The sequence below is a fragment of the Miscanthus floridulus genome, chromosome 6, assembly GCF_019320115.1.
Source record: "Miscanthus floridulus cultivar M001 chromosome 6, ASM1932011v1, whole genome shotgun sequence".
Lineage (NCBI taxonomy): Eukaryota > Viridiplantae > Streptophyta > Magnoliopsida > Poales > Poaceae > Miscanthus > Miscanthus floridulus.
In genome coordinates this window covers 50,033,791-50,105,879 of record NC_089585.1, presented here as the reverse complement: position 1 = coordinate 50,105,879, position 72,089 = coordinate 50,033,791, and the positions used below count along the sequence as shown (strand labels likewise).

At 43.4% G+C, this 72,089-nt stretch overlaps 2 protein-coding genes, 1 long non-coding RNA gene and 1 pseudogene across 8 annotated transcripts in view; 1 reads left to right on the top strand and 3 right to left on the bottom strand.

Annotated features, from left to right (window-relative positions):
• Positions 1–2,547, bottom strand: part of LOC136456016 (uncharacterized) — a 15,153-nt gene extending 12,606 nt beyond the window's left edge. The window contains exons 1-3 of one of the 3 annotated variants that reach the window (XM_066455773.1): positions 2,129–2,542; positions 1,917–2,050; positions 1,482–1,554 (exon numbers count right to left, since the gene is read on the bottom strand). In XM_066455773.1, coding sequence (XP_066311870.1) covers positions 1,482–1,510 — 29 coding nt within the window. In that variant the 5' untranslated portion in view covers positions 1,511–1,554; positions 1,917–2,050; positions 2,129–2,542. Of the gene's footprint in view, positions 1–1,481; positions 1,555–1,916; positions 2,051–2,128 lie in introns of all 3 variants that reach the window. The other 2 variants (XR_010759318.1, XM_066455774.1) reach the window with 2 other exon arrangements.
• A 31,638-nt stretch (positions 2,548–34,185) lies between these two features.
• Positions 34,186–42,280, top strand: LOC136456015 (uncharacterized). Its single transcript, XR_010759317.1, has 3 exons — positions 34,186–34,337; positions 40,211–40,331; positions 40,663–42,280. It is a non-coding gene; the product is annotated as an uncharacterized lncRNA (long non-coding RNA).
• LOC136456014 (uncharacterized) lies at positions 34,344–40,213 on the bottom strand. Of its 4 annotated transcripts, none has more exons than XM_066455770.1 (4): positions 38,470–40,213; positions 38,102–38,175; positions 37,489–37,599; positions 34,344–36,934 (listed from the first exon to the last, which is right to left on the bottom strand). In XM_066455770.1, exons 1-4 carry the CDS (start codon positions 38,494–38,496, stop codon positions 36,901–36,903), a joined length of 246 nt encoding a protein of 81 aa, XP_066311867.1. In that variant the 5' UTR covers positions 38,497–40,213; the 3' UTR covers positions 34,344–36,900. The 4 variants fall into 4 exon arrangements, 2 of the variants coding, with proteins under 2 accessions (XP_066311867.1, XP_066311866.1); XM_066455769.1 differs by having other exon boundaries at positions 34,344–37,599; positions 38,470–39,206; positions 39,329–40,213; XR_010759316.1 differs by having other exon boundaries at positions 34,344–37,599; positions 38,608–40,213.
• Positions 42,281–47,225: 4,945 nt separating the features above from the next.
• Positions 47,226–49,621, bottom strand: LOC136458249 (probable 2-oxoglutarate-dependent dioxygenase AOP1; annotated as a pseudogene).
• Between the last annotated feature and the right edge of the window lie 22,468 nt (positions 49,622–72,089).

Genomic DNA, 72,089 nt, shown 5'->3' with positions numbered 1-72,089 from the left:
TTCAGTATTTCAGTGGATAGAAGCAGCACCACGGTAGATCGGTAGAGGCCGAATTGGGATCTTGAGATGGTTGTGGAGTAATATTATGGAACGAGCATATGGTGCCGATTTGCCGAAACTACGCAAGAGCATCGTGATTCGTGAAGACCTTCGGGCAAGTCAAGTCCACGGACGACGGTGGGTGGTGAGTCAAGTCGACGGTAGGTGCGGTGGTGGACGTGTTGTTCCGTTCTATAGTGCAACCCGCGTCTAATGTTCTTCTCATCGTGTACGATTGATTCAAGAAGCCTTAAAAAAATAGATAGCACCTTAGCGGCCTAGTACATTTGGACAACGTACATGATTATTCGCAATGACTAGAGATAACATTAGTAAGACCAAGGGCTCGATTGGTAGCGTTCGGAGTGGCTCCACCTTCTGCAATACCGGTGTGTGATTGATTATTGCGTAATGGTCGTAACTGTGAGCTAGATCCTTGGGTGACACACTGAACACATGTAATATACTGTTATCTTTGCTTGCTTGCATCTAGGAAGCCCGGTCAAGTTGAGATGGTGTTTGGTTAACTGCGTAAGAGTATAGGTTGCAATGAAAATTATGTAAATAAATGTAATCATGATATTTATTATATATATGGATGTTTTTTATTTCTTTTAACTTATCCTATTATTCCGTAGTATTGGTTAAATATGTTAATATCAATTACTTTATGCTAATCATGCATTAACAATGTCATTATCTTGGTAGTTCCTTGCACCTGGCGAGCCTAGCCCTAGAGAAATGCTTGAAATCTGCACATCTTGGTAGCCAGGCTGAAGAGGCCCTTTTGCATGAGCCAGAGCGAAGCCCAAAGTGCCATATACATGGAACCTTTTGGGAAAGGCGTGATAATGGCGTAGTTTTCAGAGAAGAAACATCAACTCTAAGACAGGTGTTTTTGCTCGCAGACGCAAAGTTCTGGAAGATGAGACTACCAAAGAAGCATAGAATGGTAGCTGATTCATGGTGTCATTCCTTAATACGCATATGTAACTAGCTAGTCCCTTGCAAACTCAATGGTGTGAACATTGAATTCGATGGGTCTCCCAAGGGGACCTAGATCAGATAAATAAAATCAGGTGGGGGAGTCTTTCCCCCGTTGACAGTCAAAAAAAAAAAAAAAAACTTGCATTCCGTGAGCCTAACTGAAGTATATGCAGCCAACAAATCATGCCCTAGAATACCAAGAGGAGCAGGATACTCTTTTGTTGGGCTCCCACTGCTACACAATTGCTTTTAAAAAACAGTCAGGTTTTATTTGTCCCAACCGTCTCTCCAAATTGATGTTAGAGGTGGTTGGTGTTTTTTACTACCCTAGAAATCGATTACTACAAGTGATCAGTAACAAGTCCTATCTCTAAAAATCAGCTTCGGTTCTTAGAATTCAAACTAGCCAAGGGCTCGTTTGGTCGCGTGGGAGAGGGAGAGGGAGAGGGTCGCACCGTCCACGCGAAGGGTCGCGTATTATCATTTCCCTATATATTATATTTTTGCTGGATCCGCCATTAATTGTACCTGGTTAGAGCAAGTATAATAGCAGTCTGTAAGTCGACTAAATGCTGAGGTGGAGGAGAAAGAGGAGGAGAGAGAGGAGAAGCGGGCTATAAGCTTACAGTGTGAGAGAGACAAGTGGGTCATGTATTAACTGTAAAGAGCTAACTACTATATGAGTGAGCTAAGAGAAGGCTGCAAGTAACCTTACAGCCAGCAAGCCAGCTGGAAATCTGGAATATTAGTCTTGCTAAGCATGGTTGTGAAGGGTGCGGGAGATTTGCCAATGCGCGCTCGCTACTTGCTAGTCAGGTGAGGTCGTTGCAAACCAATTGGACGCGATCGTGGGAGCCAGGGAGGGCATTATGGGCTGCATAAAAGCTCACCAGGTGATTCAGGGTCAGGGAGGCGGCGATGCTGTGCGTGGCAACACACCAGATCGAATTGCTAGCTGTGCAGAAGAGGGTCGGAGTTTCCACTTTCCAGAGCTAGATCCCTGGCGCGGCGGTGGGGCTTGCTGCTGCAAGAAGTGCAAGCTGGTTAGGTGTATGTCCCGGCAGGACTGGATATGATGTGGACGTTGGGCACGGTGGCTCACCGGAGTTCTGAAGAATCGCGCACGGCGGCGATAATGGCCGTGTAGTATAGTTGTGAAGGAAAGGCCCCACCCGACCCGAGATGACTCCGGCACTCAGGAATAGATACAGCCAGAGGCGGTGTTGCTGGCCAACAACACAACACAGTGGCGCGAACTCAGACTTGTGGTTGGAATGGGATTAAACTGAGGAAGAACCAGAGAAGACGGGGCGGACCCAGCTTGAGGCAACAATATAATCACGGGACGGAGATGGAAACAAGAGGAGGTGACCTTAATTATACTTAGTACGCGGTTATAATGGTAGGCTGGTAGCCTCACGCGGGGTGATGAGGATTGAGGAGAGGCGGGGACGCGGTGTAGAGGAGAGGACGATGCCGTGTGTGCGATACTCCGTCCTCGTGAGTTGTTCAGCTGCCAGGATATTGCTATAGCATAGCGCTGCCGCTGGGTCAAGTCGTCGTCGTCTTCTGCCGGGGGCCCGGCCTCCTCTACACCGCGTCCCCGCCTCTCAATCCTCATCACCCCGCGTGAGGCTACCAGCCTACCATTATAACCCGCGTATAGCATAGCGCTGCCGCTGGGTCAAGTCGTCGTCGTCTTCTGCCGGGGGTTGGAGCCGGCGAGCCGTTCAGGAGAGAGGAGACAGGAGAGGGACCCGCCCGCATCAGCTGTTTCGTCCTCTGTCCATTCCGAGATGCGGCCAGGCCTGGAGCACAAAACGCGAAGTTCATCCGTGGCCCAAAATTGACAGATAGGGTGTGCGACCCTAGATAGGGTGTGGGGCCTTATCTGTCGAATTTTAGGCCACCGGATATGCTTTAAGATTCGTGCGGAGTACTTAATCGTAACTCAACTTCTCCTCGTTCCCCTTGCCCCACCATGCCCGATGCACCGCGCCGCCCCACCGCGCCCGATCCACCGCCGCCAATAGCGCCGGCGAGCCCCTCCCCCCCCCCCCCCCCCCCCCCCCCCCCCCCCCCCCCCCCCGACGAGCACCCTCATCCCACCCCTCCTCTCTTTCTCCTCTAGGTGGCGACCACAACGTGCCCCCGTCCCGCCGTCTTCCTCGTCTCCGGTGGCTCCCCATCGCCGGATCAGCCACCACCGGCTCCCGCCCCGCCTCGCCAGTGCCGGAGAAGAAGATGAGGTCATCGGAGTTGGAGAAGGCAGCCGCTGGATCCGCCACCACTGGCCGCTGCCCTCGTCGGTACCGGAGAAGAAGAGGAGGTCGTCGGAGTTGGAGGAGAAGGCCTGGAGCACGAATCGTGAAGCTCACCCAGTGGCTCAAAATTCGACACATAGGGAGTGAGATTTTGGGCCTGTTTGGTAGGGTTCTGGCTCCTCTGAAAATGACTCCAGCTCTGGCTCCTCTGAAGGAGCAGCTCCTCTGGAGGAGCTGAAGCCGTTCTGGAAAACGTTTGGCAAAACAGCTCCTTCGCACTAGACGGCGTGAACCCCCCAGCAAGGAGCCGCACGAAGCTCGTTTTTTAGGCTTCTCCTGCGCAGGCAAAAAAATGGCTCCGGCTCTTGACCGGCTCCCCATGCGAAACCCTTTCTAAAACAGGCGTTTGGCATGCAGAAGCCGAAGTTGAAGCCTCTGCAGGAGCCCTGCCAAAGAGGCTCTTTATGTCAACAGGTACACAGCATAATTCATTTGTTAATTAATATATACACACATAGCTCCTCTTATGTTCCATGTAATCTATCGCTACTTAGGTATGCTGTGACTGTGAGCCTGTGACATGACACCACGCGTACGTAGCGCGTTTTGATTTGTTTTTTTTTTCACTCCCGGTAGCTAGTCCGCGGCTTGGCACCATTGACTCGAGCTTAAGGTCTTTCCGAGTGATGTTCCGTCTGCGGGTGATTCAATTCGAACCAAGCGGTCGGCCGTGCCTTCTTGATTCGTTCGCTCCATCGTTAGATGGTCTGCTCCTAGTCGTAATGGCACAGAATCGAACCTCGTCGAACGAAGCTTCTCTTCTCCCTCGTGCCCTCTCTTCTTATCAAAAGGAGCTGAGGCTCACAAGCTTCTCTCTGTCGCAGATAGACAGAGATAGAGGATCCCATCATCCCAAATTCCCAATGCTGTTGTGTTTCGAGCCTTTTATACTCCTCCCGTCCACGAAAGAATATAATTATGAGAACTGAGCCAATCAATTTAGCTTAAATTTAACTAAGTTTATATTAAATTATATTAATATTTATATCTCAAAATAAATTTATTACGAAAATATATTCTATAACTAATCTAATGATATTCATTTTGTATCATGATTGTGTAAGGGACCGTAACGCCTAAGAGGAGGGGTGAATTAGGTAACTTAAAACTCTAAATCTAAATTATGGCCTCTTTTTCTATTCTTAGTAAAAACTTATGCAAAAGATAAACTATCTAAATGTACAACTACGATTTTACTAGTGTTTTGCTATTTCTACCGAAAAAAGAGTTATGCAACCTAGCTTCCAAACCTATCAACTAGCCTATTACTAAGTTAGGAAAGTAAAGCACAAACCAAAATTGCAATATAAATGCGAAAACTAAAGAGTAAGGTAGAGATATGCAAACTTCCATTAACGACTACGGTATTTTTACCTAGGTATCGAGAAGCGCGCAAGCTTTCCCCTAATCCTCGTTGTAGCCCCTCGCAAGGAATCGCTCGCAAGGACCAAGCTCCCGGTCGGGTAACTCCTTGGATAGCCCCAGGCCTTCCCCACGCGCAAGTGAGTCTTTGTTGTGCCTTCCGACAAGCCTCTCCTGGATCGCTCCCCGCCGTCTTCACTATCAAGCTTCCGGCTGAACCGCCATGGACCTTGTTCCCTTCAGTACACGGTGGCGGCCACACCGCAAACGCGGTTAGTGTGATCTCGCAAGACAACAAGCCCCTCCGATGTATAACAATGGTGCGCGCAAGCACCGAGCGGTAAAAGGTGTGCAAACCTCACTAAACACTAGACCTAATGATGTAGACTAGGCCCGATCTTCCGAAAGGTATGATAACGTCGATTGATGGAGACTTGACGTTCACGATCTAGGCTTCGAACCAAGACTGATTCGGACCCCCGCAACCGTTACACCACTGCTCCGTTGGTTATCAACCATGCGAACGCGATTGACTTCGCCGAGAAAGCTTTCTTGCAAGCGAATCGAGAACACAAGCAAAAACGGGATGAACACAATCTGAAATTAGAAATAAATATGAGGCTTATGAAAATAAGAAGGAGTTCAAGTCTTTAATCGAAAGGACTAATCGCCACAGGCGAACAAGATCAAGAACTAGGGCCCTTGGTTTACAGCAAGCAGTCTTGGCGGCATAGTTGCAGCAAAATGATGTCTGTTTCATGAGGAAATCAAGAACTAAATAAAACCCAAACCCTAAGGAGAGCGACAGCTGCTATTTATAGAGTCTTAGGCGTCACCCCCCTGGACGCGCCCCCTAATGGGCTCAAACACGATACATGGTCCAACGGACCAAAAGACGGTGTCGTAGCACCCTGGCAGATTCTGGACGCTAACTTGTTTCAACGATTCCCGTTGATTCTGAAGGTATTTGAACATGAAACCACTTGGATTGGCTTCCTTATCAAATTATTTTTCCAACCATATGTGGATCATTGAAAATAGAGTCCAGATACGTTCTGAGTGACCAGTTTAAGGCAGACTAATCTTGGAGCCCGAGCCGGACTCGAACTTGAGTTGGACTGGGCTTCCACCATGAAAAAGATGAATTAGACGCCCATGCGGGACCTCCTCCTCTCCTTGGCTTATATGCGATGAAGTAGTGATGTCCTCATCAGTCCTCCCTTTCTTGAATTGAAGTCATCCTCGACTGAAGTAGATCGTCTCCTCCAGTGGATGACAACAATGATAGGTTCCGGAAGAAGACGTTCATCTTGGCGCCCCATCCTTCGCAAAGGCGGTTGCCATGGTGGCTTCCCTGTTGGGAATTCATCTACATCAAGAACTAAACAAAACCCAAACCCTAAGGAGAGCGATAGCTGCTATTTATAGAGTCTTGGGCGTCACCCCCCTAGACGCGCCCCCTAATGGGCCCAAACACGATACACGGCCCAACAGACCAAAAGACGGTGTCATAGCACCCTGGGAGATTCTGGACGCTGACTTGTTTCAACGATCCCTATTTATTCCGAAGGTCTTTTAACATGAAACCACTTGGATTGGCTTTCTTATCAAATTAGCTTTCCAACCATATGTGGATCGTTGAAAATGGAGTCCGGATGCGTCCTGGGTGACCAGTTTAAGACAGACTGATCCTAGAGCCCGAGCCGGACTTGAACTTGAGTTAGACTGGGCTTTCCACCATGAAAAAGATGAATTAGACGCCTATGCTGGACCTCCTCCTCTCCTTGGCTTGTATGCGATGAAGTAGTGATGTCCTCATCACCTAAACCTAGAGCAAGCGCATAAGTGGTGGACTAACTAACCTAATCATCGAATGTATCACTAAGCACTATGCAAGTGGAGATCACTAGAGTGGTGTATCAACACCCTTGGTATGTTTCCTCAGCTCTCCACTCCTCAAATGGCTGGTTGGGGGTCTATTTATAAGTCCCATGGAGAAAGTAGCCGTTGGGGATGAAACTCATCTTTCTGCCATTGATCGGACGCGCAGGTCGTCCTGATCAGATGCGTCCGGTCGTCCCGACCATTGAAGCCGACCGTTGGCTCTCACTGTTGATCGGACTCTCTGGCGAGTCCGGTCGCTTACTATCTGACGTGTCCGGTTGATGTTTCGCCGTTCTAGAACCTCTTTGGACTCAATCGGACGCCACTGCCTGGCGCATCCGATCGTCCACAACAGCTGCGTCTAGTCCTCCCTAAGTTGTTGCCGCAATGATGAACATTGAAGTCCATACGTCTGGTCACTGTCTCGCTCAGAGTCCGATCGCTGCTGCTGACGCCTGCTGTTGCTGAGCAACTGATCGGACGCAGTTCGATCCACATAGAGTCGCGTCTGGTCACCTCTGCCAAGCTCGTTTCTTCGTGATCTTGCGTCCGACTTGGTTTCCATCTTCGTGCTTGGACTTTGCTTGCTATCTTGGGTCTTCTTTGGTGCTTCTAGGGTCTTGCTTATGGTGTTGATCATGGAATCATCATGTCGCCTTCGTCTAAGTCACGTCTTGCATCCTATTGAACTACAAAACAATTACTTACAAATTCATTAGTCCAATTTAGTTGTGTTGGTCATCAAACACCAAAATCTAAAGTAAATGGGCCTAGGGTCCATTTTCCTTACAATCTCCCCCTTTTTGGTGATTGGTGACAACACGACCAAAACAAGCAAATAATAAAAAATTTAGAATTTAAAACTATTTACTTGCTAGGATGCAATGCAAAGGGAAAGGTTATATGATGCTAAAAGATACCACATGTAAACATCTTTGGAAACTTATCTTGCCCTTGCAAATGTCCCCATGTGGTATTATGGATTTAAGCCTCCCCCTAACTCCATAATCCACTATCATCCCTTTCTCAGGACTATTACCACTTATAAATTATTATGATCGGGCTTGTTTTTTGTCCTACAAATTCACCCCCTTTGGATTCAAACACTGAAAAGGGAGACTTTGTGATCTTTTGTATGTGGAGTGGAATATGTCATAAAATTTGACTCTCACATTACATAGACTAAATTCTCTCTAAATATATGCATACATATGATAAAGAATATAGTTTATGCATAATTGGCAAATTAATGCTCAAGCGAGTTTAATCTATATAATGCATAGAGAATGCATATAAATACCAAAGTGAAATCAACATGATGATATCGGTTTAGAAATACCACATATGGAAACCAATTTGATTTATACCACTTGCAATAGGTGGTGGATATTTGAAGTATGATGCTTAACTCCAGGGACTCTATTTTCCTTGCAATGAGACTACTACACACATGATAAGCTTGAAAAGGTGTTAGTCTCAAAGCATCCAACTTGTAGAGTAACCTCTCCCTAAATTTGTGCACATAAGTATGGAATACTTGTAGGAGACATGCACATTGATTTTAGAATAAAAAATACCACTTGAAAGATGACATCACATGAATGTGAGAATCATTTTCGAAAGTGATATTCGGAAGAAATTATCCACAATTTGGACTTTGGCACATATTAGATGAACAATTGTTAAACAAGCTATGTGCCATGCTCCTAAACAATTTAAACCATGTAGGTTTGCGCCAAGGGTTAAGAGTGAAACCGAGCAAGCCTACCATAAGATATAACTAGTATATGTAAGATAAAAGATTAAACATGCAAATGCAAACCTAGGCATGAAAAGAAACTAGATGCTAAATGAGATGGCAAGAAATTAAATCTAGTTACCTAACATAGGAAGGGGAATTTGGATCCATAGTATTCACTAACCCACTTGGCAATTACCATGTCCATAATGATGCACCCCATGAAATGCACTCATACTTTGCCAGACATGCACATTGATTTGAGAATAAAAAATACCACTTGAAAGATGACATCACATGAATATGAGAATCATTTTCAAAAGTGATATTCGAGAGAAATTATCCACAATTTGGACTTTGGCACATATTAGATGAACAATTATAAAACAAGCTATGTGCCGTGCTCCTAAACAATTTAAACCATGTAAGTTTACACCAAAGGTTAAGAGTGAAACCGAGCAAGCCTACCATAAGATATAACTAGTGCATGCAAGATAAAAGATTAAACATGCAAATGCAAACCTAGGCATGAAAATGAACTAGATGCTAATTGAGATTGCAAAAAATAAATCTAGTTACCTAACATGGGAAGGGGAATTTGGGTCCATAGTATTCACTAACCCACTTGGCAATTACCTTGTCCATAATGATGCACCCCATGAAATGCACCCATACTTTGCCAAGTCTCCAAATTTAGACTTCTCATTTCCCTTTCGGGATCCAAACCTTCTTGGTGCTCTTCATGTTGGAAATGATCACCCAAATGCGTTTGGCCCTATTGTTGGCTTGCTTGTTCACCTTGATGGCCACCACCTTGTCATTTTTCTTCTTCTTCAAGAGATAAGGTGTGGAGGCCTTTTTGTCTACCTTGTTGGTGTAGGTGTTGGAGAGCTTGCTTATTTCCATTTTGTTTTTCTCTTTCTTCTTAGCTCCTCCCCCATTCTTCACCTTGCACTCATAGGACTTGTGGCCTTCCTTGTGGCACACGTAGCAAACCATGGTTTGTCCTTCATCAAGCTTCTTCACTCTCTTAACAGGCGTTATCTTGATGAAGTTGGGCTTGCTCCATTTTGCCTTTTACTTGAGTCAAGTCCTTGGTAAGGCGAGCCACTTCTTGCTAGATTTGCTCATTCTCCATTGCGACCTCTTGTGTGCATGTATCTACAACAACTTTCTCAACACAAACTTGGTTGCACAAGGGTGAGTTTAAACATAAATCATTGTAAGAAGTAGAAGCATCCTTTTTGAAGATAGAACTTTTCTTTTTAGGTGCCTTGGTGAGGGTTGTACCAACGGCTTCAAGATTAGCAACTTTATTAGTTAGCTCATCACAATGTTTGCACATGGTTTCCATTTTAGCAAGCAAACTTTTATAAGCATCTTGTGAGTTAGCTAACTTTTCTTTTAATTTTTAATTTTTCTGTACAAGTTGCTCATCATTGATTGTGCATGCATTTGTTGTTGCACTAGCCTCAAGTTACTCAATTTTAGTAGATAGTTCAATATTGAGATTAGCAAATGTCTCATATTGTTCAAGCAAGGTTTTATATGCTTCTTATGAACTATCTAACTTTTTTTGCAATATTTTTAGCTTCTTTTGTTGGCTAGTGCAAGCCTTAGCATATTTAAGATTTTCTTGCACAAGTTCATTAAGAGATGGCATTTCATCATCACTATCACTCTCACTAGAGGATGAGCTTTCGTTACCTCGTGCCATAAGGCACACATGATAAGAGCTTGATGATGAGTGCTTGTGGCCTCGCCTCTTGTGATGGTCTTCTTCTTCACTTGAAGAATCATCCCATGACTTTATTGATATGTGGGCTTTGTCCTTGCACGCCCTCTTCTTTGTCTTGGGTGTGGGCTTGTTGAGACAATCTTTCACAAAGTGCCCCAACTCGCCGTATCCATAGCATCCTTTCTTTCTTTGCTCATTTCCTTAATTGGTGAAGATGAAATCTTGAATTTGGATGGTCACACCCTTGACATTGAGCCTTTGGATCATCTTCTCCATCTTGTTCATAAGTTTGATTAATTCTTCATCAAGGTCAGAGGTGGAGGAGGAAGATTGATCATCATCACTTGAATCATCATAATCATCATCATCATCATCATCATCATCATCATCATCATCATCATCATCTTCTTCTTCTTCTTCTTCTTCTTCTTCTTCTTCTTCTTCTTCTTCTTCATCATCACTTGAGGAGCATGAGCTTGAGCTTGTCTCAACTTGCTTGCCCTTCATCTTCTTTTTCTCACTACATGCGAGAGCTTTGCCTTTTGTGTCAGCACGAAAATGTGTCAATCGTGCCAGGCACACGAGCAAGCCAGAAGGGTCTGCTCGATGGAGCTAGAGATCCGCCTGGCTTCAACGCAGGGATGATCGGTCCTGCGTACTCCTCCCGAGATGTGCCAGCCAATTTGACCCTACAATTGACAAAGAGAGAAAGCTTATTAGTAATTTAAGGTGGAACATGCCAGTCTATGCCTAGACAGTTCCAAGTGTGCCGCTTCGGGAGCAGCCATAAGGGAATAGCGACTGAATAGCCGATCCGCATAGAAATCGGTTGTTACGGACTATAAAGCTCCTTGGTAGTAATTGATTTTATGTTGACAGGTATAGTGCACGTATATGTAAATGAGATCATCAGCTAGGTGGATATTATCAGTATGAATCATTGAGCCGATGAATCTAACGAGAAAAGATATAATATGCGAACAAATCGACTATCTAATACGAACGGATCTATAGATGCTCTGAATCTAATTTGTTACCACTAATAGGGAGGTTCGACCGGATCGATGACAGCTATGATGATAGTAACAAACTAAAACCAAAGAATACACAAAGACATTCGTACTTCGATAGGCTTTCCGAAAGACATGCTATACGTGAAGGCTCAGATGAATAGGCTAAAATAGTCGATTTAGGTGAAGAGAACTACAGTGTGTGAACAATCGACTGCTTCACATGAACAAACCTATGGACTCCTCAGACTCAACCCGCTATCTCTAACAGTGGGGTTCGACCGGATCGATGCAGCCATGAAAAAGACAACGAATCAAACTCTTAAAGTACACAAATCTACTCACGCTTAACGGAATCATGTAAACATGTTGTAGGCGTTAACGCACAGGCGATCGGCTATTTAGCCGATGCGGGCATAGCAAACAGCTAAGGTCACGCCTAACCAGGAACAAATATAATAACTAGCATCCTCCAATCTATAGTGCCATCAGTGGGGATCGATCGGATCGTTACAGCCATAATGGTGAACCATAAACTAGATTCAACTAGCCAACAGACCTCTTCAAGATTAGGTATGCCTTAACCGCATACTATGCATGATCAAGATCGAAGTAAAACAGCCAATGAAACATAAACTGTCATTCAAGGTAGATAATATCGTGTTGTAACAAAACAAACGACGGATCTAAAGGATATGAGGCTGATTTAATTCGATCTCGACCGGGCAAATTGATGTTGTTGTAAACTAATGATAGTGAAAACATCAGCAAGATCGGTAACTTAATGAATCTACCCAAAAGACGTCACCCTTAGATAGAGCTGATAACTTGACCTTAATCTAGTTTGAGTAGTGGAGGTTGACCAGATTGATGTAGCCGTACTTGAACTAGACAAGAGTCGATAACTAGCTTATACCAGAGTCGCAATGGAGGTCGACCGGATGGATGCAGCCGTACGAATAGAAGTATAAGCCATGACGGTACTTATAGACAAGCCAAAGGTCATGAAAGCTCTAGTTTGGTTTTGGTTAATTGATGAAACCTTAAGTGCTAACCTAGTTTATCAAAGTGATTATAAGATAGGTAGCACTACTTCAAGTGATGAAGCAATGGCGAAGATCATGACAATGGTAATGGCATGGTGATGATCAAATGCTTAAACTTGAAAAGAAGAAAGAGAAAAACAAAAGGCTCAAGGCAAAGGTATAAATAGTAGGAGCCATTTTGTTTTGGTGATCAAGACACTTAGCGAGTGTGATCACATTTAGGTTACATAGCTATACTATTAAGAGGGGTGAAACTCGTATTGAAATGCGGTTATCAAAGTGCCACTAGATGCTCTAACTCATTGCATATGCATTTAGGATCTAGTGGAGTGCTAACACCCTTGAAAGTATTTGTGAAAGTATGCTAACACATGTGCACAAGGTGATACACTTGGTGGTTGGTACATTTGAGCAAGGGTTAGAAACTTCACCGGTGCCCTATACAGAAAAGACAGGGGTTCATAGAGTGACCGGACGCTGGTGGCGTAGTGACCGGACGCTGGGGTCCTGAGTCCGGTCAGTAGCTGCAGTGAGTATGTGTCTTGGTCTTGTGACCGGACGCTGGTGCGAAGAGTGACCGGACGCTAGCAGGGTGCGTCCGGTTAGTGCTGACATACGCTGACGTGAGGCGCACAGAGGGAACGTTGTGTGACCAGACGCGTCCTGTCATGAAATTTTGTGTTTGGAACCTTACTGGAAACGACCGGACGCGGGGGTCCTGCGTCTGGTCACTTTTTAACTGACGTGTCCGGTCATCACTTGACCATTGAGATCAGGCGATCGACATTTGAAGCCGATGACACATGGCAAGCATCGGGCAACCGGACGCTGGGGTCCTATGTCCGGTCGAACTAACCAGAGCGTCCGGTCACCCCTGTGTTGTGCTCAGTGAGGGGTACAACGGCTCTATTTTGTGGGGGCTTCTATTTAAGCCTCATGGCCGTCTCAAGCTCACTCTCTTGGGCATTTTGCATTAACATAGCAACCTTGTGAGCTTAGCCAAAGCCCTCCCACTCATCTCTATCATTGTTTCATCATCATTGTGAGATTGAGAGAGAATCCAAGTGCATTGCTTGAGTGATTGCATCTAGTGGCAATTGGCATTCGTGTGTCGCTATGGGATTCACTTGTTGCTCTTGGTGGTTGCCACCACCTAGATAGCTTGGTGTAGTGGAGGAGGATTGGCCCGAGTCAGGTGATTGTTCGTGGCCATCTCCGGTGATTGTGAGGGGATTTGTACCTTCCCCGGTGGAGCGCCGAAAGGTAACTCTAGTGGATTGCTCATGTCATTTAGTTACCTCACTTGTGGGTAGGTTCTTGTGGTGTCCAAATTGTGTGGACGAGGTTTGTGCAACACCTCTTAGCCGCCAAACCACCAAGTGTTGGTTGACACAACGGGGACGTAGCGTGTTGGCAAGCACGTGAACCTCGGGAGAAAATTGGTTGTCTCTTGCCATTTGGTATTCTCTCGGTGATTGATTTAATATTCACCATGTGATTGGTTCACTCCTCTACACGGCGGTATAATCACCCTACTCACTCATTTATATTCTTACAAACTAGTTGTGGCAAGCTCTTTAGTGTAATTATAATTGAGAGCTTGCTTTGTTATTTTAAGTTCATCTAGTGGAGCTCTTTAGAGTAGCAAGATTGAAAGCTTTAGTGAGTAGTAACATTGCAAGTTGTGTGCCTAGTAATCATTGCAACTAGAATTGTTGGATAGGTGGCTTACAACCCTTATAGAACTAGAGCAAGTTTGCATTTCGCTATTAGTTATACTAATCAAAGTGCTCTAGTTGATTTGTATATTTTTAAATAGGCTATTCACCCCACCTCTAGCCATATTAGGACCTTTTAGGTCGGTCGGACCGATGCAGCCCTGCTCGCTGAAGAACTCGCGGAGATCTACTCTACTCCTACTCCTAAGGGGTGGCCGGAACCGAAAAGTAAGTAACTTGTATTTGATTGATTGTGTGTGTTTTACAATAGCCGGGGTCCAATATTTATACCCGGAGGTTAAACACAAATCCTACTCAAGTACGACTTCATTACAATCTTTGGTATAAAAGAGAACATTCCTAACTTAAGATAACTTGGACCCTCATCTTTCCCTTTTTGTAGAGTACGATATGTATTTCTCGACGCCAACCGTAGCCCATCATCGTTATCTGCTAACGTCATTCAAAGAGAGCTAATTCTAGTGCCTCCTCTGAATCAGCTGATATCAATCCTTCATGCAATCGAGTCCTTGATCGACACAATTCTGGAAGCTTCCAGTTCCCACGTTCTTCTCCAAATTTTGGTGTAAACACATGCCTCCCCCCAATTTTGGGATAAAAATGATTTTATTCCAAAATTCTTATCTATTCCGTTTGCTACAACCGTTTCGTTCTGAGATATACGCGTGATTCCTGACTTCCCGACCCGAGACTTATATAACATCCCAATAGTATCTTTTCCAACTCACTCGGCCTTCTCGCTTTCCCCTTCTTTTTTGAGCAAATCTTAACAGCCGATGTCGCCATCGCCAAAGTCTTAACCCTAGCAAGCTTTCGACCCTATCGAATTTTATTCAAGCGGTTCTCCTCAGATTCAAATCTGCTTTGGCTACAATGGCGACCAACGACCATGTTCCTAAGGTATGTTTTCAAGTTCCCATTCTCAAAGCATCGGTCGCTCCCCTGTAGCTCCTCTGTTCTCACATTTATTTCACCCGACTTCTAGGAGATGAGGAACAAAATCTTGATTCCATCAGCTGTTGCTTTCAACGTTTATTTTCTTAGGCCTATGGGTGATTTGGATCCATCTAATTTTATCTATCAAGAAACCAACCAACTAACCAAATCCCCTTCAAATAGTCTGTAGTGGATTTGTCCTCCTGAAACACTAAAACTCCCTTCAGAAACTGGCCCAAAATGCCTAAGGGATGGAGAAATTAGTTTCGTAGGGTATCTGAGAAAAAGGGTGGAGATTGGGAGCTTTATGATCTAAGTCAATGCTTGACACTCTCGTTGTCTAGAATGGAGACGAACAATCCACTGTTGATTTCTGCATCTTATTTCTGGTCCAACACCCTAAATGCCTTTGTTTTTTTGTCATGGTCCAATGACTATCACTTTGGTCATTGTTTATATGCTGACTAGCCTTAGGATAACAGGATCGATGCAACCTTATGACTTCTTAAGTGCTGGATCCAATAAATTAGCCAAGATATCAGACTGTATAGGATGGACCAGTTATATTCTGAACCATATTGGAGATTAATCAAATGCTAGTGAAAGGGGATATGTAGCCTTTCTAAACATGTGGTTAGAGAGATTCATCTTTTGTGGGTCATCTTGTGGTCCGACTTACAATCATAAACTCATGGCTGAGCATCTAGCAATAGACAAGGATATCCCTCTTAGAAAGTATCTGCTAGGAGCTGCTTATCATCTAATATACCAGGTAGTTGCTCAATTACTAAAGAATGAACCGATGCATACTAATAGTGGCCCTTGGTGGTTGATACAATTGTGGCTTAACCTGTATATGCATAAGATTGTAAGACCTAATCTCAGAAATCTGAGTTTCCCTTCCTCCAACTTTGATGAGGAATATAGAGGCGAAGAAGAGAGAACCCGTCAGTGCATGAGTTACGGTGAGGCTGCATCGGCCATAACAATTGATATCGACATTGGTCATCTCTTCAAAAAGTTTTATAGAGGATTTGATGTAGACATCCTGAATTGGCTGCCATATGATGAGGATGAAAATAATGAGCTAATCTTCCCATTCAAATTTTGCTTTGAATAAGGTTGTTCGGATGAGATAGCGGCTGTAATCATCAATTCCTTTATCAAGCCATGCGTCCTCACAGCTGAATTTTGTCATGGTTGTGGCAAAATGCTATAGGCTCCTTCCTCCCAGGCAACCTTCCAACCTATGAGTTTTACAACCTCTCTTTTGTAGCTTGTTAGTTTGGTCTTGGTCAATTGCCTCCTCAGCTTTTCTTCAAGGATATACTGAGGCCAAGAGAAGATATTAGTGAAGTACTGGAAGTCTCTAGAGTTTTTTAACTAGGATCAGATCTTCCTTCCCTTTGCTTGCATAACTGGATTAGAGTCAGCTTTTCTTCCACTCTCTTTGACTCTTAGTGGCAAGAATGGCACTCTTATCTTTTCTAGGGTTGGTCCACCCTTTGTGTATAGCTCTAGATGGGGAATTTGCTTCTAACAGAGAGGTAACTTACCATTTTTTTTTCAAGAAAACTGCCCGATAAATTCCTCTGCCAACTGTTCTAACCAACCTTTTCAGGATACTAAATTTGATCCTCCGAGCTTGGATAGGAAGGGGCGTCCTATAGATTACCAGCCACCATGCCCAGTTTCAAGAATAGGATCGGCTGCGCCTTCACTGAAGAAATTGATGAAAACTCATGTTGCCTCCACCATCGTAACATATCAATCTTCAAAGCGCAAGGCGGCTCAAGGGACAACCCAGAAAACCACTACTGGGAAGAGATTCCGCAGAACGAAACCATCAGCTGCTCAGGTAAACAATTCACTTCCTTCTCAAAATGACATTCAACTGTTGATCCCCTTTCTTTACAGTTATCAACCATTGCATCCTAATCGGTTCTAGGTGTGGAGCTGTTGTCCCAGGCGTTCGATTCGGCATCAACTTGACCTTCATCAACCGATCCCCAAGAAGAGCTAATTTTGGTTGAAACAACAGATGCTTCAAAAAATGGCAGAAGATGTGAGTCCTCCCATCTTATCCTTGATGCTGATGAAGTATTTTCTCAAAAATTCTTGATTCTATTCAACTTTTATTCTTCATCTGACTTCTTATCATGCCAGATACTTCCTGAGGAAACACCGATGCAAGAGCAGGAATCTGACAGTCTCCTCATTAAAAATGATCTTGTTATCGCTGATATTCAAACTGTCGATTCCCCAATCTAGCACACAACTGATGGTAGGAAAGTCACATGCTCAATTTATTTCTCTACAACAAACATGAACTAAAATTTTTCTCTGATGTTTGTAGATATCAATATTGAGAGTTCAGAGCCGATTCAACTAGATATTACTGGTGCATCATCAGTTGTTCCTCCTCTTCAGATAGAGGCTACTACAGAAAAGGTACTATGTCATCTTCACCATCCATTTTGTTATAAACTAATTCAAACCTCCTAACCAAGATTTCCTTACACATAGGTGCTCAATCTACCAGCCCTGAGCTACTCTTTCTATCTTGAGGAGTACCTTGATGAAGATGAAATCAACTCGTCAGCCACCTCCTCTAAGGAAGCTTTGTCAGAAGAAACTAGAAATCAGCTAAGAGACATATTGTTAATGTTTGAGAAGAATATAGCCGATTTAGTCCAAGACACTAATTCAATGTAGAGAGTCTTCTTAGCTATTAAGGGTAATCCATCCCCATTTCTCTCTAGAGTCTTGTCACCTTTATCTATTTTTGAAGATCAGGCCCTGAAGGTGAAAAAGGCTTAGAGGAATCTATCTGACCGTGAAACTTTATTGGCCAAGGGGAACTCCAATAGGCAAGAGGCCAAAGAGCTGACATAGTTGATTGATCATTTGAAGAACTTCTCCCTTAGTATCGACCTTGAGTTGTCTCAACTAGAAGTCAGGCGTGCAGAACTTGAGAAGGAGCTAGAAAATATGAAGGCTGCCATTAAACGTCATAAGTCCATCCTAGCTCAAATACTCGATGCCATTAAACAAAAGAAATAGGAACTGCTAGCCAAAGTTAGAGAAGGTAGAGCCATCCCCTCGAGAACATTCATGGATCAGTTGAAGAAGATAAGTAACAAATCATAGAAGTTGATGCTATCCAGCTAGAAGTGTTGAAAGCAATCTAGGATGTTCTAGACTTGTAATTCGTGTCTCATATGTCTTGTGTAGGATCAATGGTAACCATACTTTCTGTCACCTAATTGTACTTCTTGTTTTTGGCTAAAGAGTCGATTTGAAAATAGTCGATTCTAGACTTCCAATCTTAATCCAATTAAGTCTAAAAATATGGCCTTTATGAAGAGAACCCCTCGATCTTCTGTCCTTAGTCACCCAGCACCGTATTCTCCTCAGTATTAGTGAGGTGGCGCCTCACCTTCTATTAATTGCGGTTGCCTTTTGCACATCCCAAGGTGTCCACCTCTTCGCTCCATGGCTTCAAATACCAGCCGAGGGCTCCGCCCTCGAACACATCTACACTTGCAACCACTCCTATTCCTTTGTACTTCTCCACCCTCATAGACTCTGTAGTAGTTTTCTCCCCTCTCCTTGTAAACCTAAACAAACCCCATGGCCAGCGAGGACAACCGCGGCAAACGTGCGGTGGAGGAGATTCTAGAGGAACCCATGCCTATGAACCAGCGCCTACGACGCATGAGGTGAGATTGATATCTTTTGTTTGTGACAATGAACTATTCTGATTTGTCTATAGATTCATTTTGAATGACAGTCTTCATCCTCTTCCTAGGGCCGACGAGCCCTTTGATGTTGCATCTTCTGCATCAGCCTCGTCGTCGGATTCCTCCGACTCGTACAATAGCGACGATGCCTGGCGTTTCCTCCAAGAGTGGAGGGTGGCTCAGAACCGTTATTCTGAGGTGACTCAGGAAAATGGCCAGCTCAAGATCCACCTTGGGGTCTCTCAGGCTGCCCTTCAAGCCACCGAAGAGGAGGCTAGTGCCATTCGGGCGTGGCTAGCTGAGTTTGACGCCATGGTGGTGGGTAAGATGAATTCCAGGAACACCTTTATTCTGATTTTCATTGCCTTTATATTGATAGCCCTCCTGTTTCTGTGATTGTTAGCCCTGACGGTGTAGTTGGAGTCCCTTCAACTAGCGGCGAACGCGGTCGTGGATGCCGTCAACGCCCGAGGCCCCCTCATCAACGACCGTCTCCATGACACCCCGGCCTGCATCCTAGGAGATCGCTCTCCATGGTGTCCGTCATTGCGCATCGGTGGCGCTAGCCGCGGTGCAAGTCCAAACCAGGTATGAACTCCACACCATGGAGACTAGCTTCCCAATGGGCGACGGCCCCGAGGAGCATGAAGATCTAATCGAAGGACATCACATCTGCTCAGGATGTGGTGAACAAGATCTTTGATTAGTTTGTGCTTAGGGTGAACTAATGAACAAAATCTCTTGCTCTTCCATGACTGTGTCTCAGTGCAATGTCCTTGTATATGTCATGATTATCTTTGTTTTTGCTTTTGCTCTAGAGACGATACATATTGTATCGGCTTTTATATCTTTGAAGATTTTCATTTTTTTGAACTAGAGGTGATACCTTTCTGGTACCGACTATTAGAGCTAATGACTAAATGAATCGGCTGTCAAGTGTTGACCAAATGCTAGGATAATATCCCTTCAAATATTTTTCCACCGATCGCTATTGATAGGTTGCACCAAAACTTTTCAGACCAAAGGTTAAATGATCGATCGATCGATCCAGGCCAAGCATCTCATTAAGTGAAACAAAACTTCCTTTAATAGATCTATCAAATCTGACTTGCACTTAGAACTTGACTTAATGCTCACAAACGTCGGCCTAAGCCTATTTCCAGGACCAATGCTTATTTCCCTTAATCCAATGGCCGACACGAAGCCATGACTATTCACTAAAACAAACTCTCAGAGTCGATTGCTTGGATTGGCTATTGGTCTTCATTACTGATTTTAATGAAGCCTCCTTCCCATATCTTGCCAGAAAAAACACTCGAAGTCTTCTAGCTCCCAATACACTGGATCGGCTATCGCGATACTCACAGACTCATCATCAGCGAACTAGCTCGACGTCATCTCCATGCCATTGAATCAAACACTAATGCATGGTGGATGGCACACAATAGTTTGCATGAATCCAATCATGACCAAGGAGTAAATTGTATGACCCTTTTCCATCGATGATGAAGAACGTGGTGAGCAGAGTCTTACTCCTGTTTGTTAGTTCAATGTTCATTGCCCCTCGGATCTTAGATGCATTACCCTCAAAGTCCTTAAGCATTCACGTCAGTCTCAATCAGATCTCCTGTTCCCTTGCCAAGTTTACAAAAAGTGGTGTAAGGCATAAGATTGACAGAAGCACCTCCATCCACCAACATCTTATTCATCGGCTTCCCATCAACAAACCTTTTACATATAAAGCCTTTAAGTGCCAATGCTTGACCGGTTTATCGAATATAGCTTGTTGTATAACTGTTAACTTGGCAACTATCTTCTCATACTCTATTTCATCAAAATCAGAGTAAACTTCTTGATCCACTAGAGCCCTAAATTCTGATGGCAACAGAAAAGCTATTTGAATATTAGCCAATGGTTGCCTTTTATCGTCTATTTGCTTAGCACGCCACACTTGAGGTCTACCAGATGCTTGAGCCTGTTCCAGTTCTCTGTTCCTTTGGTGTTGCACTCTTCGTTTCTAGCTTCTTGTTAGACCTCTTGGGCACTATTGGCCTTCCTACCAGACATATTCTCCTTCATTACTTTCTTCTTCATAATCAGCCTAGTTTTGATCAACAACTCGTTTCCAAGCTGATCATGAACACTTCTATTTTTTAAGCGCCGATCCATGTTATTATGATGATATACATCTTGAGCATGGATAGACCAGCGGTTGGCTTGAGATTGCCTAAACTCCCAATATTGTTCGCTGCACTCTGGACAATTATTTCTGGTAGGCAACTTCAAACCTTTGTTCCAGCAATGTCTGAAGAAAGGATAATTCCAATGTGATTCGGCTTATTTTCCTTCATACCTCTCCTTTTCCTGTTGGCGCTGGTATTCTTGCTCTTCTAGCCAATGCTGATAATCCTTTTCCTTCTATCGCTGCCATTTATTCAACAAAATTTGAGATGTAACACGCGGCTTTGTCGCCCCACCTTTTAATGTTTCTCCCTACTCATATTGGCTCTTTTGCTCGTCACGATGTCTTCTGATCTCTCTATATTCATCAGCCGATATTTGCATCTCGGGATCAACTATCCTAGTTTCTCTTGTTAGGACTTTAGCCTTCCATTTGAGTATCCTAGCATCGACCATGTTCTGATCTCCTAGGAAAGGATTATCATTAACTTTAATCTTTCAAGGCGTATCAAATTTGAGCCTTTCTTGCTGAATAGCCCTCTGTATATGCTACCAGAAAACTCTGCATTCATTAGTAGAATGGGATGTAGCATTATGAAACTTGTAGAACTTTTATTCTTTGACTGATTAGGGCAACATAACATGATTATTGGGCAACTTGATCTATCCCTTCTCAAGCAAAAAATCAAAGAGCTTGTCCGATTTCGTGATGTCAAAGTCATGGCTCTCTTCGACTCCTCTTCGCCAAGCATTCGACACCATTACTGTCTTTTTACCCCAATTCCATTCAGTCGCGGCAATCTCTTCTTCTTCATTGTTTTCATAGCTGTCATCGACTGAATATGAATTATAAGCTTCGGCCATCGTGGTACTTTTCTGGAATCGGGTATCTCTGTGCATACTCTGGAATTGGCTATTGAGCATTGCCACTCATTGAGCCAATTGACCCAAGTTATCAAACTCATGTCCCAGCAGTTTCTCTCTCCATGTTGGCAACATTCCTTGAACGGCCAAAGTAGCTAGCTGATCATCAGCCAAGTTTAATGAGAAGCATAAATTTCTAGTCTCTCGGAACCTCTGAAGAAACTTGGTGCCCGATTCATTAGTTCCCTGCCTTATAGTTATCAAGTCGGTAATCTTCTTTTCTCCTGTCCCAGTGTAAAAGTATATATGAAACTTCTTCTCTAGGTCAGCCCAATTGGCAATGGAATTAACTGACAATGATGAAAACCAAGTGAAGGCTGACCCTGATAGTGACAAGGAGAAGAAACGGACTCAATGGGCCTCTTCAACGGATGCTTCACCGAATTGTGTAAGATACCGAATGACATGTTCTATTGTGCTTGTGCTATCTTGGCCAGTGAACTTAGCAAACTCTTGGAGCCTGTAATTTGCAGGAAGAGCGACCAAATCATATCATTCTAGATATGGGCGTTTGTACGAGAAGGTCTACCCTTTTGGCTTCAAACCGAACTAATTCTTCATCATCTCGGTCACTCTCAGCAACAACTCATTAGCATTTGAATTAAGATTACTCTGCACCTGCTAACCCATCTATGGATTGAAATCTCGTGTACCTTGATACCATGGATTTGAAATCATGTGAAGAGTGTTATAATCTATACCATAATGATATCCCTATGGAATCTCTATCTACTAGGTCCCCTACTAGTTTGCTTCTTGAAGTCTTTGGTTATAGATGTTAGGATCTATATCTCTATAGATCCTTTGAACTGATGGTGCTATTTTTTGAGCCGACGATGATATGTGGCCTGATGTGCCAAAATTAATCATCTAGTTCTAACCTTGCCCCACCGGCTGCTGCACTGATGATCTAGGATTATACTGTATCTAATTCGTAGTAGCACCTTGAACTTGCTCAGATGAACTCTAAACTACCTAGATATCATCATTATTGGCTGGTGCTGCTTCTTGATGGCTGGTATCGGTTTGATTAGTCCCTTGAGTCGATAGATGTGGAATGTTGTAATAAGCCGATCTAACCTGATCAACTGGAAACCCATGAAACACCTCTTTCATGGTGTTATGGAATGTGTTCAAGAAAACTTCATTATGGTTTGATATGGCATCATGAATAGATTTATTCACAGCTTCCACGAAGAAATGCCTATCTTCAGCTTCATCTGCATCTGTCTGCCCATTCAACAGAACTCTCGATAGTGAATATTTGTGAACATTTGTATTATCACGTGTCTTGGTATAGGATAACAAACACTTGTTCTAAAATTCTTCTATAGTTTTGCTGATGACATCTTTATCTCCATCAGGTAGGTCTTCATAAGGTACAATAAGGGTGTCGTTGTTGTTGTCAGCCACCATGACTGATTGTGGGGTCCCACTGGGCGTGCCAGAATGTGTGTCGGCATGAAAGCGTGTAAATCATGCTAGGAACACGAGCAAGCCGGAAGGGTCTGCTCGATGGAGCTAGAGATCCGCCTAGCTTTAACACAGGGATAATCGATCTTGTCTACTTCTCCTGAGACATGCCAGTTAATTTGACCATACAATTGACAAGGAGAGAAAGCTTATCAGTAATTTAAGGTGGAACATGCTAGTCTGTGCCTAGACAGTTCCAAGTGTGCCGCTTCGGAAGCAGCCATACGGGAATATTGGCTGATAGCCGATCCGCATAGAAATCAGCTGTTACAGACTATAAAGCTCATTGGTAGCGATTGATTTTATGTTGACAGGTATAGTGCACGTATATGTAAATGAGATCATCAGTCAGGTGGATATTATCAGTATGAATCATTGAGCCGATGAATCTAACGAGAAAAGATATAATATGCGAACAAATTGACTATCTAATACAAACGGATCTACAGACGCTCTGAATCTAATCTGTTACCACCAGCAGTGAGGTTCGACTGGATCGATGGCAGCTATGATGACGGTAACAAACTAAAACCGAAGAATCTGCAAAGACATCCGTACTTCGACAGGCTTTCCGAAAGACATGTTATACGTGAAGGCTCGAATGAATCGTCTAAAATAGCCGATTCAGGTGAAGAGAACTACAGCGTGTGAACAATCGACTGTTTCATATGAACAAACCTCTAGACTCCTTAGACTCAACCCGCTATCTCTAATAGTGGGGTTCGATCGGATCAATACAGCCATGAAAAAGATGATGAATCAAACCCTTAAAGTATACAGATCTACTTACGTTTAACAGAATCATGTAAACATGTTGTAGGCATTAACGCATAGGCGATCGGCTATTTACCTGATGCGGGCATAACAAACAGCTAAGTTCACGCCTAACCAGGAACAAATCTACTAACTAGCAACCTCCAATCTACATTGTCATCAGTGGGGATCGACTAGATCGTTACAGCCGTAATGGTGAACCATAAAATATATTCAACTAGTCAGCAGACCTCTTCAAGATTATGCATGCCTTAACCGCATACTATGTATGATCAAGATTGAAGTAAAACAACCAATGAAACATAAACCGTCGTTCAAGGTAGATAATATCGTGTTGTAACAAAATGAACAATGGATCTAAAGGATATGAAGCCAATCTAATTCGATCTCGACTGGGCGAATTGATGTTGCTATAAACTAATGATAGTGAAAACATCAACAAGATCGGTAACTTAATGAATCTACCCGAAGGACACCACCCTTAGATAGAGCTGATAACTTGACTTTAATCTAGTTTGAGCAGTGGAGGTCGACCGGATCGATGCAGCCGTACTTGAACTAGACAAGAGTCGATAACTAGCTTATAGCAGAGTCACAGTGGAGGTCGACTGGATCGATGCAGACGTACGAACAGAAGTATAAGCTATGACGGTACTTACAGACAATCCGGTGGTCGGCCAGACCGATGCAACCCTACTCGCTGAAGAACTCACCGAGATCTACTCTACTCCTACTCCTAAGGGGTGGCCGGAGCCAAAAAAGTAAGTAACTTGTATTTGATTGATTGTGTATGTTTTACAATAGCCGGGGTCTAATATTTATACCCAGAGCATAAACATGAATCCTGCTCAGGTATGACTTCATTACAATCTTTGGTATAAAAGAGAACATTTCTAACTTAAGACAACTTGGACCCTCATCTTTCCCTTTTAGAGTCCGATATGTATTTCCCGACGCCAACCGTAGCCCATCATCGTTATCTCCTGATGTCATTCAAAGAGAGCCGATTCCAGTGCCTCATCTGAATCAGCTGATATCGATCCTTCATGCAATCGAGTCCTTGATCGACACAATTCTGGAAGCTTCAAGATCCCACGTTCTTCTCTAAAATTTGGTGTAAACACCTTTGCTTGATGACGAGGCTTCTTCTTGACCCATCTTCTGTGATATTTCAAATGCCAGAATCTTGCCAATTACTATGGCCGGGGTCACGGTGCTCAAGACCTCCATGTTGTGAAGGATGATGATGATGCTTGCATATTTCTTTTGTGGTAGCACAGAGATGATCTTCCTCATGATGTCTGCATCATCTAACTTCGTTAATCCTATTGGATGGAGCTCATTGATAATTAGATTTAAATGAGAATACATATCATGAACAAGCTCATCATCATTCATTTTAAAGGAATCATAATTTTGTTTAGCTAGACAATGTTTTTGCTCATGGACATTAGTTGTGCCATTATGGAGCTCTTGGAGTTTTAACCAAATTTCATATGTCGTATTTAAAGTGAACACTTGGTTAACACACATCCATGCTAAAAGATTCAAACAAGCAATTTTTAGCTCTAGCATTGAAATAAATTTCTTTTTCTTCACTCTTTGTGGGTTTATCGGGATTCTTAATGGGTTTCATCCCATCACGAGTGACTCTCCAAACACCCAAATCTATCCCCTTAAGGTGACAAGCCATTTTAGCTTTATAGTAGGGGAAGTTAGTGTCGTCAAAGTACGGAGGCCTAGAGGTATCCATCCCAACCACTCTAAATAACGTCGGCTCAACGGCGATGAAGCCAAAGGTCCAAATTGAGCCAACCGGCTCTGATACCACTTGTAAGGGACCATGACACCTAAGAGGGGGATGAATTAGGAAACTTAAAACTCTAAATCTAAACTATGGCCTCTTTTTCTATCTATAGTAAAAACCTATGCAAAAGATAAACTATCTAAATGTACAACTACGGTTTTGCTAGTGTGTGGCTATTTCTACCGCAAAAAGAGTTATGCAACATAGGTTTTAATCCGATCAACTAGCCTATCACTAAGTTAGTAAAGTAAAGTACAAATCAAAATTGCAATGTAAATGTGGAAGCTAAAAATTAAGGTAGAGATATGCAAACTCCCGTTGATGACTCCGGTATTTTTACCGAGGTATCGAGAAACGCGCAAGCTTCCCCCTAGTCCTTGTTGGAGCCCCTCGCAAGAAATCCCTCGCGAGGGCCAAGCTCTCAGTCGGGTAACTCCGTGGATAGCCTAGGGCCTTCCCCACACACAAGTGAGTCTCCGTTGTGGCTTCCGGTAAGCCTCTTCCGGACCGCTCCCCGCCTTCTTCACTATCAAGCTTTCGGCCGAACCGCCTGGGCCTTGTTCCCTTTAGTACACGGTGGCGGCCACACCACAAACGCGGTTGGTGTGATCTCGCAAGATAACAAGCCCCTCTGATATACAACAATGGTGCACGCATGCACCGAGCGGTAAGAGGTGTGCAAACCTCACTAAACACTAGGCCTAAACCTATAGCAAGCGTATAAGCGGTGGTCTAACTAACCTAAGCACTTCGCAAAGCACCTACGCTAATCACCGAATGTATCACTAAGCACTATGCAAGTGAAGATCACTAAAGTGGTGTATCAACACCCTTGGTATGTTTCCTTAGCTCTCCACTCCTCAAATGGCCGATTGGGGGTCTATTTATAAGTCGCATGGAGAAAGTAGCCGCTGGTGACAAAACCTAGCTTTCTGCCATTGACCGGACGCGCAGGTGGTCCTGATCGGACGCGTTCGGTCGTCTTGACCGTTGGCGCTCACTGTTGATTGGACTCTCTGGCGAGTCCGGTCGCTTACCATCTGACGCGTTCGGTCGACGTTTCGCCGTTCTAGAACCTCGTTGGACTCGATCGAATGCCACTGCCTAGCGCATCCGGTCGTCTAAAGCTGCTGCGTCTAGTCCTCACCGAGTTGTTGCCGCGATGATGAACAGTGAAGTTTGTGAGTCTGGTCACTGCCTTGCTTAGAGTCCGGTCGCTGCTGCTGATGCCTATTGTTGCCGAGCAACTGATCGGACGCGTCCGGTCCACATAGGGCCGCGTCCGGTCACCTCTGTCGAGCTCGTTTCTTCGTGATCTTGCGTCTGGCTTGGTTCCCATCTTCATGCTTGGACTTTGATTGATATCTTAGGTCTTCTCTTGTGCTTCTAGGGTCTTGCTTATGGTGTTGATCGTGGGATCATCATGCCGCCTTTGTCCAAGTCACGTCTTGCACCCTATTGAACTAAAAAACAATTACTTGCAAACTCATTAGTCTAATTTGGTTGTGTTTGTCATCAAACACCAAAATCCAAAGTAAATGGGCTTAGGGTCTATTTTTCTTACAGATTGCTAATACTTTTTTCATATAAATTTAATTAAAATTCAAACAGTTTGACTCCTCGAAAAACAAGAATTGCATTCTTGTATGGACAGAGGTTACCTAGCTACACACCGGGCGCCCGGGTGGCTACAGCTTCGACGACCTTCTTGGTGTTGATTCTACCTAGGCACATCGATTGTAGACTGAGGTACTGCTGCTACAATGATTTTCAAGGGCCCATCAAATTTTTCTACAGGTGGACTCTATGGGCATGTACAACCCACGGAAAGTAGTCGTCTGCAAATGCATCGAATATGGCATATAGACAGCTAAAAAGACATGTCATACAATGGAGAGCGTGTTTCACTGTTTACAAGCTGTTTAATGCTTTGTATGTAGCCAAGATCAATCATGAACATTATTTTGTATACCTTTTTGGTAGAAAACAGATCAAACATAAATAAGATAATCATGATAACAATATTTTTAAAACCGTCAATATAAATCATATATAATATATATTAATCAACATAAATCTTATATATTGTATATAAATAGACAGTGATCTCGGTTTGTGTGACAAATGAAAGATGGTTTCGCTAAAAAAAAACATGCAGATATGATTCACATTCATAATATGGTTAAACGGTAGGATATATGCCTGTCAAAGCCCATGACAGTTGATACTATTGTTCATTCTGCAGTATTGCATATGGAAAATACAGTGACTGCCAAAAAACAGGGCAGCACCAAGACAGAACCTAATTGTTGATAGAATTTTTTTAGAGAACAATTGTTGACATAAAGTCAGTAATTATATACCTCAAAAATTTAAGTTACCAAACAGCTGAAGCTCAATTCTCATTTCCTGGCTTAACATCAACACCATTATGGTCAAGCAAGCACAAGCATTTGATTTTTCATCAACAATAGGTCTTCTCTGACTGTAAGATTGACATGGTTGCATTGTGGAAAAATTCCATGGCCTCTTCTCCCTTCAAGCATATCAGTGAGGGGACATTACATATCAGTGTATAGTTTTGCTCTCATCCCAATAAACAAACTGAGAGATGACATAGGCAAACTCTCTAAACCTCTGAATAAACAAACTGAGATCAGAGGCCAGTAGAAATCCTCTTTGTTGTCGCTACCCTCCCTCTCGGGCTTGCACTCCACCGCATGTCTCATTATCAATTGATTAGAAAAGCAATCTCAACCTTTTCTCAGCCCTACTGATGCTACTAACCGAAGAGACCAAAACAACGAGAACCTTGAGGTAGGAGATATCGATGCAGCAAAGGCTGGGGCACTTCTGGCGAGCAGCTCGTCGTGGATGTTGGAGATCTCACGGCACCGCTCGATGCTGACTTGCTGAGCCGCACTCGGCGGACCGGCATGGGCAACAGCAAGCCCGGCGGTGAGGACTCCACGCCCACGCCGGCGCTGACGCCAGACGAGTCATGGAGATCCGATCTCGCGGGTCTGAGCACCCATGGAGGAAGCCGCCACCACCTCCCGAGATTGACCCCCGTCGTCGCCACGCCCTCACGCTGTTTCTAGCCAGTGGTTGCTCTGGACTTGGCGCGCAAAGAAACCACGCGAGCGCCGTGCGGGATCGAGCGCCGGGGCGAGTCGCGGAGACGAAGGCCTACAACGCTGTTGCGCTCGTTGGTTCCGCCTCGGAGCACGGGCCCGTGCCGTCGCCTCAGGCGACGGGACAAGCGTATGCAAGCTGAGCCGACAACTTTTTCACAAAGGCGCCGTTGGCTAGTCCCATGATCATACTTTTCAGTTTATTTTTTTTAAACAAAATAATATTTTTTCTCACACCAAATCAACCGAAATAGTATTTCGATTTGTTTTTTCAACAAAACGAATGGGGCCAAAAAGGACGTCTCGGAGGCGGCCCTATGTTCTCTCCATGCTGCGGGCCAGACGAGCAAGGCCAAGGGCAAAGGTTACTTCTAAAAATACGGATTTCTTCAGGCGGAACGACGTCAGCCTGTCTCTGGAATAACCCCATTCCCACTATTATAAAAATGACTTCGAGGTGCACCAGTTTTTTTAAAAAAACTAGGTTAATGCCTGTGCATTGCATCGGAGCAAGAAATTTATTTTTTTACTGTATTTTGTGGGTGTGATTTTTGCGTTGGCACCCAAAAATTTTTGTTGTTGGCTTCTACTTTGAGATATGTGTTTGTTGACTTCTTATTAGCTGTTGTTGCTTGATATTTTGTATTTATTTGAGCCATTCTTGAGCTATAGTCAACTGACCCGCTATGCATTTCACTGTGGCGCCCTGAAAGTTTAAACTTTAGTTACCATACCCACGGAGTTACCATACCTGTAGAGCTGATGCGTTCACTTGCTTAAGCTCTCCCCTCATTTCGCACCCCCCTCCCCCCTTCAGCATTAGGTGATTTCATCGCCACCCGTGCATTGCGGCAGGAGCAAAATAATGCTAGACCAACTAAGCAATGACCCAGCTCAAAGTTGAGGTCAACAGATACACAGACCGACACTTTGTCCACTGTGGATCTGATTGCGATAAAATTTGAATCGTGCCACTTCAAACAAAATAGCTTTGAGTGTTCCACTTCAAATAAACAAAGACAAAATATGTCAACTTTAATTTTTTTTAAGAAGGTCCTTAGTAGCATGCAGGAATCACCTCTAACAAGATACTAAAGGAGCATAATGGAAAAGTGCAGAAACCATGTACACATACACAAAGAGGCATCTCCCCTTACAATGCTAAGGGTTCACCGCGGCAGGGGAGCCGGGCCTATGTCACCCCAAAATCTCTCGGCGTGTCCACGTCACCCGAAATTGCTTCCCATGGCCAGTGTCCAGCCACATCACCAAAAAAAACTACAGCCACATGTTTGCTTCCGTCTGGCCACAACCAAAAATATATTCGTCCTCACTCCACCCTGTCGTCCCCTCTCCCTCGCTTCGCTGTTCCCTCCGTCTCGCGGCTGCTGCGCTGCTCGTTGCGCCGGTGCCGCCGTGCCCTCTGCGGCTCTGCCTACCGTGATTTTGCAATCAAAGTAGTTCACTTCATCACTTGTTACCCTTATGAACAGTAATCAACAACATAATCAAAACTAACAAAGATGCATTTTATGTGAAAATTGAATACTCAACTCTCTGAAAGGCGAGACGGAGAGAGCTGAGAGAGAGAGAGTGAGTGAAACGGCGCCGTTTGGGCTCTCCTCTCGCGAACCTGAGACAGCGTGGGCTAGCACCGGCGTACAGCTTGCACCCAGCACGCGCGACCTGCACCTGTCGACCACGTCCAAACACGCGCTGACGGCGTTTCAAATGCCTGACAACATACTGAAACTCCCACCTTCCCCCTTTTCTATCTACAGTGTTGTAGAGATACACGAGTACTACAACATTGCTTAAAGCTCTAAGGTCTAACTCAGATTAATTTGGAAGTTTGAGAGCTACAAAGTGGTACACTTGAAACTGAAACTAAAATTCAGAAAAAATAAGTTAAGTGGCCCATTTTCAGAACCACTTGCTGTTTTTGAAACTCAGTTTGAAAGCCAAAACAATCTCAAACAAAGTTGGGTTTGGTTTGCATGTTAGTTTTTCGAAGAGTACTACAACTCTTCTTAGGATTGGAATCTGTTGAAATACAATTTTTGAAAACATAGCAGCCCAAACATTGAACCATGAAACTGCATTCAAGGACTTGGGCAGATTTTAAAGGTTTCAACAGCATAGGATTCCAAATTGGGGCCACTGTTAGACTAGGTTAGAGGCAGATCTAGGTCAAGGTTCTTAAACAAAGTTTGCAACACATAATCTAAACTACCCGCCCTGTTCGCTTGGCTTATAAGCCATACTTTTTCAGCCAACGAATAATATTTTTCTCTCACAACAAATCAGCCAACAGTACTTTCAGTCATGCCTTATCAGCCAAGCAAACAGGGCATACATCTTTCATTTAAGGTCAAACATCAAAACAGATAGAGAACCAAATAGTTTTATTTCAGTCAACACAGGACAACATCATGAAAAAGGGGTGAAAGTAACCACCCAACACTTGTGTTTTTAGGCTAAAACATGAACATAAACCCTACTCCATTTTTTATTCTATATGTTGTTCTGAGTTGCTTAGGTAATCAGACAACAATCACTTGTATTATCAATCATCACATCAAGGATTGCATGGAAAATTAAAGCATCACATATTAACAAACAAGTGCATCATCACATACTTATGCTTATGAAATGAATGAATGATGCTTATGCACATGCAATTAAGCTTAACAACTAGGGTGTTACATTTTATATCCCCCACGGGGATAGGCACCCATCCCCAAAAGGGACTAGACACGGGCTGAGGCGCTGAGCAGATCATAGGGTGGAGCAGGATTACTTCATTTGCTTCTGCCCAAACAAAAATGAGACGCCTCGAATCGTCCACATGCCCTGTCGTCCCCTCTCTGCCGGGTTCCTGCACAAACAAAAGCAGACAAAGAAACAACCAAAAGTCCAAAACCCATCTTATCAGTTGCCAACTCCCGCTAGTTGAGTGTCTCCAACATCTAAAAACAATTGAATAATTAAACTATCAGTTAACTCACCGGCACTTCAAGCGCTCGGTTCGGGCTCCCAGGTACTGGCCAAAGGAAGCTAATATTCGCCCCTGGGGTTAGCTTAGGTGGTATTTGTTGCTCTGTTGTGCTCAATTACGGTGTCAGGACCTGTTTGGAAAGTTAGTTTTTAATCCGAAGCCAGTGTAAAATACAGGTCGGAAACTTTTTACAGGCTTGATAAAAAAGTTCTGCTTGGAAGACCGGTAAGCACAATATAATTACACCTGTTTTAGGCCATTCCAACCGGAAAAATAAAAACGCCATAGGAGGCCACACTTTTTATCCGACAACTATCGGGTCAGAGCCTCTGTTTCACACGTCTTCTTCCTGCTCCTCGTCTTGCTCAAGATCTTACGGCGCGACGGCGCGCCATCATGCGCCTGGCCGCCGCTGTCCGCCTCCCGTGTGTTGGTGCTCCTCTACCTTTGGGGACGAACATCCAATCTCACACGATCTCCTCCGCCTGCTGCGCAGGTGCTTCTCGCCGAGAAATTAAACTGCGCCGCCTGCCTCGCTGCCGAGGCCTCCGATCTGCTCGGGCCGCGATGCGCAAGCCGCAGGTTGGTGCGCTACAAGCCCAACAGCGCTGCCATGTTCGACGCTGCGGATACGTCGATGTGGCTGATCCTAACAACTTCTCCGGCTAGTCAGCCATCGACGCCAACGGGGCTAGATGGCTGGATGCTCGCTGCGGCAGAGAAATCTCGACTCCGGTTCATGATCGAACTGCTGCCTCGGGAGGCACTGTTGTCGTCAGGAGGTGCAGGAAGCTCCTTGATGACAAAGACAACAATTTGAGTACTGAATTTCTGTTCATGAAGCTCCTAGCCTGTTCTGCTCCTTTTAATTATGTTCGAATCTAAGTTGGCAGAAGAGAAGAAATAATCCTGACTGCTTTTTTTGCTCCTGCTAATCTGAGCTTGTGATTGTTGTTTGGGATTTGGATTTCAGTCTCCCTTGTCCTGTCTCACGAAGCAGTACGTGATGGGGGTGTAGCGGTGTAGGCTGTTTCTGCATTTTTTTTGTTTTCTCAGAGTTGAGAAAGAATTTTTGTACCCAAACACAAATTTCCAAGGGAAAAAGTTTACAAGAGGTTCCTTGTGCACATGAAAATACAACTGGAACCTATATACAGGTGAAAAGAGTTACATGACTTCCAAACATGGCCTTAGGAAGTTTTTTTAGATAATTCGATTTTTATTAATCCGGCCTCTATATCCACAAAAGATATACGCAACCAAAATGACACAAGAACCCTTAGACTTACACCCAGCAGGCGAAGCTGTGGAACTTTCATGACAAGGGCCAATATTATGAACAACCAACACTGGATCACATGCTAATGGACAAAAGTAATGCTAGTATATAGATTTAGCTAGAAAAAAACAACAGAGATTACTCTAGTGTTTTTTCTCACGCCTAGGGCCATGGCCATACTAGCCCTAGCCTTATATCCGCCACTGCTTACACCTACGCCTCAACATAAAAGAGAACACACAACCAAAGAAAGAAAAAAAAAACACGACGACCTTGGCACATCCCTGCTTCCTAGCATCGTCTCCATACACGTGTATTCTAAAAGTTTAACAATTGATTTATTATTTTTTAAAGACGCATACAAAAAAGATGAAATTTACATTTTACTAGTTAGCCTCGCAAAAATTTACCAATCTGCATGGAAGGAATAGCGCAAAGAAATGTGTGGCACCAATATGTTTCAATTTAGCCTAAATATTATAAAAAATGCAGCAAAATGTCTCTTCGGTTTTTTCACATTTGCGAATATATGCTCTAAAATTATTTGCTTGCACATTATAGACTGTGGCACATGTCACGTGAGAACGTTAGTTGTTCAAGCCAAGGTGGATGATGTACTTTTATGGGCTGTTTGGATTGAAGGAATTTCAAAGTATTGTATTCCTGTGGAAAGTTTTTGAAGATGGCTGTTTGGATTGAAGGAAAGATACATCCCTTTCCAAAGGAAAGGATTCCTATGCTGTACAAAACGCAGGGAAAAAAAACATCCAGTCGAACTCAAGGGAAAATTTCCTACGGTGCTTGTGTATTATTATTTATTTAAACTCGTAGATGTTGATATATGTTTTTTAAAGAATTTATTGAAATTAAAGACGTTTGACTTAAACAAAATTTCTTGAAACGGAGAAAGAATTCTTATGCCCATCTCCTTCATCAATCAACAGTATACACGGTTTGCGCTCAAACACGCGTCCAGGAGACCACCACACCCTGCCGTGGACTTGACTTGAGTACTTGACCCCAAAGTCTTCGCGATACGGGTTTCACGCGGCATCGCCATCGCCAGATACTCCGTTTCCTGAGCGCGCCTTATATTAGCCGTCTCAAGATCCGAATTCCCAGAGTTTCCGATGCAAGTGCGCGGCCTGGATCGAACTACTGCCGTGGACTCCTGCTTCTATCCATTGCAAAGTGTGCTGAAGCTCTAACCAAGCTACAAGGGTGCGAAACACTATCCCCCCTCTCCCTCCCTTCTGTTATGATATGATGAGTCATATACTGCCTTGGGTTTACAAAGTCTCGATATGCTTAAGCTTTAGCTGTCAATATTACTTTCAATGTCCCGAATAATAGACTTCCGACGACCATATGGCTTGGATTGTTTAGACAACAAAATCATGTTTGAAACATCATACAGCGTCGAGTGTGATCTGGAAATAAATTCCATTCAGTACAACTTGCACGTATATATGGCACTTTTTTATTTTTTACACAGGCTGGCAGGCATCAAAATTTATGATCACATTGCGAAACGTCCATTGTTAATATTCTCCTGGATCATTACTGTTAACAGTAGATTTCAATTTTGTGCACCATTTGTCAAACTCCTTGGACGACTTATTTTTCACTTTTAGGCCTCGTTTGGATATAGTCGGATTCGCACCAATCCACATGTGTTGGATTGGATTGAAGTGAAACTTGAATTAAATTTCACACCAATCCACCCAACACATATGTATTGAGGTTATTCCATTTACGACCTAAATTAAAATAAACTAGTTAACGAGACCACAGTTTCCAAAAAGTTCCACCCAACAAGGTCTTCATGTGCTAGAAGCGCAGTATATATTGGGGCTGTTGGGATCCTTTCATGTGGAGGAATTAAAATCTACTTAATAAATTAGGCTATTTGGCTTGGAATTTGACATTCCACCACTTTCCAAACTACACATATAAGCCTATCTCAAATTCATAAGGTGAGAGAGAGAATTTGATTCTATAGATTATCATCCTATGGTAGAAATGCAACATATAAGTATATCTCTTGTATAACTAGCAATAATATATAAATATAATCGGTATACAACCATATTAGCTTAATTAATATATATCTAAATTATAATTATTAAAATAAATTCAATTCCAAGGATCCATACGGGTCCTAAAATGAATCTGGAGACATGCTTTCGTGTCTTCGCCCATCAATTTTTTTAAACATCTTCAAGAGATTTGCCAAAATGAGTATCTAAATTTAGTAATTTAGCTATTTTCTAAAATGAATCTCGCTTACGAAAACTAGACTACTCTAACAGACTATCGAAATTGAGTTGAGACTCCATATTCCAAAAAAACCTGCCACGTCACCAGAGCTCCGGTCTTTTCGGATCATGTAGACCTCGTCGTTCGTCTATTCGGATGAATCGCGTAGACCGTACGCCGCCTGGAAATCACCTTCGGGCAATTGGGGCCTGCTAGCTAGCCAGTGCACACGGGGCCGCGTAGCCATGTCCAGCCGTCCGCACCGCACGGCAAGGGGCACTGCGTAGTCACAACTCACGCGGCGGCCGGCCAGTGTTATGTTGGGCATCGTTCGGGTGGCCTGTGATTGTAGCCAGCTAGGGCATCGCGCGGTGGTGAGAGGGAACCTGCGAGCCGGCGGCGGAAGGCAACGAGCACGCACGGAAGAAGATAAAAAAGAGGTCGAGCGACGGTCCGCTTCGCTGGAAAATGCGGGCACACAAGGCGCGGGAAGGAAACGCCGAGCGCGCCAACAGGCCGGAATGGCGAGCAATGTAGGCTATCTACGAATAGAGAGAGGAGGTGTTGAGATGGAGAGCTATTAAATTTGGAAAGTCATCTACAGAGTCTGTTGGAGACATTTTTTTTTCCTAATAATAGCCAAATTTATCCTTTGGAAAAATGATTTGGCTAATCTCTTTGAGATACTCTTAAGAATGGAAGGTCCTAAAAAAAGCTCAATATTTTTATGCTCAGATATTTTTTTAATAATAACAAAAGTTCGATGTTGCATCTCTCTTGTAAGTGTCAATGAATTCCATGGATTCTGCACATAATAAAATGTGAATACAAGGGATTTCGTCATGAAATAGCAGCAATTGAAATGGACAGTCTTCCAAAATAGAACGCACTATGCTAGAAAACCAGATTAGTGACGTGTCTAAACAGTAATTAGTGACGCGGAAAACACACGTCACTTACATTGCGTCTGTTATGTGAACACATTAGTGATGCGTAAGTACGCGTCACTAATTTGAGTTATCAGCGACACGTCTAGGCAATATGTGTCACTGATTTGAGTTATCTGCGACGGGTCTAGCCAAAAAGCGTCACTTATCTGAGTTACAGGCGACGCATGTAGCCAAAAATGCGTCTCTGATGTGAGTTACAGGCGACGCGTATAGTCAGGACGCGTTACTGATGTGGGTCACTGATAACAATTGAGAAAAAAAAACCCTACTTGAGTCCTATATACATCAGCCATGTTTCATCTGTTTCAGCAATCAAATTCTTTATTACTAACTTTAGATACAACTTATGAAGCAATCAAATTCTTTACAAACTTTAGATACAACTTATGCTACAAAACATCTAACAGTACATAAGCAGATGTTACATAGTATAAGGATTGTTCTTGAGATTAAATACATTGACTACATTGAGTATAACAGTACATACGAAATGACCCAACTAATTCCATGAGGCAACCTGCTTCAGCCAAACAAAACAGAAGACATGCAAGTCTCCGAAGGCACCTCTATTAAACTTACTTTTTTTTTCCTATGGTACTCGATGACAACCTGCATTAGAAAAAAATGATCACAAACACATAGGCATTCTAATATAAAAATTCTTGTTACTTGTTCTTTATGGCTAAACTGGATTCTAAAATGATCAGAGAGGTGTCCAAGCTGGATTAAGCTACTTGTCACTTGTTCTTTATGGCCTATAGCAATATAGAATTTCTTTCTAGCAACATAAGTTCCCTAACAGTAAGTGTTTTAATCATTAACTAGCACTGAGTTGCAATAGAAATAATAATTAGATTACGATATGGAAACATGATATGCCACTGTTACAAAAAAATTAAATCTGTTACAAAAAATTCAACTATGGGAATTAGTACTCTGCTTTAACACATCATCAGTGTGAATTAGTAATTGTAAGTTCTAACTAACTAAAGAGAAAAGGCAACCTGCACTGTAAATCACTTCAGTTTAACTGAAGGAAAGATGCACACTGCATTATGAATTCGAAGCCTTCACAGAAGAAGTTAACATATATAACTTGATAAAGAAATAAAAATCTGCATTTCAAAAGTACATGTTGTTTGTAGCAAAAGCAACAACAATACCTTGCAAAATGAGTAGAGTTCTGCCTGCCCACCTCAGCCTCCATCACTGTAATGCTGATAACAAAATTCTTATTGTTCTTATCAGCACTAGTAATGCTCCCTACCTGAAGCCTGCAACCATACACAAATGCAAAATGTGTAAAAGGGTCAAGACTTCCAAAATTGTTAGTTCACAGACATGGTTGGTATCTAGATACCACAAACTTATTATAGCAAATAAACTGAGGACGTTGTACAGTATATATCAGAATGTTATCATACAAGTAGAGATCCAAACTTTTTGAGTTTTTGTATTATCCTAACAAGGTCTGCATTTAGAGAAATATATACTAGTCATTATCCAAACTACGATTTGCACTAAAAAGTAGGCTGAATAATCTGTCCTAAAAAGTAGTTGAATAATCTGTACTGAAATTGAAAATGTTGAAGAAAATAAGTCTTACTACTAGGTTCTTTTACTGGAATTCTTTTGGTAGAGCTGAAGTATATATTACTATTGTATAACCCCATAAGATACACTGACTGAAGATGGGCATGGCCACTATGTTCTGAAAACTCGTTTATTTACAACCATGCGTAGCATGTTAATAGCGCTAACAGAGAGAAAATTTACCTGTAACTGCAAGAACTTGACCCAACATCTTCAGATGATAAACTCAGTCCACCATACTTCTTGACACTTCCAGTCTGTAGAGAGAACATCTAGAGTTAGATATAATGAGAACAATAGCAGGATTGCCGGTTAGGTGTAAAATCAACATATTCCTTCTATTAACATATTCACAAAACACAACTGTGTAAAGTTCATAATATGTGTCATCAAGCAAGTCCAAGCCATTAACTCTTCCCGAATTTTAGAATAGACATCAGTTCAAGTTCTGGCAACCTCTTTCAGCTTACAGGAGTTCAGCATATTTACTGTGGCTTGTGAACTGATCCCGAAGACAGAACTACAAATAGTAAGTTAAAAATTCCAGATACCTGCAGAGCATCATCTAACTGGACCATTTCCCTCTCTTCCAGCAGCCCAGTCTTTTGCAGCACTAGGTGTAAAATTGTAGTCTACCTAAAATATAGACCAATCGATGCATCAGATTAACATTTAAAAAATTACATTACCTATGAAGCCAATAGGTGGCCATTCCCTAAGTATTTCCACATACTCTAGTAGCTCAAAGACAAATACTTCTATGTTTTCCAGCTCGGCAAGTTATAAATGCAATACTAACACCCAATAGATCAGCAAGTTATGTAGACCAACCTGCAAGAAGTGAAAACTGAGACTGATCACTAGTAGTCATCAAACAAGAATTGTGTAAACCTAGCAGAAAATGACAGAGGAGAAAACCTAGCAGGAACCAACAGAAAGATGAGCTGAGCAGCTTGGCTGACTGTTGGGTAAAAGAAGATAATAAAAATACCCACAGGCTGAATAAGGAACCATCTTGTAAAATGTGAAGTAAAAACACACGCAAGCTAAATAAGATGCTGCACAAGGAAAAGAAATGCAATGTCAGTAAGAGAAACTACCTGATAAAGATGTGAATTGAACTCAGCACAAGTTTGCAGTAATGTTTCGAGAGGAGCACCACTGAGTTCAAACTGGCCTCCAGGTTCTAGTGAGATGCTTTGCTTTCCCTACATCCCATACAGGCGTCCAGGAGCACCACGAGCACTTGAAAGTAACTTCAATTTTAGAGCTAGACAGGCGTTGTTGGCTATAAATACGCATCACATTGTATCAAACAACCAAAAGAATTACGCATCCACGTCAAACATTCCACGACTGATATTAGGAGAGGAACCAAAATAAGAAAAGGAGCATATCGAAGGTTCTGACCTCCAGTTCTCCTTGTCCTTGGGCTTGCATCCGGAGACGAGGTAGGGTACCAGGTCCTCCTTGGTGAGCGGTTCCGTCATCTGCATGGCCTCCTCCGTGGGGGGGGCTGGCCGTGACGGCCCCGTCGAATCTCGTCCCCCTCCTGGCAGTTAGAAACGCCGCGAGCCCACTCCTCCGATCCTCCTCCCTGCCGCCGCCGGGTGCGCGCCATCCGGCGACACCCGCGCGACCGCCAGCCGCAACGCCACCGCCATCAAATCCAACCGCCAACTAACCTGCCAAAATCCATCACGCCAAAAAGGAAGTCAGCGGGAAGGCGGTGGGGGGAGGGGTGACAGGCTGGATTCCGGACTCGAGTCATCCATCAACTGAAATCGATTGTTTTTTTTGGGCCGTCTGACGCGGCTCCCATTTACACGTTACAGATATCGTAGCTCTCAGAGAAACAAGTCGTGGATAATAAATCAGAGACTCGTATTCTAGAGCCACGTCACTCGTAAAAGACACCAGCGACGTGTTTTAACTAGACGAGTCACTAATTTCGCATCTGTGACGCGTTTTACTTTCAGGTCACTAAATTAAGTGTCTCTTTTGTGTTGTTTTGGCATAGTGACGATCGATGTTGCTAAATACCTTTTTTTATCTTGATGGTGCTAAATACTGATTTCGCATCTGTGACGCGTTTTACTTTCAGGTCACTAAATTAAGTGTCTCTTTTGTGTTGTTTTGGCATAGTGACGATCGATGTTGCTAAATACCTTTTTTTATCTTGATGGTGCTAAATACTGTATGGCTGCTAACTGGTCAGCGTCCTAGTGCTCTAACTGGTCGGTTACAACTTTCCTCAGCTTTGTGAGAAAGAATCTGCTTCATGACTTGCAGATTTCTGAAGTTACACAGAAGAAAATAGCTGCTCGGATTGGTCTCAATAGCACATGATATGGCTACACAACCAGAGACATCGTCCTCTGTCTCGGAGGAGCAGTCAACCAAATCCTCTCAGGTAAGAACAACAGCGGCTACAAGGACTATTTTGACACAGGGAATTTCCTTTCCCATGTTCAACTTGCATTCGATTAAGTAATAATGCAGTGTGTTCTTGGCCTTCTTGCTACAACATCATTACTGTGCCATTCTTTGCCATCAATATAATGCAAAAGGAAATTGAGAAATGAAGTAGCTAGTAGAAATAAGAATGCAATGTGACATCATGTTGAAACACATGGTAGATGTGGTCTTACAACAATCTCAAGCTAAAGACTACATTATGTGTGTGAAGCATGAGTGTTTGATTTATCATCTGTTCACTGACTGTGTATACTACCACTTAGCAGGACGCCATGAGGACTCGTGTGCGGTTGTTCGCTGAAGGCGTGGTGAAGATGGTATCCCCGGTTCTTCTTGCGCTAGCGCTGAGGAAGGTTGATTTGAAGGGCGAGGGGACTCTGTTCGTGTTCGTGCAAAGAAGTATTTCCCTGATCGCAGCGGTTACAATGGCATTCGGCATCCTGCTAATGGTCCTGCTCTGGCTCTGCTTATCAAAGATTTTCGCTTAGAGTAGAGTGGCTCCAAGATGCTGCCTCCAAGCTGCTGGTCCTCATCTGCGCTATCCTGCTCATGTGCCTCGCATATTTCATTCTGCTCCTTATCAGCATGGACTATAAGGTCTACATCGCCATTGTGCTTCCATCGGTTGGTTTCATCACGTACTGCTACATCTGCAGCCTGCGAGGTGAGACCGACGACGGTGTCGGTGACAGAGCTATTAGTAGTGACAGAGCTATTAGTAGTGATGATGGTGGTGCCCAGGCAGACTACGAGCGGGAGCTGGAGAGGTCGGTGGACTTCTTTGCCGCCTTCACGGTCCTTCTTTTCCTGGGGCTCGAACGCCTGGCCTTGGAGTTGCATCTGAACAGCAACCACGAGGGTCACGATCACCTCGAGTCTACCCTCGTCGTGAGTTTTTGCACCTGCGTGTTGGGCGTGGCCATCATGTTCGTTTGGACGGTTCCGCCCTCACCCTCAGTCAGTAATGACGAGCGGAGCGATCAAATGCGTCAGCGCATCGAGGCATCGAACGTGGTGCTGGCCCTGTTTATTGCCGCCATAGTGCTCTGCATTACATGGGCGCCACTCGACGCGTACGCTCTGCTGGTGATCGTTCCGCCACTAGTCTCATTTTTGTTTGGGATATACGAACACTTTGACTTTCCAGGACCAGATGAGGCGCAGGACAAGCTCAACCGGATCAATCCGACGACATCACTGGGGAGCCATGACGTGGTCATCCAGATGCAAGAGCAGCAGCAAAGTAAGCAACCGGAGGGGGAATCGCAATCACAATCACCTAGTAGTAGCCAGACTGAGAACCAGCCGATGAATACGACATCATCGTTACCTCCTGCTCCTGACGACGACAGCGAGCCGAATCAATAGGACACCATCGTTACCTCCTGACGCCGACAGCGAGCCGATGAATACGACATCATCGTCACCTCCTGACGACAGCGAGGTTAAGCCGCCGCCTCCACTTGAGCTGATGAAGTTCGCGTTTGCAGGGTTCTTAACTGTATCAATCCCAAGCATACGCGATTGCTCGCTGACCAGCAGCTGGACACAGGCTTTCATACTCTTCACTGCGATTTCTGTCGTCTCAGCGCTACAATGGAGGCTACTCTCCCACAGAGCTAAAACACCGCGAGGAGTAGTTCTAGCTGCCAACGTTGCTTCCTTTTTTACCCATGTTTCTGCGGTAGCAGCGTTGGTTCCGTTTGCAGTAATGGCAGATATGAACGCACGACTTGTGGTTCCCGACTGTCGTGGCTAATTGTTTCAGCACGTTCAGGAAGATCATCTGAACCATTTGCTTCCTTGAAAAGGATTAAGCAATCTCTGTAATCATAACGAAGGAATTCAATATAACACAGTTATGTTGAGCTGGTCGAGGAAACACATTCATCTCTTCTCCTTTGCTGTTATTGTTTTACTAGTTCATCAACCCTTGCTCTTGCACAATCTAACAATTTAAGAAAGATAAGACTTACGAACTCCCTGGATAAACTTAGATCCACATCTACATAATTGCCTATCTATACACACCTTAAATCGATCATATTTAGATAGTACTCATATACCTTTTTATCTTTATATAGTTGTAGCAGGTTTTTGAAGGACCGGAAACAGCGACCATAGGAGGATGAATGGGAGCCTAATAATTTTTTTTCTCGAGGGAACTTGGACTTTATACTAAAATGACACGCCCACTCTTCTCTTCTAGCTTTCCCTAAGATCAAGTAACAATAGGGTGCCTACTAAATGCGGAAGTAAAATGAGCAAGAAACGGAGAAAGGCTCAAGAACACAGTGCAAAGCTAGACCAATCCTATATACATATCAGACCAGTCCGGTATGACAAACCAACCCAAGTGGATTTTTGAGAAAAAGGAAAAACATGCTTAAACGGTCTCTAAAAATTGTGAACTTGTAACCAGAGGTTCCAAACAACACAAGGAAGAAGCCTCTAGAAAATCTCCTAAAAATCACAAATCAAAAATATACCGGACAACCTATTGGACCGGTCCGGTATGAACAGACTGTAATGAACTTTCTCCTAAATTCAAAATTGATTTAATTCAACACTAAAAAATTATGAAACTTGCTGGAAACCTTGACTAACCCATTTAGAATCTATTCCCAATAGTTCTCCTACAACTAAAAAAAAAGTGTGGACACCATTTTGGTGAGACAATTGCCTTGATTCGTCAGTCTGCCACCCCATGCAATCGATCCCACCTTCCACGTTGTCCAACGGGCGAGCGAGAAAAGGAAAGGCGTGATAGAAAAAGAAACTGTCATCCATGCGATCCCCGCCTGCTTTGAAGAAAACAAATCGATCACCTGAGACCACGTACATGGAAGAAAACAATAATCATGCATGGAAGGAAACAATAATCATGGAAGAAAACATCAGTGGTGTCAAATAAAAGATGTGCAGGTTATACATGGTGAGACTGGTGAACCTTCTGCAATTTTCTAAACGAATATTCCCACCATTAGTATATAAGTCCATTACCTTGCGTTTCTTCGTGCTCCCATTAGCATATAATATGAAAGTATTGTTGTGTTCATCACCACTTTCAGTTGACTACTCCCATTAGCATATACTTCCTCTACCCAAAATATAAGTCGTTATGGGATGCGTGTAGGTCAAACTTTCTCAATTTTGACTAGGTTTATAAAAAATACGTGCAACATTTATATCTCCAAATAAATTTATTATGAAAATATATTCAATGTTCTATGTAATGATACTAATTATGTATTATAAATATTAATATTCTTTTATATATAATTGGTCAAAGTAAAAAAAAAGTTAACTTCTCGGGAAGCCAGAATAAATTCTATTTTGGGACAGAGGGAGTATATGAAAGCAGTGTTGAAAATATTTTAACAATTAAGTTCGTCAATATCTAATTGGTAAGCTTAGATATCATAATGGCATAAAAAATTTCGACTCTCATGGACACCCTCATGGATCAGTGCAAAGCATCCCAATCCTACAGCATACACAAATGGCAACCTTAAAGTTATGATATTTTCAAAGAGTGGACAATAAAGACCATCTTAGACGTTCTGGCATTAGAGTATATATGTGCAGACACATTGGCATAGTGGTGCAAGTGAGTTGCTAGCAGGAGTCGAGAGTCAGGGTGTTTGGATCCTAGGACTAAACTTTAGTCCCTATCATATTGAATTTTTAGATATCAATTAGGAGGACTAAACATGAGCTAATTATAAAACTAATTACATAAGTTGTGGCTAATTCGCTTGCCAGCGCCGTGTACAGGATGGTATGGAGATGTGGTGGGACTTATTCGTGGATTTCTTGGCACACAAAAGAAATGGATACAAAAAATCTCTTCCTGCCGGTATAAAAAATGATCTTAGCCACATCACGAAAAGATCTACGTAGTAGAGTTTGTGAGCCGCGACGCCACGCTCTCTGTGACTGTGTAAATTTCATGAACTTAGCCTTTTGGATTAAATATCACTTTAACGTCGGTCATATACTTTTACAGTATTGTTATCTTATCGTGTGATCCGTGTATTTTTAGTACAAAAGTTTAGTTGTCCCGTAGCAACGCACGGGCACGAACTTATTTGCATATATACTCGAACCTGTGTGTACATGATTATATGGAGATACAGCGGAACTTATTCATGGATTTATTGGCACATGAAAGAAATGGATACCGTATAATTCTTTTTGCCGATATAAAATATTATCTTAGCCGTATCACGAAAAAGTCTATACAGTAGAGTTTGTGAGCCTGCGACGTCGCGCTCTCGTAACTGTGTTAATTTCACAAACTTTGCTTTTTGAATTAAATGTTACTTTGACGTCGGTATTTAATTTAACAATATTGTTATCTTATCGTGCGATCCGTATGTTTTTAGTACAAAAGATTTAGTTGTCCCGTAGCAACGCACGGGCATGCTACCTAGTCGAATAAAAAAAGATCAAAACTTGAATAAAATTTCGAAATCTCCTTCTAAATTTTTGGTTTTAGCAAGAATCCTCCAAATGGTGATTTCTAGGTGCTGGTGGAAAATCAGTTAAAACCAGTGGCTAGATAAGGTGCCAAGGGGTCATAGCACCAGAAGAACAACCACGAACAAACAAAAACCTTCAGATCAAAGTTATCCAAGAGAATCACCAAAATAAGGTAGAAAAAGGTATTGGAGGATGGAACTTGATATATGATAGCTGGGCTTTAAGCAATGATTTGGACAAGTTCCACGGGTTTCAAAATACTTCAAAAACACCATCAACAATCACCCAAAACAGCAGCACACAATTCTCTAAAAAATGACCACAAGAAACAATGAAATGGGGAAATTTTAGATTGGGCAGAAGAACAAGTGAAGCACTAATTTGATCTCTTAATTACTTCATGTAAGATTACAAATCACTCCTAGTAGATCTCAAAGCTGGGATGGTGAAAATCTCAATCAAAGAGCCACTCCACTATCCCTCTCTTTCTCAAACCCTACCATTCTCTCAAAACCACACACAAATGAGAGTGGCCCTCCACTTAGATGGCTGCCCCAACAAACACTCCTCATATATATAGGCACCCGCAAAATGTCCAAAGCACCCTTATATGAAGCACTCAACCCAACACTACTACAGAAAGTTCAATCGCCGCTGAAACGAACCAGGATTTCAAAACTTAAAATCTGATGTAATGAAAATGGACTCTATGGGCCATTAAGTTTGGATTTTGTGTTTGATGAACAACATAACCATTTGGACTAATATTGTTTGCTAGTATACAAGGTATAGTTCAAACAGATGCAAGTTGAACTTGGATTTAGGCAAAGTGATGGTCCCAATGATCAATAGCACAAGCAAGAAATTAGAAGCCATGTTATAGACCTTCAAGACATGCTATATGTCTAAGACACCAAGAAGTAGAAGCCCGAATGTAAAGACAAACAAAATAGAAGTCACTGAAGCCAAGACAAAGTGGTGGATGAATTGGAATTGACTAATGATTTTGGATTTGCTCAAATTTACATGACATCAGTTCAAAGATATAGAGCCTTTCATTAGCTTTCTCAAAAATCCAAGATCATTAAAATCGGAGTTCAAAGCTAAAAGTTATGTCCAAAATACAAAAAGTGTGTTGCGATGAAAATGGAGAGCGGACATGTTCGGGGCTGAAGTCCGGTGCACACAGGACATAGCGGTGACACCTATTGAACCACCGGAGATGTTCGGTGCTGCTGTCTGGTGCAAAGTTTCAGTGCTGGTAGAAAGGCAATACAACGGTCGAATTGTCGGAGGTCCGGTGTGAAGTCCGATGCTAACACTGGACATGTCTAGTGCATACGTAGAAGTTGCTGTGCCGGCACTAATGGCTATATTTAGACTTGGGGGGCTATAAATACCACACAACCGACCATTTAAGATATGTGGGAGCTGAGGAACATACAAAGGAGTTGGTGCTCCATTCTAGTGCTCTCCCCTTGCATATTGCTTAGTGATACATATGGTCATTAGTGTAGGTGCTTTGTAAAGTATTTCGGCTAGTTAAACTACCGTTTATGTGCTTGCTCTAGGTTTAGGCCTAGTGTCTAGTGAGGTATGCATAACTCTTAGCATTTGGTGCTTGCGCGCACCATTGTTGTACATCGGAGGGGCTTTTAGTCTTACGAGACCACACCAACCGCGTTTGTGGTATGACCGTCACTATGTACCGGAGGGAACGAGACCCGCGACGGTTTGGCTGAAAGCTTGATAGTGTAGACGGAGGGGAGCGGTCCAGGAGAGGATATTCTGGAGACCCACTTGCGCGTGGGGAAGGCCCTGAGCTATCCACGAAGTTATCCGACTGGGAGATTTACGAGGACAAGGGATAACTTGCACGCTTCTCGATACCTTGGTAAAAATAACAGCAGCATCGAACGGTAGTTTGCATTTCTACCTCATCTTTAGTTTCCACATTCATATTGCTACCTTGGTCGTGTGCTTTATTACTTTCCTAACTTAGTTGTTAGGTTAGTTTATAGGATTGGAAACAAGGTTGCATAACTCTTTTCTGGTAGAGATAGCAACACACCTAGCAAAACTGTAATTGCACGTTTAGATAGTTTATTTATTGCATAGGTTTGGCTTAGGTTGGAATTAGAGGCCATAATTAGAAGTAGATTTTTAAGTTTTCTAATTCATCCCCTCTTAGACGTCACGGTCCTTACAGTAGTAATGTAAATCCAGAAGCTAAAGATGCAAACTCTAATCAACAACTCCAATATTTTTATCAAGGTATCGAGAAACGCACCAGCTTCCCTCTCGTTGGAGCCTCTTGCAGAGGTCAAGCTCCCGGTGTGGTAACTCATCAGATTAACCTCATGTTTCTTGTTATGAGGGCCTTATCATTCTTTGTGTGGCTGCATAAATGGTGAAAAACAGTCTAGAATCACGCTTATAACAATTTTTGAGTGGCGGTCTGTGGACTCCGGCACGAGCTCCTTCAGCCACGAGATGTGGGAATCCGCGGGTGGCTGAAGCTTGATTCCTTCCATGGATGTACCATTGTGGACTCCGCAGAAAGCCTTCAGTGGGTCATCAAGCTTGTAGCCTTCCTTGTTCAGAACAAACTCGATGTATTCGTCGGGCCTACAAGGATTATACAACAGAGGGTTCTCACCATCGACGAGCTCATCCATCGCGCTGACCACGCCACCGTCCCTAGACCAGCTGCCAAAAACCATTGAGAAGCGCTCGCGGTTGCTCGGCGTCCTAGCTAACGCGGTGAACCGACGCCGGCACCCTGCCGTTGGCAACGACCTGCGATACGTACATAGACACCACCTATATAGATTAATAAGCTGCACTGCTGTCTGTCTGCTGCAGCAACAGTAATCAGAATTGAATATCATTCGGAGAATGCGTGTTTCCCTTCCCCGTACCGCCAGTAGGTCGCCAGCTTGAATGGTGAAGGTGTCTGGCTCGGGACGAATGAGAATCCAACTCCCGTCCTTGGCCTGAACCTCGAGGCGATCCACCTCGTGCTGCACGACCAGGGTGCTCATGTTGAAGTCGCGGTGCGCCCTCATGGACAATCCGCTGCCCGTGTCTGACTGTACGCCGTAGCGGCACAGCCAGGTGTGGGTGAGCGAGCCAAGGTGGGAGCGGATCTTCTCTTCCTGGACGCCCAGCCCTTCTAGGGTCATCTTCGATACCATCTGCTGTAGTTTCAGCAAGTTGTCTCCAAATCGCAGCATCATGTCACTGGACAGGTCGATCGGGAGCGACAATCCGATCGAATCCGACACAGGCAATCCAGTCATGAGAAAATTAGTTATATTCCGTGTCAAAATCTAGCTACCAACGACGACGCAGTGGTGTTATTACCTGAATTCCCGGTTACCCTGCGGCCAGAACAGGTTGGTGAAGTCGCGGATGCTGCCTTCGTCTGGGATCTACAACTTTCATTTTTACTGTTTGTCCATCCGAGGTTGTTTAAAAAATTCAAATTTCAAAATTTTAGAAATTCAAACGTAGTTTTTCTTGACAAGGTGATTTCAAATTAAAAAGTTATCAACTACAAAGTTTCATAACTTATCGAGATCTACAACTTTTATTTTGGTTGTTTCTCCATTCGAGGTCGTTTACAAAATTTAAATTTTAAAATTTTGAAATTCAAACATAATTTTCCTTGACAAGATGATTTCAAATTAAAAAGTTGTCAACTATAGAGTTTCATAACTTTTCGAGATCTATAACTTCTATTTTGATCATTTATTCATCCGACATAATGGTAGTAATATTGTTCACAAATGTTACATATCCCTCTTATTGTTTATAAAACTATAAGAGAGATATGTAAATTTTGTGAACAATGTTATTACCACTTTATCGGATGAAGAAATGACCAAAATAAAACTTATAGATCTTGATAAGTTCTGCAACTTCTATGTTCACGATTTTTTCATCTGAAATCAATTAGTATTCTTAAATAACGTTTGACCTTCTCTATGTGCTCCTCTAAATATTGTTCCTCTTTTACCCCTCTCTTTTTTTCTATTTTTTGGGCTGTCGTTGTTTTTTTGAGAAATTTTGACTTTTTTATTTTATTTTTTTTTATATTTTTCCTTTACTTAGGAGCACAGAAGAAGTAACCACAGAAAATATGAGCTGAAACAAGTGAAAGACGTGGCCTGTGGAATTTTCAGAAAACTTGCTCAAAATCGACAAAAACCTTGTGACCACGAAAAGAGGATCTTGTGACCACTTTTTGACCAATCTAAATTTTTTGAACCCCGGCAAAGCCGGAGATGGACGGATCCGAAATTTTTTCTGATCGATTTTGATATATGGAACGTCAAAATCGGAGTTCGTATGCGAAAACTAGACCAGTTTTATGAATTTGCTCCGAATTAGAGGACAAAACGGGAACAATAATTTCAAATAGTCCTTGGTCCATCGACGCTGACCCTCTCATACACCGGTTCCGCGGTGGTGATGTATCCTCTAAAGTGCGCCTTAGTGGAGACGTTCCGCTGCTTGGCCTCGAGAGGGAGCGCGAAGAGCTCCGGCAGGTCACGGCCGAACAGCACCTGCCGGAGCTCCGGGCCTCGTACGTCGCCGTACGTGACGACGACGCAGCCGTGGGCTACCATGTAAGCTGTCACGGCGGCCCGGGCTTCCTCCCAACCCGGCACCCCAGGCTCGACACCGCGTAGGTCGACCTTGGGGATATCCATGAACGCTCGCTCTGCACTGTTACGCGACTTGCTGTTTGGTACTTGCAGACAATTGCTTAATTTGGCTACTTATAAACGCCTCCGGCCGGGCCTTGTTTGATTCTTGGTTAGCGAGTATAAGAAGTCATATACTATACCAAGAAGTCACAATAATCGGTTAAGGCGTAGTGTCATTTTTCATCAAGATACGGACGCAAGCACGTGCTGGATTTTATATTGGCTAGAGAAAAAATTGAACGGACATAAAAAAAACACGGACTCTCACAAACAAACAGACTATCACAAAGAAAAAACGGAGCAGAGGAAAGAAAAAACGGAGAGGACGGGACGTCTCACGAAAACTGACTAAAAAAACGGAGCTCATCGAATCAAAGAATGAAATAGCTGAGGAAAACGCGGAAGGACGGACGGAATAGACACTGAAACATAAAAAGATCAAGAAAATAAGAAACAGAAAAACAAATATAAAAAAGACCAGACCATGAAACCTTTTATGGTTTAATATTAGATTAAGATTTGTTGCTCTTTTTGGGACAGTTATTGTCTACAATTATTTTTCTAATGTTGGTCTGTCGGTGCTTCTTGTTTTTGATGTTGTGATGTGGAGAGGGTTTATACAACCGAGTTACAAAACGAATAAAAACATTGTAACTCTGGCCATTCGATAGAAGTCCATCTATATATGTAATTTATACTCTTCTTTTTAAATATTTTTAACTCTAATATTAAAGAGTCATCATATTTTCTCCTTTCGTTATTTCTGTTATAAAACATGTTGCCAACAGTTAGAATTTTTTTCACTCTATCTCTCGTGACCTTTATGGTTTAGAGTCCTCATAGTTTTACAACACTTCCCCTTGACGATTACCACGATATGTGTATGACTCATTATAAACTTCATCCGAAAATTCCATGGGAAAATGGTTCTTAGAGAAGAGTACATCGTATTCCCAATTTGGATTGCACATGTTGTCTTATTGAGACCTTGTATGAGAAATCTTCATGTAAAAACTCACATAGAGAAAAAGAGTACAACACTTAACCTTCTTGGTCATTTGTACTTCATGATCTTCTATTCTTCGTGGATAAAAATTGATCATCATATGGTCTATGCAAATATTGTAGCAGAACCGACTAATTTATAAGTGCACAAGTACAATGGCAGCCCGCAAGCAGGTCACACTGTCATACTTGAACCCATATAAACCCGGTAAGTCCGTCGAGTACCACGACGGGTCTAGATTAACCATCAACATACAACCAAGATCGTGCATGGTTCAACATACATGTCACATGTTACATAAGGTTCACAAATACAGTTCATTCATCATAGTACGAATTAAGGTTATTACAAACCAAGTTTAGTAAATAGTAGCGGAAGCAAATTAAAGTTTGAAACTAACATCTGCCATCATAGTTCAAATACATAGTGCCAGTTCGTGATCACACTCCCACAAAAGCATATAAGAAGTATTAATAAGAGATGCCTGTCTAGGGCTCAGTCCTCGTCCACAGCGGGACAAAAGCAGTTCTTGCAATAGCCATGATAAAATATACCATATGCAACAATGGGAATAAAACCCTGAGAATGAGAAGGTACTCAGCTAGACTTACCCGTCATAAATCAAAAATAAAGTGACTCCAAGGATTATACAAGGCTTTATGAGCGGAGGTAGCTTGACAATATTTTACATCAAAAGCGACTAACTCAGTTGTACAATTATAATTCGGTCATCAAGTTAATTATAGCTATTCATTTCTAGATTAGCAACTAACCTGTGCCAAACATGTAGTATATCATTTAGTAACATACAATAGTAACCATAGCTAGTGTAGTAATTCTATGTTTATCCGAACCATCATGTTCCATACCACAATTACTACAATATTGGTACTAGCCAAGTTTCTCATTGTCCGGGAGATACGATAATTCCAATCAGATTTCAACCAGCTAGCAATTTATTTATAACACAAACCCAGGCAGACCAGATCAACTGGTCACCTTAGGTCACAATTGGTACAACTTAGGTCCATATTTCGTGGGTTCGCCCAGCTGCCGCACAATCAGGGACAACCAGCTACCAGGACATTCAGGCCCGGCCTACCCTTGGGCTCACGTCTAGCTCCCCACATATCCTTACTATCATCCAGAGTGCGCACTCTAACAGAACGGGGCCGACCTAAGTTGAGCTACTTGGCTTCGCGGTCGGAATAAGTTATCCGGCCAGCTAAGTGATAGGCATGCGTTCAATCTTGTTAGAAGCGCCCAACAACAGTATGGTCCTTAATCGACACAGACAGAATCACATGAGTAAACCTACACATAGACTCCGTCCGGCCTCTATTTATATTACCCCATGGTTCTTTTCCACGATAGCAAATATAGCCAACCGTGCTTTGGTATCCACCTATATCTCGCAGGTGATAGGAAATCACCCGACTTCTACCGGTCTAAGCATGGCTAAGCATATATTCGATGCTGGACCTACACAGGATTAAAGGTATATATAACTAGATAAGGTATTTCTATACATCAAGTGTTTCCAATCAACTCTTATAACCTAATGCATCCAACATAAAGGACTCAAGTAATATTTTATAAAACATGGGAGACTTAGAATGCTACGGGGCTTGCCTTTGAGGAAAGAGGTTGGCCGGTGATTCAAGTACTCAGGGAGATCTTTGAGAGTCTGCTCCTCTTCTCCTAGAGCTGCGGCCTAAGGCGTCTTCCTGTTGATCCTCCTCCTCTTCTTTGTTGAACTCCAACAGAGTTATTTCTTCGGACGATCCTATATGCATGAGCATGAATTACTGATATCATGAATGCATATATGATGACATGCATAATATGATATGATATAATGAATGCATCCTCATAAGTGTTTTCAACAGCTTTGCATTAAAGTAACAACAAGTTGCATCTTATTTTACCGAGTAGGTGCTTATATCTTCTCTAGTAACTTAAGCAAACACTTATGTAAATCATTTTTCGGAACGACAAGACAATAGCCAACTGTTTTGAACATAACTAGAGTTATATACATCAAAATAATATGGTTGTGGACATTATAGAAAGCTTATGAAATTTTCTACAACTTTATTTTAATACACTTAATGTGATTCAGTAGTTATCTAGGTCAAACAATTCAATCATTAAAATCTCTCTTGAGAGCAAGCATTTCTGACAACAGAGTTCTAACAGCCATAATTCTTAAACCATAAGGCCTATAACTATGAAAATTTAACACAATATAGATAAGTAAGTTATCTACAACTTTGTTATTACCAAGTTTTACAGAAAAGACTATTATCATCATGAAATTATCAACTCAACCGAAACTATACATGCAGCCATCTAGTTGAATTACAAAGCAATAATTAACTAGTTGCATACAACCCATTGCTTTTAAGCCTAAGTAATAATATCAATATATCATATGCATCACAATAACCATAGAAAACATCATGGTTAAACATAACTAAATTACTTATATCCATTTATTAATTTCCTTAGATAATGAGATGATTTAAAGGATAAATATTTCTAAAGCTCAATTAATTCTGAGAAAATTACAGTAGCTCACATATGACCTCAATAGTCTACTATATAAATTTTATACCATTTGGATAAGTACAACTACCTCTACAATAATGACAATTTACATAGACTTATTTTAGCAAAAATAGTTTAGCATAGTAAAAAGTGCCGAGCAATAGATTTAATATTTTTCTTACATTCCTGCAAGCATAAGAATACTATGTAAAAATTTACATGATCATATGTTATGTATTTTTACCCCAATTAATTTCACTAGAAACTAGCAATTAATTAGGATTAATTATGAAGACCATATTAAAAGTATGACCACTGTAAGTTTAGTATTTTTCATAGCTAGAGCATGTCAACACAAGACTATCAAAATTAGAATCACAATTTTATCACCTATCTAGCTCAAGTTATGCAATTTACAAGATAGAAACCATTTAAAAAGCATTTATCAAGCTACATTTTATTCTCCTAGAAAAATACCCAAAAATAGTGCATCTCATATTTTTATCAAATACTACAATTCAAGATGAAACTAAAAAAATTGGGTTCACCAAAATTGGACACTCCTAGCTTGAGATATGAATTTTTGAAACATGCATTCAAATAAGTGAAATAAATCCAGAAAATCAAATATCATACACACTGACAGCCGGGGCCCACGGTCAACGGGGACCCACCCGTCAGCAAGACAAAATAGGGGACGGTGCTGACCGGTGAGAACTCACCAACGGTGAGGTCTCCGGTGGTAGCGTCTTCACCACTTCACTCATCTCATCCACGCGCATCGACTGGTAGGCTTGGTTGGCTCGGTGGCTCGCCGGAGCAAGCTCGACGGCGGCCATGGCGGACGGCGGAGGTCGGCGGCAGTACACCAACCATCTCTGGTTATGGCGCACTCAGGCAAGGATGGCTACTCCATCTTGGTGACCTAACGGAGCTACACGATGTAGGTGAGGGCTCGGAGTGGCGTCGGTGAGCTCGACCATGTGCATGGCCGTGCGGCGACGCACAGAGCATGGCGGTGCTCACGCTATTCTAGCTAAACAATGGCAAAAGACGAGTCACCAACATGCCACTAGCGAGGCCTAGGGTTACTCGACCTGAGGCACGCGAGAAAGGAGTGAGACGGTGAACCAACTCGGCAGCGATGAGCTCGACTGCCACGGTGGCCATGGCAGGCACGGGCAGAGCGGTGACCTGTTCCAGCGCCATTCAAGCGATGGCGTCATTCCTAACTCTGGCCTAAGCTTCTAGACTCTAGCACAGTGCTGGACTAGAGGAGATGGAGGCATGCGGTGTGGTGGAACGGCGGGGGCACTGGTGTGCCGTGAGCGCGGCGACGCTTCGATGACGACGATGGCTGCGGCGAGGCAAAATGCCACACTACCTACGGTCGGTAGGTGGTGCTGGTAGCTTGACGAGGTGGAGGTGATGGCGTAGCAGCTATGCTCGAGATGAATCGATCGATGGAGCTATGTCGATGATGAGCAATTGCGGCGGAGCTACGACGATGCTGTGGCTGTGCTCGATGTGGCGCTGCGGAGAGGCAGAGCGAGCAGGAGGGAGTGAGAGCGGACGAGTGGGTGGAGTGGTGGGTGCGTGATGCTTAAGTGCGCGCTTGAGCCTGACCGGCCGGGCCAACACCGGCGTGCTACCACCATGCGGCGGCCATGGCCTAGGTCCTGTCGGCTATGGCACCGCGCACGGGCGCAGGTTCAGACATCGCCATCGTTGACTAACATTGTAAAATAAACATTTCTGGTGATAATGCATAAGAAGGAGATGAAATTTCACATGCTCTTGTTCATGAATGCTTGGATGATGCTTGTGCCCATGAAATGCAAGTGCTAATTGCAATGCTTAACACAAAGGTGTTACAGCCCCTCCCCCTTATAGAAATCTTATTCTGAGATTTGCAAGACCTACCATTCTTCTTAAAAAGGCAGGATAAACTTCACGTAAGTAATCCTCCCATTCCCACATGACATCTTGTTCACTGTGGTTATTCCACACCACCTTGTAGAACTTAATGACCTTGCTCCGCGTTACTCTTTCCATCTCTTCTGACACTTGGATTGGTTTCTCTTCATACGTCAAATCCGATTGGAGATTAATGTTGGTGGGTGCAATGGCTTCCTTAGGTATACAAAGACATCTTTTCAACTGAGAAACATGGAACACATCGAATATCACACTCATTTCTAGAGGAAGTTGTAACTTGTAAGTGACATTTCCTTTCCATTCAATAATCTTGTATGGCCCTACATATCTAGGTGCAAGCTTTCTTTTTACTCCAAATCTCTGCACTCCCTTCATAGGTGACACTTTTAAATATACATAATCTCCCACATTAAAAGTTAGTGTTCTTCTTCTTTTATCAGCATAACTCTTTTGTCTTGACTGAGCTGCTTTCATATGCTATTGGATAATGCGTACCTGCTCTTCAGCTTCGGTGACAAAGTCAATGCCAAAGTATCTTCTTTCACCGGGCTCAATCCAATTCAAAGGAGTTCTACATTTCTGACCATACAAGGCTTCAAAAGGAGCCATCTTGATGCTCCCTTGATAACTGTTGTTGTAGGAGAACTCGGCTAAAGGTAGCCATTTCTCCCATGAACCCTTGGAAGATATAACACAAGCTCTCAATATATCTTCTAAGATCTAGTTTACTCGCTCGGTCTGCCCAAAAGTTTGTGGATGGTATGCTGAATTCTGAATAAGTTTAGTTCCCAAAGCTTGGTGCAAGTGTTCCTAGAAACAAGCTATAAACTATGGTCCCTGATCTGAGACTATGGTCCTTAGTACTCCATGTAGCCTCATAATCTAAGAAACATACAGTTCATCGTACTTCCTGGCTAGATATGTTGTGTTGACTATGAAAGCATCTAGGCCCCTAGTTGGGTTTCGATGATTAATGACAATACAAGATTACTATGACTAACGTGTGTTTTGCAGATGCAATTAAGTTAGGTCATGGTAATGAGATCGATTCGGCAATCAAGGTGGTCATGCCCCTACGATGGAAATCATTTTGGTTTTCAAAGGATGGATGACAAGGTTAAGGATGACTAGTTCTAAGTGTCGATTAGAGTTGGAGTGACACTTAGAGTAGTTTAGGACTTTGTTTTTCCTTTGGCCATACTATTAAGGGGGGTATGGATGGGTAGCTTGACCTAGTTGAGTCTAGTGAGTTAGATGTGGTGCACACTTGTTAAAACTAGCTCTAGGTAGCTCCTATGAATGCCTAAGATCCTTTGGAGCAAACTTCATTCACATATGTTCAAGAGTTGGAAGTGAATGGAGGGTCAAATGCTGACCGGACGCTGGCCCCGGTGCGACCGGACACTGGCCGTAGGGTCCAGTCAGTTCATTTGATTAGCAGTCTGTGTTCGGTGCGACCGGACACTGGAGAGGTCAAGTTACTGGACGTTGAAAGGCAGCGTCCGGTCGACTCCAGTAAGGTTCCAGAGAAGGGAATCTGTGACCAGACGCATCCGGTCAGTACTGACCGGACCCTGAGGGTTCAGCGTCCGGTCGAGTCCAGTAAGGTTCCAGTAAGGGTTTAATGCGACCAGACGCGTCCGGTCAGTGCTGACCGGACCCTGCCAGCGTCCGGTCAACTCATTTTCACTGGTTCGCGGGTTGAACTGACCGGAGCGTCCGGTCACACCGCAGAAGCTCATAATGGTTCATTTTTTAGGCTGCCTTATAAATAGAAGCTCCACTCGTGTGTGGAGTCACTTTTGCTCATTCCAATAGCTGAGAAACACGTTTGTGAGTGTCAAGAAGAGCAAGGTCCTAGTGAGGTGATTGAGATTTGAGAATCCAAGAGAGTAGCCTCATTAGTGAATCAAGAGTAGTCAAGTGTGCATCCATCTTCTCATTAGGCTTCGCGTGGTCAAGTGAGAGTTCATGCTTGTTACTCTTGGTGATCGCCATCGCCTAGATGGCTTGGTGGTGATTGGGAACTTGGAGATCACCCGGCGGAGCTTGTGGGTTTCCCAACTCAAGTTGTGAGCGGCTTTGGGTGATTCGCCGTGACGGAGTGTCGAAGAATCAACCCATAGAGAGCACTTAATCCTTGCGCGGATCAAGGGGGAGCTACACCCTTGCGCGGGTGCTCCAACGAGGACTAGTGGGGAGTGGCGACTCTCCGATACCTCGGCAAAACATCACCACGTTCCTCTCTCCTTTTACTTTGAGCATTTACTTTGAGTATTTACTTTGAGCAATTCAATACTTATCTTTACATTCATAGAATTGCCACGCTAGAGTAAGTTTGGAACATAGGTTGTAAGTCCTTTGTGCGTTAGTTTGATAGAAACACTTTTCTAGGCACAAGGGGTTAATTGGGCTATCCGTAGGATTTGATTATTGCAAGAAAATTTAGAATTAGCCCAATTCACCCCCCCTCTTGGGCATCTTGATCCTTTCAATTGGTATCGGAGCCTCATGCTCATGTTTTTAAGCTTAACCGCTTAGAGCAAGATGTCTCATGGGGATGGACCTCCTCCTATCTTTGAGGGAGATGACTTTCCATATTGGAAAATCCGCATGGAGGCGTACTTAGAAGCTCTAGACGTTGGTATTCTTAGAGTCGCCTCTCAAGGCTTCCCAAAACCTCGGGATGCTACTAACCTACAAGGCGATGAGGTTAACTATGAAAAATGGAATGCAAAGGCTCAAAACACCATCTTTAGAGGCCTTTGCAAAGATGTGTTTAACCGTGTAAGGAACCACAAAGACGCCCATGCACTATGGTCGGACGTTTGTGCGCTCCATGAGGGAACCAAGAGTGAGAGTGAGGAATGCTATCATCTTGTGATTAAAAAGCTAAATTCTTTTGAGATGCTTCCCAAAGAAAATGCTAATGAGATGTATTCTCGTTTAAATGTTCTTGTAGAGGAAGTCAATGGGCTTGGACTTACTCAAATATCACCATCCGATGTTGTGAGAAAGATCTTGAGTGTCCTCCCCATTGACAAATATGGGCACATCATGATCGTGCTACATCAAGGTGATCTTTCCGCCGCTACACCGACACAAATCTTGGGAAAGATCAATGCTCATGAGATGTACATGCACATCACCCCACAAGATGGCTCATCCTCTACAAAGAAGAAAGAGAAGGACTTAGCATTCAAAGCTAGCCAAGATAAGGGCAAAGCAAGACTTGAGTATGAGAGCTCAAGTGATGAAGAAGATGATGAAGAAAGTCTTGCTCTCATGGTGAAGAAGACCGCCAAGATGCTAAAGAAGTTAAACAAGAGTGGCATCAAGTTTGATGGCAAGAAGAAGAAGTTCTTCACTAGCTCAAGAAGAAAGCCAATCTCCGAGATGGATTGCTACAATTGTGGCGAACTTGGCCATCTAGCTCATCAATGCACAAAGCCCAAGAAAGACAAGTTCAAGAACAAGAACAAGGGCAATAAAGATGACTCAAGCAATGAGGATGAAGATGAGAAGAAAAAGAACAAGCCATATAAGAAGAGAGATGGCAAGAAGAGGGACTTCCATAAGAAGAAGAAGAGTGGAAAGGCCTACATTGTCGATGATTGGCTCACGGACATTGATTCATCAAGTGGATCATCCGATGATGATAGTGATAATGAGAAGGTGGCCGCCATTGCTATTGATCTTGCATCTTCACCGCCACCATCGTCATCATCCTCTACACTCCTATGCCTTATGGCCAAGGGTGAACACAAGGTAACTAAGAGTGATGATAGTAGTGATGATGAGCATGCTAGTGATGATGATAGCGATAGCGATGATGATGATTCACCTACCTATGATGATCTTGTCAAAATACTAAGAAAATACACTAAGATCATTAGAAAGAGTAGAGCTACAAATGAAAAGCTTGATGCTAAAAATGACTCACTCTTAGCTAAGTGATACATTGGAAAAGGCTAATGATGAGCTTAGAGAAACTAATGATGCTATATCATCCAAACTCAAGGAGCTCAAATCTTCCAAGAAAGAGCTTAAAGATAAACATGATAAACTTGAGTGGGTGCACAATGAACTCATCACTAGCCACAACAAGCTAAAAGATGAATACACTACTCTTAAGATTAATCATGATACTCTTGTTATTTCTCAAGAATTTTTACCTAAATGAGCCACATGATGCTACTAACCATGTTGTCAAGATTGATATAGCTACTTCATGTGATGATTTAATTGATGAGAGCATTGAGCATGGATCTAGTAGCAAAGGCAAGCAAGTGGTTGAGTGCAATGACTATGATAAGTATGTCAAGCTCAAGAGTGATAATGAGAAGCTCATGAAAGATCTTGAAGAAATGAAAAGCCACAACATCATTGTGCTAGAAACTCTTGATCATGACAAAGAGTTGATCCTTGAGAATGAGAAGCTCAAGGAAGAAAAGAAAGATGATGCTCTAAAGGAAGAAAATAAGAAGCTCAAGTTGGAGAAAGAGCATCTCAAGATTGGGTTGAGCAAGTTTGCTAGAGGCAAGCACCTCCTAAAGTGAGCTACTTATGAACACCGTCATGAAGATGGATAGAAGTGGCATTGGATATGTGGCAAGTATAGAGAAGAAGAAGGCTCAAGCTCAACAACAACAATCAAAGCCAAAGCCAAAGCCAAAGCCAAAGAGATGTTTTGAGTGTGGACAAGAAGGCCACTTTGCTCATGAGTGTCAAACTCCACCGCCACAACCCTTGCCCAAGCATGCTAGACCCTTTGCCTTCAATGCTCACTACATGCTTAGAAAGGACTCTAGTGGAAAGATGAAAGTCATGTTCTTAGGTCCTCCTAACAAGAATAGGCATAAGAAGATTTGGGTGGCTAAGTCACTTGTTGAGAAGGTGAAGGGCCCTCAACAAGTTTGGATTCCTAAAGTTTGAATCTCATGTGTGTAGGTGAACTACAAGACCGGTGGAAGTTATTGGGTTATTGATAGTGGTTGCACTCAACATATGACCGGTGATCCTTGTATGTTCACCTCACTAGATGAAGAGGTAGATGGACAAGAGAAAATAACTTTTGGAGATAATTCAAAGGGCAAGGTTAAAGGATTGGGCAAAGTGGCAATATCAAATGATCATTCCATCTCCAATGTGCTCTATGTTGCTTCATTGAGCTTCAACTTGCTATCCATTGGGCAATTGCGTGATCTTGGCTTCCAATGCTTGTTCACCGAGAAAGAGGTTGTTGTATCCAAGGTAGATGACAATCAAGTGATATTCAATGGATTTAGATACAACAACTTATATCTAGTTGACTTCACCTCCGAAGATGCTAATTTGAAGACTTACCTATTCACCAAAATGTCACTTGGGTGGCTATGGCATAGAAGACTTGCTCATGTTGGGATGAGCTCACTCAAGAAGCTTATGAAGAATGATTTGGTGAGAGGGTTGAAGGATGTGAGGTTTGAAAAGGACAAGCTTTGTAGTGCATGTCAAGCCAGCAAGCAAGTTGCAAACACTCATCCAATAAAGCTTTCATGTCAACCACAAGAGTGCTAGAACTCCTACACATGGATTTATTTGGACCAACAACATACAAGAGTTTGGGAGGGAATCTCTATTATCTTGTGATTGTGGATGACTATTCAAGGTATACATGGGTATTCTTCCTTCATGACAAATTCGAAGTTGCATCTTGCTTCAAGAAGTTTGCCAAGAGAGCTCAAAATGAATTTGAAGTGAAGCTCAAAAAGATTAGAAGTGACAATGGGAAAGAATTTGACAACACAAACATTGAAGCCTATTGTGATGAAGTTGGGATCAAGCATGAAGTCTCCGCAACTTATACTCCTCAACAAAATGGTGTAGTTGAGAGAAAGAACCGGACTTTGATCACTCTTGCAAGGACAATGCTAGATGAGTACAACACCCCCGAAGCTCTATGGGCGGAAGCAATCAAAACCGCATGCTATGCATCAAACCGCCTATTCCTTCAAAAGTTCCTTGGCAAGACACCTTATGAGTTGCTAAATGAGAAGAAGTCGGACATCTCCTTCTTTAGGGTGTTTGGTTGCAAATGCTATATCTACAAGAAGCGGCAACACCTAGGGAAGTTCCAAAGATGTTGTGATATTGGTTTTCTTGTTGGTTACTCATCAAAGTCCAAAGCATATAGAGTATTTAATCATGCCACTGGCTTGGTTGAAGAAACATATGATATGGAATTTGATGAATCTAATGGCTCCCAAGGAGTATATGAGAATCTTGATGATGTAGGTGATGAACCATTGAGAGAGGCTATGAAGAATATTCTGGTGGGAGACTTCAAGCCAAAGGATGATGAAGATGATGTACAAGTCATTGATCAACCCTCTTCATCAAGTGTGCCACAAGATGGTGAAAAAGATGGGAGAGTAGAAAATGAAGATACTCATATCTCCCATGAGCAAATGGTGGTACAAGCACAAGATGTTGATGCTCCACAACCTCCTCCCCAAATGGTCAATAGAAGAAATACACCTCTCCTACAAGATCATCCACAAGATCTCATCATAGGGAGTCCATCAAAGGGAGTAATGACCCGATCTCAAAAACTTACTTCATTTATTGCTCATCACTCTTTTGTCTCTTGCTATGAGCCTACCAAGGTAGAAGAAGCTCTTAAAGATCCTAGATTGGATCAATGCCATGCATGAAGAGTTGAACAACTTCACTCGCAATGAAGTTTGGACTCTTGAAGAGCGACCAAAAGGTGCAAGAGTCATTGGAACAAAGTGGGTGTTCCACAATAAGCAAGATGATCAAGGTGTTGTTGTGAGGAACAAGGCAAGACTAGTTGCAAAGGGGTTCTCTCAAGTTGAAGGTTTGGATTTTGGAGAGACCTTTGCACTGGTTGCAAGATTAGAAGCCATCCGTATCCTTCTTGCATATGCATCACATCATGAAATGAAACTATATCAAATGGATGTGAAAAGTGCATTTTTAAATGGCTTTATTAATGAACTAGTCTATGTTGATCAACCTCCCGGGTTTAAAGACCCTAGATATCCTAATCATATTTATAGGTTGTCCAAGGCACTATATGGGCTTAAGTAAGCCCCAAGAGCTTGGTATGAGCGCCTTTCGGGATTTCCTCATTAAGAAGGGCTTCTCTATTGGGAAGGTCGACACCACACTATTCACCAAGAAGCTTGATGGGCATATCTTCATTTGTCAAGTATATATTGATGATATCATCTTTGGATCATCAAATGAAGACTCATGCAAAGAATTTGGTGAATTGATGTCGAAGGAGTTTCGAGATGTCCATGATTGGTGAGCTTACATTCTTTCTTGGTTTTCAAGTCAAGCAAATGAAAGAAGGCATCTTCATCTCTCAAGAGAAATACACAAAAGATCTTCTCAAGAGATTCAAGATGGATGAATGTAAGCCAATCAAGACACCAATGCCTACCAATGGATATCTCGACCTAGATGAGGGAGGTAACCCGGTTGATCAAACTCTCTACCGTTCTATGATTGGTAGCTTGTTATATTTAACCGCATCTAGGCCTGATATCATGTTTAGTGTGTGTATGTGTGCTAGATTTCAAGCTAGTCCTAAGGAAACACATTTAATTGCCGTAAAAAGAATCCTTAGGTATCTTAAGCACACACCAAGCATTGGTCTTTGGTATCCTAAAGGAGTTATATTTGAATTAATTGGCTATTCTGATTCGGATTATGCCGGATGCAAAGTTGATAGAAAAAGCACATCCGGAGGATGCCATTTGCTTGGTAGATCACTTGTGTCTTGGTCCTCCAAGAAACAAAATAGTATGGCTTTGTCCACCGCCGAAGCAGAATACATTGCCGCGGGTGCTTGTTGTGCACAAATTTTATACATGAAACAAACTTTGCTAGACTATGGTGTAGTTCTAGAAAAGGTACCTCTTTTGTGCGACAATGAAAGTGTGGTAAAACTTGCAAATAATCCAGTTCAACACTCTCGCACCAAGCACATAGATATCCGCCATCACTTTCTAAGAGATCATGTTGCTAAAAATGATATATCACTAGAAGGTGTAAGAACCGAAGATCAATTAGCGGATATCTTCACTAAACCGCTAGATGAGGCTACATTTTGTAGATTGCGGAATGAGGTCAATGTGCTTGATTTTAGTAACTTCACTAAAAATTGAGCTTGTGTTGTCCCTTGCATTCATTGTAATATACAACATGTTTAATTTTTGGCAATGCATATAGGGCTTGTCTAACATGGTTAAGATAACCGCCGAAAAGCGTGTGAAGAAGCTTAACCTTGGATCAAACTTGACAAGCAACTAGATTTACTTACAAGTATTGCATATGCATGAATGCTATTTTGTCGTTTTGTTCCATTTACCCTCTTATTGACTATTTTCTTAAAAAGAATTATAGCCTAAGGCAAAATATTTTGAAAAATATGAGGGTTTGAGAGAGGTCACTCACATCAGTCCCAATTGGTGTTTATTTGGATCTTATTCAAGTTGGGACTTGATTGGGAACAGGCAGCGCGAAGGAACTTTGAAGATTTGCTAGAAAAGGTGCATCGGACGCTGCACCAACGCTGCTGTCCAGCGTTTGGTCAGTTCACAGGAGGTGAACTGCTGCTGAAGGAGTGACCGGACGCTGCGTTTATGCGTCCGGTCAGGAAGGGATCCAGCATCCGATTGTTTAGAGAAGGAACAAGTTGTACTGACCGGACCCTGCCTGCGTCCGGTCATGGACCACCGGACGCGTCTGGTCCCGATTCCAGAGGAATTGGACCTCTCTAGAATCGACCGGACACTGGGTGGTAGCGTCCGGTCGCTACCTCTAGAGCGTCCGATCAGTGGATCTCGCGCGGTCTTAGGACTCTTTTCTATTTCCTTTCTTGTCGCGTTGGGGGACCTATTTATTTCAAGCGGCCGTACCTATTCCGCCGTGACCTAGCCCCTGCTCGAGCCACCGCACCGCCGCAGCCGAGCACCTTGCGCCAGCCATGCACGCCACCATGCCTCCCCTACCTGCGCTTGCCCCTGCCTCGCTCGCCACTGCGCCGCCGCAGAGGAGCCCACAAGCCGAGCCTCTCCATGCATCCAGTCCGCCAAGCGAGCCTCCTCGCGTGCTCGCCTGACCCATGCGCCTCCAGCGACTCAGCGCCGCCGTCGGCTTCCCAGACACCGAGGGTCTTTCAAGGCCATTGATCCAAGCCCTAGCCCTTCTCCTTGATTGCTTGGTAAGGACTAATCCTTGTGTTGAATGTACCTTGCTTGTGACCAAGATTTTTGCAATGCACTGATTTCAAATCATTCAGGGCTTTCGATCTACCCTAACCCTAGTCGGTTCCGAGGTTCCCCGCGCGACGTCTTTTCTTTTCCCGGATCGCTGATCGTTAGGTAGCATGCCCATCGTCTCAATTTCGCACCTACATTGCTTGCTTCCTAGGTCTTTTGCATCTATTAGACATATTGTATTTATTCGTATATCCATCTATTCTGTCGTGCAACGAGTCGGTGTCGTTGAGGTTCTTGTGGCAGTTGGCAGTCAACTCAGAGCCAAGCTCGCGAGTAAGGATCGAGGCCAAGCCTCGGGAGTGCCAGTTTGACAGTTGATCTTCATCAGCGACAGTTCATCCTCTTGTCAGATCAGATGGCTCGCACCAAGAACGTTGGTGGTGGTCCAGGAGATGACGATCGGAGGCCCCCGCCTCGCCAGCCTACAGGATCGAAAGGCAAGGCAACGAAGTAGGTGACATCCAAGAAGCGCAAGTACCCCGACGCAGAGACAGCGAGAGCAGCAGCTGTTGTAGAGGCCGTAGAGCGTGCCGAGAGAGGAGGCGCTCGCAATGGTGTTGTCATAGCAGATCCACAGCTCACACCAGCACAGAGGGCAGTAGTTGAGGAGGCTGAGCATCGTCATGGTGGTCCACCTGGGACTGTCATGATGGCAGGACGTCGACTGGCTATTGAGGAGGCTTGACCTTAGGGGGAGTCCCAACAGGAGGCACAACAGCAACCCCCACTAGTAGAGTCTTAGCCAGCTCAAGAGACTCAGGAGGGTTAGTAGGCCGAGGAGACCGAGATAGCACCCTAGCTATGCCACTCTGGTCATACCAGTGCTGTAGTTCCAGCGAGGCCAGCTACACAGCGTAGGGGTTCACGCCCACCGCCCAGACCATAGGGTCCGCCTCTAGTGGTACACCTCGACTTGAGGGCCGCCACAGCCAGACAGGTTCGCCAGTTGAGGTTTGTTGAGTTTGATGTGTGGTTTCCTCCAAGGAGGGATGAGAGAGCAGCAGAGGGGTTCTACACGCCGCTCTAGGAGGATTTCTATAATGCCTATCTCAACAGTGGGGCAGTGTTCAGATATCAGAGAGTCTGCAGTTTAGAGTCTATTATGGCAGCAGCTGGAGAGCACATCCGCCCCTACTTGTCATATTTGCCAGGGCTCACAGATCTGATAGCCTGGACAGGAGTATATGTACCATCTTGGGTTCAGCAGTTTTATGCTTCACTCTACGTTGATCCGCATCACAACTTCATTCACTTTGCATTCAACAGTAGAGATTACAGGGTGATGAGTTTCAGGGCCCAGGGAGATACTGAGGCTATAGGATCAGCCTGTCAAATTGCATGAGGTGTGTTATGGACAGCAGGAGCCTCCCTAGGCGTCCTCATGGAGGGTTGGTGCCCCCTACAGATCTGGTGCGACATTGCTTCAAGGAGCCCTTTGGTGAGGGGTCGAGCAGGAACCCCAGTGACCTGACTCCTATAGCTCGTGTGCTAGAGGCCATTATCAGGAGGACACTACTTCCCAAGTTGGGATACAGAAAGGGTCCTGACTCGCCTACAGCTCTGGCTCCTTAATGCCCTGATGCAGCAGACCATGTTCGACATTTGGGACCTCCTTCTATCAGAGATAAAGGATACTATTGCTGAGGGCTTTAAGGGTCGCAGACAGCTTCCTTATGCACATTGGGTCACATTCTTGATGCTCAAGTGTGTGCAGGTTAGGACCCCTGAGTTGGTTGCAGAGTACAAGGCTGCCACCATAGAGTTTCCCGCATATAACATGGCACAGAGGATCAGGCACAGCACTCCACAGGCACCCGCTCAGCCCAGTCATTGTCCAAATGTTCTAGAGTCGGCAGCTCAATAGGACGAGATCATTAGAGGCATAGCCGCTACAGAGGAGGAGCAGCTTGAGGCACAGCAGGGGATGACCGAGTCTAGTGGTAGTTCGGATGATGACTATCTGCCGATTCCTCAGATGCCTCCATGCATACATGATGTAGAGGTCGGCAGTTCTAGCTCAGCTCCACCAGCACCACAGACCGACCCTGCATTGATTGCCATTCTTGAGCAGATGCAGCAGGATCAGGCACGATAGGCATAGGAGACTGCTACCAACTTCGCATAGTTCTACGCTCGTTAGGATGAGTTCCAGAGGCAGCAGCAGCTCCTCCAAGCAGCAGCAGCAGCAGATGCATCACCAGCAGATACTCATGCAGCAGTAGCTTATGGGCTTTATGCAGCATGTAGTGACAACACTTGGGGCCCCACTGCCACAACCTTTGCCCCAACTTGCTCAGCCTACCACCACTTCGATGACTCTAGCTATATAGCCCAGTGGGCCTCAGAGTCAGGGACAGCCTCCAGCTCAGTTTGCTTCACCTACAGTTTAGGTGTCCCAGTGGTTGTCCTCACCAGTGGTTGCCCCGTAGTTTACTCCATATCACATGGGCTTCTCACCGGAGCAGTCACCCTCGCTATTTGTGCCTGACACATCAGTCTCTAGGAGTCTTGAAGCATCTTTCAGTGAGCTGACCGGCATGCCTACACTGCCTCATATGCATACCGCCGGTCCTTCTACAGCAGCTCCAGTCGCAGTGACTACTTAGAGGCTCCCCTTGTCTGTCGCCTCTTCAGATCCTATGACAGACGTACTAGCAGCTTCACAGGCAGCACTAGCCCCAGCTCAGACCTAGACTGCTTCAGCGACACTTCCTGCTATAGAGGGTCAGTCTATTCAGAGTTCAGGGTCAGATGATGATGGTTCCCAGTTCCAGCTTGCTCCACGTACTTCAGCGCCCGACTCATCCGCTGCAGCCCCGCCGACCAACCGTTAGGTTTTGGTGTTTGACGCCAAAGGGGGAGAGGGTTCGAGTATGTAGACTCAGGGGGAGCGAGATTTAGGGGGAGCTAGTTATCTAGTATTAGCTTATATACATTTGGAGTTTTATTTGTGTGATACACTATTACTTATGCATTCGTGTGTTTACTTTCATGCATATTATTATATCTATGTGATAGTGTTATCTACATGATTGTGATATATGACATGTGTGCTCGCTACCTTACATTATGTATATGTCATATCACTTGTTTTATGCTCATTTGCCTTTGCTTCCGCATTTATACTCTGATGCAAATGAGCTTTGTTACTCGTACTCATGCTTAATTCATATCCTTTGAGTACATTGTGTTGGCTTGGGTCATATAAGCTTGACTAACACTTTTGTTTTTATCGAGAAAAGCTTATATGAACCAAGCCCGTCAAAAACCTCACTCTTTCACATACTCGAGGTGGTATTGTCATCAATCACCTAAAAGGGGGAGATTGAAAGCATCTAGGCCCCTAGTTGGGTTTCGGTGATTAATGACAATACAAGATTACTATGACTAACGTGTGTTTTGTAGATGCAATTAAGTTAGGTCATGGTAATGGAGATCGATTGGGCAATCAAGGTGGTCATGCCCCTATGATGGAAATCGTTTCGGTTTTCAAAGGATGGATGACAAGGTTAAGGATGACTAGTTCTAAGTGTCGATTGGAGTTGGAGTGACACTTAGAGTAGTTTAGGACTTTGTTTTTCCTTTGGCCATACTATTAAGGGGCGTATGGATGGGTAGCTTGACCTAGTTTTGTCTAGTGAGTTAGGTGTGGTGCACACTTGTTAAAACTAGCTCTAGGTAGCTCCTATGAATGCCTAAGATCCTTTGGAGCAAACTTCATTCACATATGTTCGAGAGTTGGAAGTGAATGGAGGGTCAAATGCTGACCGGATGCTGGCCCCGGTGTGACCGGACGCTGGCCATAGGGTCCGGTCAGTTCATTTGATCAGCAGTCTATGTTCGGTGCGACCAGATGCTGGAGAGGTCAAGTGACTGGACACTGAAAGGCAACGTCTGGTCGACTCCAGTAAGGTTCCAGAGAAGGGAATCTGCGACCGGACACGTCCGGTCAGTACTGACTGGACCCTAAGGGTTCAGCGTCCGGTCGAGTCTAGTAAGGTTCTAGTAACGGTTTAATACGACCGGACATGTCTGGTCAGTGCTGACCGGACCCTGCCAGCGTTCGGTCAACTCATTTTCACTGGTTCGCGGGTTGAACTGACTGGAGCATCCGGTCACCCCGCAGAAGCTCAAAACGGTTCGTTTTTCAGACTGCCTTATAAATAGAAGCTCCACTCATGTGTGGAGTCACTTTTGCTCATTCCAACAGCTGAGAAACACGTTTGTGAGTGCCAAGAAGAGCAAGGTCCTAGTGAGGTGATTAAGATTTGAGAATCCAAGAGAGTAGCCTCATTAGTGAATCAAGAGTAGTCAAGTGTGCATCCATCTTCTCATTAGGCTTCGCGTGGTCAAGTGAGAGTTTGTGCTTGTTACTCTTGGTGATCCCCATCACCTAGACAGCTTGGTGGTGATTGGGAGCTTGGAGATCACCCGGCGGAGCTTGTGGGTGACCCAACTCAAGTTGTGAGCAGCTTTGGGTGATTCGCCGCGACGGAGTGTCGAAGAATCAACCCATAGAGAGCACTTGATCCTTGCGCGGATCAAGGGGGAGCTACACCCTTGCGCGGGTGCTCCAATGAGGACTAGTGGGGAGTGGTGACTCTCCGATACCTCGGTAAAACATCGCCGTGTTCCTCTCTCCTTTTACTTTGAGGATTTACTTTGAGTATTTACTTTGAGCAATTCAATACTTGTCTTTACATTCATAGAATTGCCATGCTAGAGTAAGTTTGGAACATAGGTTGCAAGTCCTTTGTGCGTTAGTTTGATAGAAACACTTTTCTAGGCATAAGGGGTTAATTGGGCTATCCGTAGGATTTGATTATTGCAAGAAAATTTAGAATTAGCCCAATTCACCCCCCCTCTTAGGCATCTTGATCCTTTCAGACTAGTACAAAATGTGCTAACTTGATGAGGCGATCTACAATGACCCATATGGAATCATGGCCTTGTTGTGTCATCGGAAGGCCTGTAATAAAGTCCATACTTATTTTCTCCCATTTCCAGCCTAGAATAGGCAAAGGTTGAAGTAATCCAGTAGATTTCAAATAAACGGTCTTTACTCTACTGCAATTATCACACCTAGCAACATAGGCGACTATCTCTTTCTTTATCTTGGTCCACCAAAAATGGGTTTTCAAATCTTGATACATTTTGCTACTACCCGGATGGATAAACAACTTGGATGAATGAGCTTCATCAAAAATTTGATTTCTAAGCTCACGGTCTTTCGGTACCATAAGTCAGTCCTTAAACCATTGCACACCTCTTTCATCTAACCTGAAATGCTTGGTTTCTTATTCTTTCATCTTTCTCTTGATGTGAAATACACCTACATCTGTCTTCTGCAGTTCTATGATTTTGCTCTCAAGTGAGCAACTAACAGTGATATTGTGCAGCACAACAGGACGTAACAAATTAAATCTATCTTCCAACAAGGCTTCTAAAGTGTTGCAATGAGATTTTTGACTAAGTGCATCTGCTACAACATTGGCCTTTTCTGGATGGTAGTGCACTTCCAAATTGTAGTCCTTGATTAGCTCTAACCATCTTCGCTGTCTCATGTTCAGCTCAGGTTGAGTAAAGATATATTTGAGACTTTTGTGGTCAGTGTATATGTGACATACGTTTCCCAACAAATAATGTCTCCATATCTTCAACGCATGAACAACTACTGCAAGCTCTAAATCATGCTTAGGGTAATTGACTTCATGCTTTCTCAACTACCGAGAAGCATAGACAATAACTCTTCCTTCTTGCATGAGCACACACCCTAAACCTATACTCGATGCATCACAGAACACATCAAAAGGCTTTTCAATGTTGGGTTGTGCTAGAACAGGAGCTATAGTTAACAAGGTCCTTAAGGTGTGAAAAGCTGCTTCACACTAGTGTCCAACTAAACTTTTCTTCCTTTTGAAGTAGTCTGGTCATGGGCTTAGCTATCTTAGAGAAATTAGGAATGAAACGACGATAGTAACCTGCTAACCCTAGAAAACTCTGAACTTCATGAACCGAAGTCGGGGCCTTCCAATCCATGACCTCTTGTACTTTAGATGGGTCTATAGAAATTCCATCTTTAGATAAGATGTGACCCAAGAAAGGTACTTTACTCAACCAAAATTCACACTTGCTTAATTTGGCATATAACTTATGTTCCCTCAGTCTAGACAAAACAATTCTCAGATGCTCTGCATGGTCTACTTCATTCTCTGAATAAATCAAGATACAATCGATAAACACAACCACTAACTTATCGAGCTTGCGCATGAATACCAAATTCATCAAGTACATGAAGTAGGCAGGAGCATTCATCAGTCCAAAAGACATGACCAAATACTCATACAAGCTATACCTAGTGGAGAAAGTTGTTTTAGGTATATCCTATGGCCTAATCTTATTCAAATGATAGCCTGACCTCAAGTCAATCTTGGAGAATACCTTTGCTTTTGCCAATTGATCGAACAAGATATCGATACGAGGCAAAGGATACTTGTTCTTAATGGTCACAACATTAAGCGGCCTTGAAAGGATCAAGATGCCCAAGAGGGGGGGTGAATAGGGCTAATTCTAAATTCTTTGCAATAATTAAACCCTACACTTAGTCCACTTCACCCCTTGTGCCTAGAATGTGTTTCTATTGTTCTACCGCACAAAAGTTTTGCACCCTAGGTTCCAATCCTACTCTAGCATGGCAATTCTAGGAATGTAAAGACATGAAATGAATTGCTCATATGTAAATGCTCAAAGTAAAGAGAGGGAAAGGAACGCGGTGATGTTTTTCCGAGGTATCGGAGAGTCACCACTCCCCACTAGTCCTCGTTGGAGCACCCACACAAGGGTGTAGCTCCCCCTTGATCCGCGCAAGGATCAAGTGCTCTCTACGGGCTGATTCTTCGATACTCCATTGTGGTGAATCACCCACAACCACTCACAACTTGAGTTGGGTCATCTACAAGCTCTGTCGGATGATCACCAAGCTCCCAAATCACCACTGAGCCATCTAGGTGATGGCGATCACTAAGAGTAACAAGCACAAACTCTCACTTGACCACGACAAGCCTAATGAGTAGGGTGGATGCACACTTGCTACTCTCGTTGCACTAATGAGGACTTAATCTTGGATTCTTAAATCTCAATCATCTCACTAGGCTCTTGCTCTTCCTTACACTCTCAAGGTGTTTCTCAGTTGAACAAATGGGCAAGAGACCTCCCTTAGACGAGTGGAGTAAGTATTTACACCCCCTTATTCAAAACATAACGTTTAGAGGCTGAGTCAGCATTCTGTGGGGTGACCGGATGCTCCGGTCAAGGTGATCGGATGCTTTGGTCAGTTATACCCGTAAAGAGCCATTATGCTCTGATCGGACTCAGACCAGCATCTAGTCAGCACTGACCGGATGCGTCCAGTCAAGAAAAATGCTCTCTGGAACCTTACTGATGTTGACCGGACGCTGGAACCCAGAGTCCGATCACTTCACTATTCAGTGTCCGGTTAGTTACCAGATCCTGACCAGCGTCCGATCAAAACTGATCAGACATGTTCGGTCAAGAAAATCCTCCTCTAGAACCTCTCTAGAGTTGACTGAACGCAGAACCCTAGCGTCCGGTCCACTTTCACTCAGCATTTGGTTAGTACCAGATGACTTTAGTTGATCAAATGAACTGATCGGACTCTCCCTCCAGTGTCCAGTCACAACTAG

Excerpts from the sequence above, each read along its gene's own strand:
- LOC136456014 (XM_066455769.1), bottom strand. The coding sequence starts at position 38,496 with ATGGTCCAGTTAGATGATGCTCTGCAG. Across the intron at positions 38,176-38,469 it reads AGTTAGATGATGCTCTGCAG|ACTGGAAGTGTCAAGAAGTA; the intron begins GTATCTGGAATT and ends TTCTCTCTACAG. Across the intron at positions 37,600-38,101 it reads TCAAGTTCTTGCAGTTACAG|GCTTCAGGTAGGGAGCATTA; the intron begins GTAAATTTTCTC and ends GTATGGTTGCAG.